The sequence below is a fragment of the Salvia miltiorrhiza genome, chromosome 2, assembly GCF_028751815.1.
Source record: "Salvia miltiorrhiza cultivar Shanhuang (shh) chromosome 2, IMPLAD_Smil_shh, whole genome shotgun sequence".
Taxonomy (NCBI): Eukaryota; Viridiplantae; Streptophyta; class Magnoliopsida; order Lamiales; family Lamiaceae; genus Salvia; species Salvia miltiorrhiza.
Genome location: NC_080388.1, coordinates 8,256,987 through 8,329,075, shown reverse-complemented (window position 1 = coordinate 8,329,075; position 72,089 = coordinate 8,256,987). Strand labels below are relative to the sequence as shown.

Genomic DNA, 72,089 nt, shown 5'->3' with positions numbered 1-72,089 from the left:
ATTCATCTCACTGTGATCATGTTCAATACACGAAGGTACTAGCATAAATAAATAGCCAAGACAAACTATTTATTCATTTATGCTACAATCTAAACCAACAACTCGTCCATAGTTGCAATTATATGATCTTCTGTGATCTACAACACACCATATAATATATAGTATGAGATAAATTAGACTATAATAGGATTATGCAATAACAATATTTCAAATAGAATAATCATAGTGAACTAAGGAATCAATGTATACAAGCATAAAGTCTTGCTTTCAGTATACAACCCTTCACCCTCCATAACCGCAACCTCAGATTTATAAATCTTGTAGAACTTAGATGAAACCGGAGGAGACGCGCCTCTAGATTTACTCTTCCTACCATGACTCGATTGATCGGTATTTGGCGGTGAGTCCGCCATTACCACAGAGCAGAAGCCCGGAACCAAAGACGAAACTAAGAAGAACAAACTCAAACAAGAAAAAGAACGCTAAGGAGACCAACAAAACTGAAAAATAACTCGAAGAAAACAAAATCAAAAGACAAAACATGCAAACACTGTGACGAAAAAACTGAAAATCATGCCAGACTCGAACGAGCTCTTGGGAGAATATCATGTGTTTTTGAAACCTGTACAATGTCCTTTTTAGTTTGTCCCATTTATAATGGCACTTTCCAAAAACAGTATGTGGTCCCTAGTATCTCTATACACAAAATAAGTGGTTCCTACCATCTTTGCACTCTAACCTTTTATTTTTAATCTCCGCGCCCAAAGTAAATTTGTCAAGATAAATGAGACGGAGAAAATATAATTTATCAAAAAAAAATAAAAAAAATTGAACTTAACTGTTGAGGTTACATGAGTACTAGGGATGTCAATCCAGCCCGAAACCCATGGGCTGGCCCGATTAACCCGTCAATCCGAGAGGGTTAGGGTTGAAAATTTTCAACCCGATAAAAATTACAACCCGACTAGCCCGTAACCGATTAACCCGGCACCTGATAGGGTCGGCCCGACTAACCCGATGGGCCCGAAACCCAAAAACTTAACATAAAATATTTCGATATAAAATTTTAAAAAATGACAAAATATTATGAAGTCCCATCATTTTCCTTTTCTGGATTTTTAAGATGCTTTGTTTCTGTGAGTTCAAATTATTGTTGGATATTTTATTGTTTTTTCTTTAACAAAGTTGAATATTTTATTGTTACTAACTTATTTTATATGTTAGTATTGATTTTTGTTCTTCAATATCTTATATTTTTGCTTATATAATTTATATCTTTGATTTCTATGTATATTTTATACATTATACATTAGATTATTAAAAATAACAAAATACAAATGATAATTTTATTTTTACGCCTGTAACCTGATTAGCCCGATGGGCTAGCCCGAAATCCAAACGTTTAGGGTTAGGGTTGAAAATTAACAATCCAAAAAAATCTCCAGCCCGATTAGCCCGCACCTGATTAACCCAAAATTCGATAGGACTAGTCCGAAATCCGATGGGCTGGCCCGATTGACATCCCTAATGAGTACTAAGCTCACACTTCACTCTCACACCAACCTAAAATCCAAATCAAAATCGGAAACCTTTTTACCCTTTCCTTTTCTTCTAGAAAAACTTGATCAACTTCTCCTCCTTCTTCATCGTCTCCTTATCCAAGTCTTGCTCATCTGCAAGTAAACCGCAGCACTATACACTTATGAGTTTAGGGCAATTCTCTTCATCTGCATAAACATAAGGTGTCATATAAAGAAGCCGCAGTGACATGAACGGACGTAAATACCCTCAAAGCCCCTTTTGAGTTCTTTACAAGCAATCCATTGAAGCAGTCGCTGTTGCCCCAACTCTCTCTCTCCTTTCAACACGATCACACTTCGCCACAACGAAGTTTTGGAGGTTCATCTCTCTTTTTACTATCTGGTTACGATAATTTTGAATCCCTTTATGCTGAAGTTGTTGTATTAGCTTAGAATTCCTCCTTGGAGTGAAGTTGCTTTTAGGTTTATTTGGGGATTTTTGTTTTATAAGAAATCAATGGCTTCTTATCACGGTAACTCTCATTCGGAACGTGCCAAAATGGAACAGATAATCACAGAGTTTTTTGCGAAAAGCCTTCACATAATACTCGAGTCGCGTTGCCCTTACGTCTCTTCGCGTAATTACAGCGGGGAGCAGGTTTTGTCCTCGCCGTCTCCGTCTTCTTCTTCGTCGTCGTCTTCGAGTGTTAGGCCTCGGGATAAGTGGTTTAATCTAGCGCTGAGGGATTGCCCTGCTGCCTTAGAGAACATAGATTTTTGGCGGCAGAGTAATCTTGAGCCCATGATAGTTGATGTTATACTTATGCAGAGGCCCATTGATTGGGATCCTTTGAATTTCTCCCCTAAAACAGGCTTTGGGTGGAATTCATCGGGGAAGGAGCGGCACTACTATGGCTCGGATAATGAGGAATTTGGGTGTGAAGGGAAAAATGAGAGGATTATTGAGAGATGGGTTCTGCAATATGAGAGTAAGAAGAATGGTGGTGGCTCTTCTGGGAGTAAGAAGAGGTCGAATTGTACGAGCTCTCATGCTTTGTACAAGAAGTCGATACTGTTGTTGAGGTCACTGTATGCGACAGTTAGGCTTTTGCCTGCTTATAAGTTGTTCCGTGATCTCACTTCATCTGCTCAAATTCGGCTGTATAATCTTGGCCATCGAGTCTCATCTTTTGTTGAGCCGTTCACCCGTAGAGAAGAGGCAGATATGCAGCGATTTGTGTTTACTCCGGTTGACACTTCCTGTGGCAGGCTCTGCCTTTCGGTCCTGTATCGATCATCAGTAGTGGATATGAGTTCGGATCCTTCAACTCCTATATCACCGCAGTTCATTCCAGAGTATGTTGGGAGTCCCATGGCAGAACCACTGAAAAGGTTTCCTTCTGGTTTCGTATCTCAAGGCTCCCCTTCTTCGTCTCCATTTGGAAGGCGGCATAGTTGGAGTTATGACTTGTATAGAGCATCACCACCTTCAGCTAACCCCTCACCTTCACCTTCGCCCACATACTCCGATTCTCATGCCTCATTAGCAAAACAGCGCTGTCGTCGTCTTCCTCCTCCAGGCTTGCCTCAGTATTTACCTGATGAGACACTTATTGCTCATATGAAAAATCCAAGTTATGACGAGTATTGGCCTTCCCCTGTGTTTTCACCATCTCCATCTCCATCACCACCCACCTATGTTCCCAATAGTCATATATCCAAAGCTCTTTTACGATGTGAAAGTGCTCCTGTTAGTATACCTGTGACTAGACTTTCTAGCATGCCTTCACTGTCAAACAAACAACTGCTGCCCCCTTCACCTCCCATGAATGCTACTATACTAACCACTGCTGAGAAAATTGCACATGCGGGGCCTCACCAGACAACCTCAACAGCTGATAAGGCATGTAGTTTGATTATAGTGTACATAATCATTTTTTGCTCGTGGAATTTTCTTTACCAACTAGTGCTTCATGCTGCAGTTATTCTCATTGCGCAAGGATAAGCCGCAGAAGATATCTGGGGTGAGACCATCATTGAATAGCCACCCATCAAAATCATTTTCTAGTAGGTTACCATTTCAGGATGATTACAATGATGGACCATTTGTTGTGGATGACGACGAATTACTAGATCCAAGTTCCAGGTAATTGTGCAACCCTATACAGTACTATAGTGTTCCCATGTTTGGATATTTTGTTGTTATACATCTGAGATATCTGTGATTAGCCTTCTGAATGCATCATTAACTAGTGTTTGTATAACTCATGATGATCATATGTTTGCATACTCTGAAAACCCTACATGTTTCCTCAACTGTTCTCAACATACATACTTTTGTGGTTGTTAAAGTAATATGATTCCAAATTCCAAGTGATATTGGTAGTTTGGAGTCCAACTTAAATTATCCCGTCATAATACGTCAACCAATTTTAAAGATCAGATGCAATTAACCACCTCTGCACTTTATTAATTGGTGAATTATATGATAGCATAAAAGGTTCATACTTATTATTAAAGGTTATCATGATGAGAAAATGGTATCTAATTCAAACTTGAGCATAGAAAAACCGATGTACTGAGCTGCTGCCTCCATATTGTTTGTAGAACACCACTTGACCTCCCTCCTACAAGCCAATCAATTTAGAAATTGCACTTTCATATAGGCAATGTGTTGATCTTTAGTTCATGACTTGCAGCCATTCTGTAAGGGTTCATGAATAACACATTCACATCATTGTTGCATGCTCTCGTTCACACTATAAAAGCTATTAAATATACATCACAAGATTAAGCAAAAATCTACAACATATTGCTAAAAGAACTTACAGCTTCCTTTAAATTTGTCCTGAAATTTCTCAGATATAGTAGTCCCAGACTCCAGTGCACAATTTCCATGATATGTACATTCCATACTGCAACCTTTTTCGAAAGAAGAAATCAATCAGCTCCAAAGCATCCAAGATTGTAGGTCCTAGTGAATATATCCATAGAAAACTCCTTTAATATCAATTGAACGAACAATGATAGGTCATTAATCAATGGTGTTGAAAAATCATTATGCGAAGCAATGGTATCATGGTAGCAGCTCATAATTACAGTTTTTCTATCATGATGGTGCAACAATAGGCACAAGTTTGAATTAGATACCATTTTCACATTATGATCGCCTTTAATAATAAGTATAAACCTTTTATGCTATTATATAGTTGAATAGTTCATCAATTCATAAAGCGTACAGGAGTATAGGAGAACAACCCAGATTTAAGTGAATCCTAATTTAATAATCATTAATAAACTGAAAGAAAGAAGTAAGAAACAATCTGTTGCCCAAGCGTGAAATGCCAAATCTAAACTCTGGTCCTAATCCTAGACGCCTTTCTTTTGGGGAGAAAAACCTTTTTTATCCATGCAAGGGCTGTATTCAAGCAACTAAGTGAATAAAATACTAATCAGAATCGACAATAACTTAAAGAATAAATAGACTGAATACGAGAATACGAGATATTAAGTAACTAACTCTCTGCCCTTAACAATTCCTCCTTCCTCCCAACAACCTTGTCCTCATGACAGAATTCAATAATTTGTCTCGTTGCCGCACTTGCTTTCGGATTAACTAGCTTATTAGGTGGAAGTGGGCCATCGTCAGCCTCAACAACGATAAACATTTGCAGTAACTTCTTCAGACAACAATTCCCCGATGTGTACATTTCACAACATTGGAAACACACTCCCACAGCTCTTTTTGCTAGGTAGTCTTTTTGAGACATTGGACACTTTTCATTTGGTTCACACTAGAGTCTAGACCCCGAAGAGACACTGGAACCAGTTACAGACGGATTTTTGCCCCAGATGCTGTCACTATACGCAAGGACCCTTGTATATACTAGCTCTTGAGGAAGTAATATCCTTGAAAGTTGTTTGCTCTCATTCTTGAATATACTAGCTCTTGAAGAAGTAATATCCTGGTAAAAATGCTATGGCCCGGTAGTTGATTAGAATTGAGCCTATATGAAACTCTTGGAAATTTATAATTGATGTGCTATAATGGAAAGTTCTCTGTATGAGAAACTTTAGTTGTGAGCCAAGACAATCAGACTTGTTTTGATATTAATCTGTTTTATTGTGAACAAGTGATATAAGAGATTATTTGACACTGACAAAGCTTGGTGATATCTCAAAGAAGAAATGGCTTTTGGTTGATGGGAAAACAGCCAGTTGTATCTCTGATGTAACTTCCAAGTTGCTTGATAATTTGTTGCTTGATACCCTATGGCTGCTGTCGTTACAAACAAAAAGCTGTTTGAAGATTAATAATCTTATTTCCTGTTATATCATGGTAACCGCATAGAGCATAGTGGTTCTGCTAACGTAACCAATCTTCAAATCTTGTCATTCATATAAAAAAAAATTCTGTTTTTTTTTTTTAATTTTATTTTTATTTTTATTTTTTGATAAATTAACAATATTAAATAAAGAAATTTAAAGGCCACGCCACAGGGGACTTGAACCCAAGACCTTTGACCTTAGGCATTAACCCCATACCGCTTGGCCAACACACGCACACTTTTTTTTTTTTTCCTTCCAAAAAAACTTCCTGATATCAAAACCCTGCTCTGTATGAATTATTGAAACCGTCTCTGGGTTATCTGAAGGGTAAGGATATCCAATTTTCGTGCTTCTTCTTGGTTTCTAAGGAGGAGTTATATTCTTATTTTAGTTCCCGTTACTTCTGGTATTAATTCTATAGCTGGATCTGTGAGAGGAGTAACACTCTTGATGTGGATCTGTGAGAGGAGTAACACTCTTGATGTACGATCCTTCTTTGTGATGTGCTCGTATCTGCTACCTGTAGAAACAATGTTTGATCTGGTCACATTACTACTGTTGTTTTGGCATTTCTACTAATGTGCTGGCCAGATGCAATGAGGCTGCACCGAGACAGTTAATCCCTACCTTATTCTAAGTTTGAGTTTTGATCTCTTCATGACTTGAAATTAGATGTACACAATTTTCTGCCTTGAAATAAACGTGAGCTGACTAGTCCTGGATGGTTTTGGCAGGTCAGGTTTGTTTGAGCTGCCAGGACATCCATCCCGGTCAAATAGATCACAAGATGCTGCTGTCGGTGCTCTTGTTCGTATGCTGAAGAAAGCACCACCTCTTCACCAGGATACTTCTGGTACCACACTAGATCTGCAAGGCCCCAAGCTTCAAGGCGCTACTGAAATATCCGAAGAGCCAAGAGCCCAGCAGTCTTCTGCTTCGAATCTTGTGTCGTCGTCTAGGCTTGCGCTCGTCGCATCCAAGACTACAGCGAATGCTCTGGAGGAGCTCCATGGCTACAGAAAAATGAAAGATTCATTGCTTAAATCAAAGTAAGTTCTGAGGTCTAGCAATTGTCGTCTTTGCTAAGCGGTTCATGCAAGTATAGATGAAGGCCATCCCTATATAGTAAAGATCTGTACAGAGTGTTTGCCATGGTGGTTGTTTTTTTTTTTTTTTTTTTTTCTCAAGATCTTGGTGAAATTGATCATTTTCTGTCTGTACATATTTTGAGTGAATGCTGTATGATTGACAGTGAGGCCAGATTTGGTGTCTGATCTAACTACAAGACTTGGGTATAGAACTTCTTGTAAAGGTTGCCTAAGTTATTGCATTATCTCTTGTACTCCCTCCGCCTCACTCCAATGGTCTCATTTTCCTTCGGGACGTCCCACTCTAATAGTCATATTTCTATTTTTGGTGATGATTTTACACTACAAACAATGCGGTCTCACACACCTTTACACACTTTTACACTCAAAAAGCAAATTTCTTAATTTACGTGCCCAAAAAAATGGAACTATTCGACCGGGACGGAGGGAGTAAGAATTTGCGCTTCCAAAACATGATGTCCAAGTTTTGTTATCATCAATCGAGTTTCATTTGCACAATCCATTTGTAACATCCTGTACTTTTCCTTATTAGAAATAGTGTCTTGAAACTATTGAGAGTACTGAGATTTTGAGATATTAAATTGTTGATTATCTTAGACGAGACAGAGTTTCCTTATAGATAGAGATATGAGTTGTTAGAACCGATGACGGAGTTAGAAAGTGTATAGCTTTGAGAAAACGAGTTGAGATAGAGATGCTGATTGAATTGAGAAGAGATTATATTATTTTTTCCGAGACCAGATATAGAACTACCGGTGAGACTGACTGACCTATTATGTTAATAGGAACAATGAGTTAGAAAAAGAGTTGAGAAAAAATAGCGAGAACCCCTATAGAGAGGAGTGATGTGAGAGATGTTTTGTTTGTCTTTGAATGTGGTTTGTCTTGATGTGATGTTATGTGAGATTATTTGTTTGACTGTTTATGTGACTTTTTGTTACGTGCGCATTCATGAGTGAGTTATTATGAAATTTTTTTGAGAATGATAGCACGTGAGTTTTATTTTGAATTTTCAAAACAAACGAGATTTATTTTACCGAAAAATCAAAAATGCCGATTTAGATATTTTTCCAACAATACGTTTTCAAATTGTTTTTCCTAAAATGATGAATTTTATAAATTGAGTGAGTGCATTAATATTAGTGCTATATTTATTTTAATTTTGGTCACAAGAGTTTTGTGCTATAACATGTCATTAATAGTGACTAATTTTTCCATGACTTAAGTTCCTACACCATATATTTCCAAATGAGTTTATTAATTATCCTCTTAAGTCATGTGCTTTGGCATGTTGCAAGTGGACGTGTGGAGTGGATTAGAGAGTGTAGAGAATTGGGAGACAATGCATTAATGAGTGAATATTACTTTGTCCCTAATCATTCTTCCTTAACAAGACAAAGCTTATCTCACTTCTCCCTCACACCATCACTCTCGTCCCCATCTCTCTCTCTCTCTCTCTCTCTCTCTCTCTCGATTTTCATCCTCCATGATCACCATTGAAGAGACCTCTAAAGCTTCCTAAAATCATACCAAGAGCAAAATCATTTACTAAATCAAGACCTAAACACTTTCTACTCCCTAAATTCAAGAGATCCTTAGAGTTAGTCTTGAAGCTAGAGAGAGAAACCTTGTTCTTTGTTTGATCTTGGGTAAGTGAACTTTATTTGCATAGATCTAGCTTCTATGATGTTCTATGTGAGTTTATATGGAAGATTGAAACATTGAAACAACCCCTACTATTTTTCCCTAATTTTCGAAAATAGGGAGTTTTTACCCATCAAAGATCTTTCTTGTTCTTTTCTTAAATTGGGGTGAGAAATATGTTTAATGAGGTGTTTTGAGATGATTGATGTGTGTTTTGCAAAGCATGGTCTTGTGATGCAAATTTTTGCATAGTTTAGTTTGACCTAAAATTGGGAGATCTTTGAGTTTATGTCTTAAATGAGGAATTGATGATGAGCATGAGATTATGATGTGTTTTTGATGATGATTGATGGTCTATATTGAGGATATGATGTAATTGAGGATGTTGATGTGAGTTAGTTTGATGAAAATTAGGTATATGTGTATCTATGCCTAAAATTGTTAATTGATGATTTATGTATGTGTTTAAGTGGCTTGATTTGATAGATCTAAGGTTGGAGTGATGTTTCTTTTCTGCTCTGCCGAGCTATTTTTGTTCTGCTATGGCGAGCTATTTTTGTTCTGCTCTGGCGAGCTATTCTACTCAGCTCTGACCGAGTCATTTAGCTATGCTCTGACCGAGTCATTTTGCTCTGCTCTGACCGAGTCATTCAGCTCTGCTCTACCGAGTCATATAGCTCTGCTCTGACCGAGTCATTCAGCTCTGCTCTGCCGAGTCATTCAGCTCTGCTCTGCCGAGTCATTCAGCTCTACTCTGCCAAGTCATTCTGCTCTGCGCCGTTGAGCTTTTCTGCTATGCTCTGTTGAGCTTTTATGCTCTGCTCTGTCGAGCTTTTCTGCTCTACTCTGGCCACCGATCCGAGTCTAATGAGTTAAATGTCTTTGTATTGATGTTTTTGAGTGTTATAAGAGTTTAATATGAGTTTTGAGGAGTTTTCATTGGAGTTTGTTTGTGACATGTCTATGTGTGAATTTATATGTTTATGTGCTTACGCATGTCTATGTGCTTGATTGCTATGAGTTTAATCCAAGTTGAGTGTTAAGTCGAGAGTAGGACTTATGAATCCTTAGGAGTTAAGTATACCTAGGGATTGAGATTTATTTGGGTAAATAGAAGATGAGTAATAAATTATAGTTTGAGACGAGATTGGATTTTAGTAAATGAGTTTCTAACTGAGGTTTATTTTATCACATGAACCTTCGATGATGATGATGATGATATATGAAGGCCCGAGCGAGACGAAGAAGTAAGTCGCCTGTTTTCTTTCTGAGCTTAATCGAAGGACTTCAGGTGGGCAATATTTTGAGTATTCTTATATCATATGAGCTTTCTAAAATGATTTTGATGATGTTATGAGTTTATCAAATGTTTTGAGATAAATGATGTTTGAGAACTGTTTGACTTGCCAATTTTTAATGTTGAGCCTGTATGTTACCCTCTACTGATGAGATGAGACGAATTCGGTCCTGCCACAAGCGGGATTTTGTGCACAGAGGTGACTGCAAGCCGTCTTCAGGTCGGCCGGTCACGGTACTTGAGAAGGAGGCCTACTTCTCAGTACCTTTGATGATGATGAGTTGTAGATGTGGTGCATACATGTTGAGAGATCTTTAACTGCGGTCGTTTCTTTATGATGTCATGATTATTAAAACTGCTTACACAGTTTCATTTACGCTAAATTTATTCCTGTGTATTGCTGAGATGTGGCATGTTTCAAACCTATAGCTCTAAGAACACCTTTCTTGTTTTTCAGCGTTTGCCCACTGAGTATTATATAATCACGCCCTGCATGTATTACTAAATGTGCAGGTTAAGCGATGGAGCGAGATTGGTCTAGTGCTGGCGGGGGATTGTTTTGACTGATGTATCTCCCTTACTGTTATTCGATTGTTGATAGAGTCCTAACGATGATACACTTTGCTTTCCTTTTGAGTGTTGATAAAACCTTAATGATGAGATACTTTGTTTTCTTTTAATCAAGTAATATACTCACGGTTATATGTCTTCATACATATAATCGATTCACATTTTGTTGCGATACTCTGAATATTATGCTTCCTTATGAAAAATGAGCTATACCTGCTTTGTTTTTATTCTTGAAAATCCTTATATTTATGGGGATATGACGATGTTGACGTTTATACCCTTGAGTTGATTTATGATGCATTGCCTTAGCATGCTTTGATGTGAGCTTCCGCGTGATGTTCAATCTAGTTCGTCTTGTCTTTTTATTCTTTTATTATAGTCGTATAGATACTCGGACTCCGCTATTACTAGCGTTGAGATCGGGCTGCGACAATGTTTCTCAACAACATAACTGGAGTTCCAACCTTCAAATAGATTTCATGATTTAGTACTCCTGAACATTTGATGTTATTCAGAATTCTGGCGGAATATCAATGCTGACATGACTATCATTCGCATTTTCAATTGTTCCATTACCTATACTCGCAATCTATATAGAGAACTGTTCCAACTCCATAGCTTTAGCACCGAAACCCATAGTTCGAAGTCTCGTATATTTTTGTCCACCGTAAACCTCATAATATCTTTAAAGATATGAAGAATTTATTGTTGCAAAAATAATATCTTGCCTACTTCCTTCTTGTATAACATACAATATCTGTCTGAAATCACACCCGGACACAATTGTTTTGCCTCCAAAAAGGGGTTGATGCACTTGACGGATTAACAAACCGCATTATTTGCACACCTAACAATCAATTCTGCAAGTCAAGATCCTTGATTAATGTTGCATGTGGAATCTTCATTAACATTAATAGGAATTTTGAATCGTGAATGAGTTATCCTCCTACCAGGTAATAATAAGGATGTAATACCACTTGAAACAACATTTAAAACAATTTCTCATTTTGACCTAAGAGCTAGAGAGTGTTTTATATGAAAATTTTTCCCGTACCTCTATATCCATATATGATAAACATTCCTCCAGAATTTTATTGTGTCACATTAATAACAATATCATAAACACACCGTTTTTCATCTGTAAGCTTAGAAATCAAAACTTTGTCCTCATCTGTTAATGTTTTTCGATCATATCTCAATTCACCACTGATCAATTTGAAAGAATTCAGAACTAGGATAAGGAATGCCTTGACACTCTTGTAAAGTTTTTCCAAAACTACTCAACAATTTTTCGAATTCCACAAGTGTATAACACTTGATTTGATCTTCATTTAATTGTAGTTTTGCAATAAAAAAAATACTCCATTTATCCACGATATCGGTGGATAGTAGTTGAAAGTAGTGGATATTATTGTGGGTGGAATTTGGTCCCACTATTGTTGTGAGTGGAGTTTGTGGACCCCACTGCTATAAATGGAACTGAAAATGAAATTGTGGACAGACTAAAATGCCAAAAGTAGAAACAATATCGTGGAAGGAGAGATTATAATTTAATGTGTCAATATATTAAAGTAGCCTATTTTATATAGCAAAATTAAAATTTAGCCTATAGGATAAAAACATAAAATTTTAGCCACTTTTTTGCGCGAAAAGACTGAAAGACTTAAATATGGGCAAATTCTGTCTCTGTAGTGCTCCTTCTCTTCAGTCTTCCCCCTCTCTCTCGCTCTCTCTCCGCTTTTGCTCTCTCTCCCCTCTTCTCACTCTCTCTCTCTGCTCATTGTATGAGCGTCGTTCATCCGCAGTCGGAGGCGGAGCTGAAGGAATATTAAATTGAATTAACGTTCCACTTTGCCCGGTGATCGTTTCTTGGTTATTATTAATTTATCATACAACGATTAAATCCTAACATGCTCCTATGAATTTAACAGCTGCACACAGGTGTTAGGAAAAACTTACTTGAGAATCGGATGCACAAACTGTTGATGATCGTGTCGAAAGAATCTGACTCCAGCTCTGATCTTCTCGACTGTATCCCGCTCAATTCCCAACGTTGGATGGACAACGAGCTATGGAAATTCCCAAGGCAGAAAGATCACTCACGTTTCTGCGCCTCCCTCTGCTCTCAAAAACCCTAATTTTTATCAGTGTGTTTTCCTGAGAGCTGACAGCTGTATTTAATAATACAGAAAAGGGGAGGAGGCGCCACTTTCTTAGTGAGGGCCGAAAATTCTGTCTTCTTGGGCTAGGAGACATTGGGCCAGCCCAGGGACCAGATACAAGGAATAAAGATGGGCCTCAAATAAATTAATTTATCCATGGTCAGCCCAAACCATAATTAATTTATAAATATCAGTTCATTCCACTAGAGAACCGATACTGACTTACCCCTTTATTGCCGGTGATGAGTCGGGGCTTGTATTTAGACTTATTAAATCTCCGTATTTAAAATATCCGACATTCATTAATTAATTAGAGCTCTGACAGCTTAAATTAATTAATCTCTTAATAATTCCTTAAGCAGTACCACTCAAACTTTATTATTACGCCTGAACTTAATCAACCTGCAGGGTTTAGCGTAATAAACCTTATTGAGCTCCTTAAGGGGATGTCATTATCCTATACCGGATACGGGTACTAATACAGATAATCAAATATCATATATTAACCGCTATCACCCAAGATACAGAGTACTCGAGTTAGTATATAACTTTCACCCATAGTAAGTCAAAGTGATATACGAATTAATATATATATCTGAATACTTATTAGTATTAAGATTTATCAGTCACCGAGATCTTGATTCTTCACTTAAGTCAGATAGAAGAATACATCTCAAACTGTGGTCCTATCAATACGTAATGACGTACCAGTATAGACAAGTAGCCAAGACAAACTACTTCCATCTATACTGCAGCCTAAACCAATAACTTGTCCTAGAGTTATTTCGGCTGTGATCATATTATATCTCTTAAGGTTATTCCAATTATATGGTCTTCTGTGATCTACAACACACCATATAATCTACTTATACAGAGATAAAGAACATACATATGCAATCATGAACACAATCAGATAGGAGATAGGAATAGTGAAAATAGGAATCATTGTATACAAGCATAAAGTTCTTGCTTTCAGTATACAAATCCAACAATCTCCCACTTATACTAAAGCAAAACTTTTAGTATACAATGTGTCTAAATACTAGCTATTACAAAAACTTCACTTCATCTCTCCCACTTATACTGAAAGTTTATCTCTAAGTGGGTGGCATCAACCGCAATCCCATCCCTCGAGCATGCTTCTCATAGGTCTTTTGCGGTAAGCTTTTCGTGAAAGGATCAGCTAGGTTCTCCAATGTATCAATCTTTTCTACTAGCACATCTCCTCTGTTTACGATTTCTCGTATGATGTGGTACTTTCTCTCTATATGTTTTGACGCCTTGTGGCTCCTGGGTTCCTTAGAATTTGCCACTGCACCCGAGTTATCACAATAAATTATGATACTCTTAGGCAAATTAGGGACCACTCCTAGATCCAAGAGGTAGTTCCGGAACCATACAGCCTCCTTAGCAGCTTCCGAAGCAGCTACATACTCGGCTTCCATGGTGGAGTCTGCAATGCACTTCTGCTTTGCACTCCGCCACGATACGGCTCCACCTCCCAAGGTAAACACATAACCAGAGGTAGATCTCTTCTCATCCCGGTCAGCCTGGAAATCCGAATCGGTGTAACCCAAAGGAAATAGACTGTCTGACTGGTAAACTAGCCTATAATCTCGAGTCCGTTTCAGGTACTTGAGAATATGCTTTACCGCAGTCCAGTGTCCTGGTCCAGGGTTCGACTGATATCTTGCAACCATGCCAACGACATAGCAAATATCAGGTCTCGTGCATAGCATCGCATACATGAGGCTACCTACGGCGGAAGCATAGGGTATTTTCCTCATCTCCTCAACCTCACTAGGCGTCTTAGGACACATGTCCTTAGACAGAGGAATGCCATGTCTAAAAGGTAGCAAGCCTTTCTTGGCATTTTGCATGCTAAAACGAGCAATCACAGTATCAATGTAAGACGCTTGAGATAAGCTCAACATCCTTTTCTGGCGATCACGAACGACCTTGATCCCCAGGATGTACGCTGCATCTCCTAAGTCTTTCATTTGAAACTGTTCGGATAACCACTTCTTTATGTCCGATAATAGCTCAACATTGTTGCCAATGAGGAGGATATCATCTACATAAAGTGCAACGAAAACCACGTCACCATTGGCATCTAAACGGTACACGCAACTTTCGTTCTCACAACGAGTAAATCCATAGGATTTAATGACCTCGTCAAAACGTTTGTTCCATGACCTCGAAGCTTGCTTAAGTCCATAAATGGACTTCTTAAGCTTCCACACAAGATGCTCTTCGCCCTTCTTCACAAACCCTTCAGGTTGCTGCATATAGATGTCCCTTCCTTCTTCAAGGAAACCGTTTAGGAAAGCGGTCTTGACATCCATTTGCCAAATCTCAAGGTTCATGTGGGCTGCTATGGCAAGGAGTATTCGGATAGACTTGAGCATGGCAACCGGCGAGAAGGTCTCATCATAATCTATACCCTGTTCCTGGGTATAACCTTTCGCCACCAGTCTAGCTTTGAAAGCTGCGACTTCGCCATCCGAATCTCTCTTTCTCTTGTATACCCACCTACTACCTATAGCTAAAAAGCCATCTGGTAGTTCGGTCTTCTCGTATACATCCATAGCACCCATGGATTCTATCTCAGAAACCATGGCCTCGTACCAAGAATCTGCATCTTGATCTTTCATCGCTTGTCTATAGTTATCAGGGTCGACATCCTTTTGTTCATCAACAGGGAGTAGATCCGAAGATTCTCCCAAGAACATAAATCGATCGGGTTGAACTATAACCCTCCCACTACGACGAAGCGGTGGTGGTACAGCTGTGACAATGGTTCGTGCAGTGTCTTGTGGTGCATTCACTTGCACACTTGGCTGGGGTGATGGAATCGCCTGCCCATTGCCTTCGATTTCTTGAAGGACTATCTCGGACCTAGACTTGTGGTTATCTATATAATCCTGTTCCAAGAATCGTGCGTTGGTGCTAACAACCACTTTCTGATCCTTAGGATTATAAAAATAACCACCTCTCGTTCCCTTAGGGTATCCTATAAACAGCATTAATTCGCATCTAGGTTCCAATTTCTTCGCTTCCTTGTCTAGCACGTATGCAGGACAACCCCATACCTTTATATGGTGCAGGCTGGGCTGACGCCCTGACCATAACTCGATAGGAGTTTTAGGAACCGATTTGGACGGTACCTGATTCAGCAAATAAACCGCTGTTTCCAAGGCATATCCCCAAAACGAGATAGGCAAAGATGCATAGCTCATCATAGATCGTACCATTTCCATAAGAGTTCTATTTCTTCTCTCCGCCACACCATTCTGTTGGGGAGTACCCGGTGCAGTCAATTAGGATGTAATCCCTGAATCTGACAAGTACTGCAAGAACTCATTCCCGAGGTATTCGCCACCGCGATCAGACCGCAATGACTTGATAGATTTACCCAATCTCTTCTCCACTTCCGCCTTGAATTCTTTGAATTTCTCAAAGCATTCAGACTTGCGTTGAAGTAGGTAAATGCACCCATATCTTGAGTAATCGTCTATGAAAGTGACGAAATACTCATACCCTCCACGAGCCTTTGTGGACATTGGTCCACACAAGTCAGAGTGAATCAATTCTAACACATGCGAGGCCCTATTCCCCTTGGCCTTAAAAGGCCTTGCCGTCATCTTTCCTTCTATACAGGATTCGCAGGTTCTAAATGGAACAGCTTGAAAGTCTTTCAAGACTCCATTTGAAACGAGCCTTTGGATCCTATTTAGATTGATGTGGCCTAATCTTAGGTGCCACACATGTGTATATTGTTCATGAGAATAATACTTCCTCTTATTTGGATTTGGAAGAATTTGTGATGTAGATGCAACATGGACAGAGTTATTCATTGGACATGTAATAGTATAGAGAGAGTTGTTCAAAATTCCAGAACAAATAATCTTGTTATCTCTCATGATAGAGACACCCCCATCAAAAGTAACAGAATATCCATTCAAAAATAACTTTGAAACAGAAATTATGTTCCGCCGAAACTCCGGCACATATAAAATATCTCTCAAAACTAAAATGTCATCACCAAAACATAAAGATAAATCTCCAATAGCAATAGCTGCGACCTTCGACGCATTGCCCATGGAGATGGTGATCTCATCACTTGCTAGCTCCCTTGTTGGGTTGAACCCCTGCAAGGTGTAACAAACATGGTCAGTTGCCCCCGTATCCACTACCCACGAATGAGTAGAAAACGAAGCTAAACATGTTTCTGTTACCAAAACTTGTGACGTACCTTGTCCCTTTGCCTTGAGCACTGGACAATCTTTCTTCCAATGCCCAACCTTGCCGCACTTGAAGCACTTTCCCTTGGCCGTTGGCTTGTTCACGCCGCCGGTAGGGCCATCAACTTTGGCTTTACCGCTCCCACTAGCCTCATTGTCATGCTTGCCCTTTGGACCTTTCCACTTCTTTTTCCCGCCTTTCGACGAAGAAGTAGATCCCTTGGCAGCAACAAGGACCTCTTTCCCACGGCCCATCACTCCCTCTGCCGCAACTAGAGCATTCAACAACTCATTAAGAGTGTAGTTGACTTTGCTCATAACGACATTGAGACGGAAGTGCTCAAAAGTTTTGGGGAGAGTATTGAGGATGATATCGACCTTGGCTTCACCTTCGATACCCCCTCCTAGCAGATCAAGCCTGTCAAACAAATTTGTCATATGCATGACATGATCGTGTACAGGACTGCCCTCGCTCATCCTACAAGATAAGATTTCTCTCATCAAGTTAAAGCGAGCAGACCTCTCGGACTCCCCATAAACCTCCTTGAGGTTTAACATGATGGTCGCTGCGTCATCCATGACCTGATGCTGGAGTTGCAAAGTTTGCGACATAGTCATCATAATATAGCACTTGGCCATATTATTCGACTTGTGCCACCTTTTATGCGCCTCACGTTCCGCATCAGTCGACTCATCACTTAAGGCCGCGGGACGTGGAGTGGTAAGCACAAAACTGTGCTCATCAGCGTCAAGTATGTACATAATATGGCGTTTCCATTCGGTATAATTAGGACCGATGAGAGGATTGTTTGCTAGAATGTTAATTATCAGAGACATAGACATATCTGAAAGTAAACAAATAAACATGTAAGAACATGAAACTCATATAGTTCGTAACAATAATATTGTAACCTTTTGATAAAACAATATTAATGAAACCTCCAACGGCTCAAAGAATTCTATGTGCAAGCCACGATGGGTGGACGTTTACACATAAACTCCTCAACCAGACTATTAACCTAGTCGTTTAATTTCCATACATGTCAACTTAACCTTTTGACAAAGGAAATTAATAGTTGGCACCTTAACTAGACCATATCATTATCAAGAAGGGACTCCGATGGGGAGTTGTACATTGTACTTGAAATGATATCTAAGCAATGACCACAATTTAACCTTGAAAATTAAATTCTCGAAATTAACATACTCACGCGGACCATGTCGCTTTCAATTTAATTTTCTTGGTTATCTTATTTAATTCCATTCTCCAAAGTACTTGTGAAAACTATACAAGTAAGCCACGATGGGTGGACGTTTACTGCATAACTCCCACTACTTTAATGGTTTAAATATTTTTATAGAAACCTCTTCTGACAAACTTATGAAAAACAAATGTGAAGTAAGCCACGATGGGTGGACGTTTACTCACATTGCTAATCACTTTGTCTAGAGACCGCATGTGGAGGTCTAAAAATAATTTTAATTGCTTAAAATTATTAAAACTGCTTAGTCTTTTTAACTTCAAAAGGTTTGTACATGCTCAAGCACATAATCCTAATCATGCTTTTCTAGAACGCAACATGTAAAACATGCTCGCAGAATTCTAAAAAAATGCTTAGGAAAACGATAAACCTACTAGCATGCTCGTCTAAGCGCAATTAATAAACAAAGACGTGCAAAAGCAGGTAAAGAGCATAAGGGATTAACAACCACGACATGCAAAGAACATAATTAAAGAATTAAAAATTCTTCGTGACCCATTCGTGGAAACCCAACATCTATTCTATTTTAAAAGAAAATAAAATAAATAAAAAATGGACAAAAAATGCCCAAAAACGCCTAAAAAAGGCTGAAAAACTGATCCAGCCCTTGTTTGGGCCCAAAAGCCACGGCCCAGCCGCCCAAGCCCATTCAGCAGCCCAAATTCGCAGACACTGTTCATCTGCTAGGGCTTGCAGAGAACCAGGCGCCGCCTAGGGTTGCGCGCCGCGGCGCTGCATAGCCTCTTCCCCGCCGCGCTGCACAAACGTCGAGCAGCACCAGCACACGCCGATATCAGGCGCCGCCCCACCGTCTCTGATCCTGCTGTGCCATCTTTTTTTTTCAACCGCCTAGACTACCCCTGCCCCTGTCACCGTCGACACCCCTGCACAGCATGCCGGAGCGGCTGCTGCTGTGGCGACGCGCCGCCGCAAAAACAGCAGCACAAAACGACGCCACATTTCAGGGCCTTTCCGCTGTCGATTTTTCACCATACGTCGTGCCTGTGCCGACCACCGTTGCACGACAGTCAAGCAAGGAGAGATTGCCGGAGCAACCTCAGCCTTTGACGTCGACGAATGGCACAGCAACAGACGACATATCAGACAGCAGAAAAAAAAAAAAAAAAGGAGTCGCGAGTCCAGTGGGTCTGTGCGCGTCCAGCGCGGTGGTGCTCGCCGGAAGTGCGGTGACACTTGCTGGAAGTGCGTCAAGAGCAGCATCCGTTCCTAAAACTCTTGTTCTCCGCCTCGTTCTTCGCAGTTACAGATTACATTCGAAAACAAAATACAGAATTCAAAAATCTAGTCTAACCACGGATTTTCTCGTGGTGAAAAACAATTACAACGTCAAAACGACGTATCCCACGAATCAACAAGCCACGAAGAACAACAGCAGTAAAAACAACGCACATTATTAATTGTACATAAATTAATAATAGAGCCAAGAAATTAATCCTGGGCTCTGATACCAATTGAAGGAATATTAAATTGAATTAACGTTCCACTTTGCCCGATGATCGTTTCTTGGTTATTATTAATTTATCATACAACGATTAAATCCTAACATGCTCCTATGAATTTAACAGCTGCACACAGGTGTTAGGAAAAACTTACTTGAGAATCGGATGCACAAACTGTTGATGATCGTGTCGAAAGAATCTGACTCCAGCTCTGATCTTCTCGACTGTATCCCGCTCAATTCCCAACGTTGGATGGACAACGAGCTATGGAAATTCCCAAGGCAGAAAGATCACTCACGTTTCTGCGCCTCCCTCTGCTCTCAAAAACCCTAATTTTTATCAGTGTGTTTTCCTGAGAGCTGACAGCTGTATTTAATAATACAGAAAAGGGGAGGAGGCGCCACTTTCTTAGTGAGGGCCGAAAATTCTGTCTTCTTGGGCTAGGAGACATTGGGCCAGCCCAGGGACCAGATACAAGGAATAAAGATGGGCCTCAAATAAATTAATTTATCCATGGTCAGCCCAGACCATAATTAATTTATAAATATCAGTTCATTCCACTAGAGAACCGATACTGACTTACCCCTTTATTGCCGGTGATGAGTCGGGGCTTGTATTTAGACTTATTAAATCTCCGTATTTAAAATATCCGACATCCATTAATTAATTAGAGCTCTGACAGCTTAAATTAATTAATCTCTTAATAATTCCTTAAGCAGTACCACTCAAACTTTATTATTACGCCTGAACTTAATCAACCTGCAGGGTTTAGCGTAATAAACCTTATTGAGCTCCTTAAGGGGATGTCATTATCCTATACCGGATACGGGTACTAATACAGATAATCAAATATCATATATTAACCGCTATCACCCAAGATACAGAGTACTCGAGTTAGTATATAACTTTCACCCATAGTAAGTCAAAGTGATATACGAATTAATATATATATCTGAATACTTATTAGTATTAAGATTTATCAGTCACCGAGATCTTGATTCTTCACTTAAGTCAGATAGAAGAATACATCTCAAACTGTGGTCCTATCAATACGTAATGACGTACCAGTATAGACAAGTAGCCAAGACAAACTACTTCCATCTATACTGCAGCCTAAACCAATAACTTGTCCTAGAGTTATTTCGGATGTGATCATATTATATCTCTTAAGGTTATTCCAATTATATGGTCTTCTGTGATCTACAACACACCATATAATCTACTTATACAGAGATAAAGAACATACATATGCAATCATGAACACAATCAGATAGGAGATAGGAATAGTGAAAATAGGAATCATTGTATACAAGCATAAAGTTCTTGCTTTCAGTATACAAATCCAACAGGAGCATCACTCTTCTCCGGTGTCAGCGCTGGCGCTGGAGGCGGTTCCTCGCTGCCGTTTGGATTGCCACACATGGTGGTGACGCTGCCGCGCCGATCGATCCTCTCTCCGACGCGCTTGGATAGCTTCTTCTTCAATATGTTTCTGCCATTTCTGTTGAAGATCTCGGAATTGGTAGTGACGATGGGGCTGTAGATTTGAAGTGAGGATTGATGGAGCCATCTACCAAGGACTCTGATTTGACTAGATAGGTGATTATGGAAAGTGTAATTAGGGCTAGGGAGATGAACAATTTGGAACTGCCGAACCAGATCTCAATTAGCTTCCTAGGCGAGTCTCTCTCTCTCGTCCTCTAGAAGCTGACGGATGCAGTCGACGCGGCTGTGGGATGCAGCGCCGCCGTCCCCTCTCAACCGTGTTTTTAAGATATGGGGGGAATTGCAACAATTAAATATTCACAAAAAAATTAGTTTTTGCAACAATTAAAAAAAATTGATAGAGAAAATTGTTGTAGATTTAGTTAAATATTTGAAGTTGAGTACTATCAACTAGATATATGAATTCACAACTGACTCAACCTAAACACTACTCTAGATTGACTCGCAAGAGTACGAGATCTATTGTAACGTGTAAGCTAACCCAAGTCGATCTCACAAGGAAAGTCTTAAAGGGCTTTTAGTAGTAACATTGGAAAAAGCAATAAAAGAAAGCAGTAAAGAGTTTGATTTAAAAACGTAACTTAAACTTAAACGTGCAAAGTAAACTTGAATTCGAAATTAAACTTAACTTGAATTTAAACTAGAAAACTAACTAGGCATGCAAAGAACAAGGCTGAAAACGTAAGCATAAAGAAACTATAAACTCTAGGCATGATTTAAACGATTAAAGTAAAGATACTTAATAATTTAAAGACTTGTAAATTAAAAACTAACTAATCTAGGCGTGAAACTAAAGTGCATAATTTAAATTGCATAATTAAAAAGGAAGCATGAACATGAATGAAAAACGTAAACATGATTAAACAAAATAAATTGAATTGAAATACGAAATACCGTAAACGTCTTGAACGTGTAATTGTGTCACGCAATCACAATCCAAGAATAAAAGCTAAACAAAACTAAATTGAAACCTAATTAAAAATCGACACTATGAAATCAATTAAATTCCTAAGCTTCGGATGCCAACAGATCTCAAAGATGGCGTCTAAAACTAGGGCAAGGGGATATTTTTACAATGAAAAGTATGGCCCTATTTATAGACTTCAAATCCCTCTAGATCACCATGAAAGTTGCCATGCAGAGTAGAATTCTAAAGGCAATAGAATCGTGCAAGATAAGGCAACTCTCCAGCTGTGACGCGCGCTCTGGAAACACTCCTACTCTGGCCGAATTCGTAGCTCTCGCCAGAGGAATGGATGTCGTCAGAGAAATGGCTTCCGTCAGAGAAACGGCTTCCGCTCTGGCGCATTTCTCTGCTCTGGCATTTCTTCTCTGCTCTGGCATTTCTCTGCTCTGTCTGACTTCTCTGCTCTGGCATTTCTTCTCTGCTCTGGCATTTCTCTGCTCTGTGTGACTTCTCTGCTCTGGCATTTCTTTGCTCTGGAGATTGGTTCTTCTACTCTGACTAGTGATTCCTCTGGTCTGATTATCGACTTCTCTGGCTATTAGTTTCTCTGCTCTACTCTGCAGCGCAGGGCTTCTCTGCTCTGGAACATTTCTCTGGCTTCCCATTTCGCTGCTCTGGCATGCGGGACTTCGCTTCTCTGACGTGCCAGAGTATGCACAAAAACGTAATTCTTAGCCCAAACTCTCCAAAATTTGCACTCTTCATCTCGAAAACCTAAATCTCCTGCAAAGCATAAAATACACCATAAAACGCACCAATTTCCAGAAGATTATCTTAAAATAAAACTCATGAAAGCCCCTAAAATTAGAACAATTAAGCATAAATCAACCCCCCACACTTAGCCTTTTGCTTGTCCTCAAGCAAAATCCATATGAATCCTAGGAAGAGATTGATTTCAACAATGCTAATTTCCATCCAAACATTCACAAAGTCAATTCAAAATTTTACAATCAACACACATCTCTCGATCATGCAAGTAACTCAAAGTTTAAGAAGCAACAAAAGAGTAATGTAAGCAATTCGATCAGACCCAATTCTCCGCTAGAAGTGAATTCCCTAATGTGATCGCCTTTATAATCAATATCACCAATTTCACACTTTTTGTGCTTAAATTTTCGATAGTTGAGCCATAGTTCGTGAAATAAAAATCATTTGAATGTAATCCAAAGTCTTTTCACGTGGTTTCCCATGCTCATAGTTAAACTAGAGGAGCAGAGACTCCGAGCTGTCACGTTTCAGAACAGGCCAGATGTTTCAGAGCTGGCAATTTTAAAGTTGGCAATTCGTCCAACATTTTCACAGATAAGATACGATCGTAGGCAATCACAATGACAACACTCCTTCTAGCATCTACCGGACAAATCATGTTTCACTTTCTTACAATCGTGTTGCAACAAAACTCAAATTCTTTGCACAATCAAGAAACACATATCAACAGTAAAACAAGAATAATCACCAAACGAACACAAACCTGAAACGCGCATCGAAAACCATCTACTCTTCCACAAATTCATAAAAATTAGCAAGATTCGAGACCAAAAACTAAGCATAGAAAGACTAATCTCGCCCAATTGAAAGCATAAACACAATAAAACACCCCCCCCACACACTGAAAGCATGCTATGTCCTCAGGGCACAAAAGAAATAAGAATAGAGGAGAAAACGTCCCTGATTATTGGCATGGGGAAACTGAAGCATCGTGAGAGGCGGTGAAGAGTGGAGTTTGCGGTCTGTGCAGAGTAGAGACGGCAGCGCTGAAAACATGAAAACCTCCAGAATCATAGTATCCGCAAAGCAACCGAAACTTAGGAAAAACACAAAACAAACAACGAAAAAACAAGGAAAGAACAAGAAAAACAAAACAAGAAAAACATAAACAAACCAACGGTGGGTTGCCTCCCACCAAGCGCTAGATTTAGAGTCGCCAGCCCGACTTCAGTTTTGATTCATCAATGAGGATCGTGCAGGGCTTGAGACTCCACCTCCATCGGAGTACTCCGCCCATAATAGGATTTCATGCGATGACCTTTGACTTTGAAACTCTCCTTCGCATTCTCCATGTACAACTCAACTGCACCAGGGTCAAACACATCCGTTAGCACCACACCTTCTTGCTCTCGAGACAGCTCTGCCGATCTAAACACCGACTTTTTCTTTCCTTCTTCCGGGCATCTACTCATCAATTTCTCCTTAGTAAAATTCTGGTAAGTGCTCATCATAACAGGCTGGATGGGCAGCGCTGGGCTCGTTCGAGCTGGGAAAAGAAGTGCAGGGCTGAAGGGCAGTGCAGGGCTGAGGGGTGCAGAACCGGCAAGTGCAGCGCTGAACTCTTCAGCTTCCCAAGCTAGTTCTTCCATGTCTGCCGATCCTGCAAAAACATCCACACACTCTTGTTCCTGCACAAATACCGTCTCGACCAAGCCATCAATAGGATCTATAAATGAGCATTCGTTGATAAAATTTGCAGACGGCATTGCACGACTATCATGCACAGAGAAAGACACTGACTCTCCTAACACGTTCATTTTAATATTTCCATCCTTAACGTCAATCAAGGTGTTAGTGGTTGCCATAAACGGTCTTCCTAACAGTAGTGTGTGCTCTACACCATTTTCATGCACCTCCCCAATTTCAAGAACCACAAAATCATCGGGAATAATCAAGCCCCGAACATTCACCAACACATCCTCTACTATCCCACGGGGGTATCTAATGGACATATCGGCTAGCTGCAAACACATGCGGGTGGGTTTCAAATCACCTAACTCTAATTATTTAAAAATAGAGTAAGGCATCAAGTTAATTCCGGCACCCAAATCTAACATACCAGAGGCTTCCTTACCATTTCCTAAAGCAATTTTAATCACAAAGCTACCTGGATCGCGCTGCTTTGGTGGCAAGGGTTGCTGTATGATAGAGTTTGCAATTTTCGAGACTAGAATCTTTTCATTGTCCCCGAACTTCCGCTTGTTGGAGACTAACCCCTTGAAAAACTTCACATACGCCGGGACTTTTCTGATCACATCAAGGAGAGGAAGATTCACGTTTACCTTGGCGAGCATGTTGCAGAAGTCGGCGAACTGTTTATCAAGCTTTTCATTCTTCAATCTGTTCGGAAAAGGGATCGGAGGTCGATAAGGTGTGGAAGACTTATGAAGTTTATTCTCCTTTCCTTCCTCCATCTCTCCATCTTTTTGCTGGTCTGCCTTCTCTCCATTAGTCGGGCCGGTCAGAGCTGAGCTTGGCAGAGCTGGTTTGGACTGGGCAGGACTCGGCAGCTCTGGTCTGGTGAAGGCAGAGCTCGGCATAATGGAAGTCGGCAGAGCTGGAATTTGTGTAGCGGAATGTGGCAGAGCTGAAGTCTGCATAGCTGGGTCAGGCAGCGCTGAACTCGGTTCCCTCCTCCTGTACGGACTGAACTGAACTGAGCTGTCCAGAGCTGAATTGGTCTGCGCTGGCACATCTACTTTGTTATCCACCATCTTACCATTGCGAAGAACAGTGACATCTTGAGCCTGGTGAGTTTGCAGGGGTTGGCCATGAAATTTCCCATTTAAAAATCGACACTGTGAAATCAATTAAATCCTAAGCTTTGGATGTCAACAGATCTCAAAGATGGCGTCTAAAACTAGGGCAAGGGGATATTTTTACAATGAAATGTATGGCCCTATTTATAGACTTCAAATCCCTCTAGATCACCATGGAAGTTGCCATGCAAAGTAGAATTCTAAAGGCAATAGAATCGTGCAAGATAAGGCAACTCTCCAGCTGTGACGCGCGCTCTGGAAACACTCCTACTCTGGCCGAATTCGCAGCTCTCGCCAGAGGAATGGATGTCGTTAGAGAAATGGCTTCCGCTCTGGCGCATTTCTCTGCTCTGGCATTTCTTCTCTGCTCTGGCATTTCTCTGCTCTGTCTGACTTCTCTGCTCTGGCATTTCTTTGCTCTGGAGATTGGTTCTTCTACTCTGACTAGTGATTCCTCTGGTCTGACTATCGACTTCTCTGGCTATTGGTTTCTCTGCTCTGCTATGCAGCGCAGGGCTTCTCTGCTCTGGAACATTTCTCTGGCTTTCTATTTCGTTGCTCTGGCATGCGGGACTTCGCTTCTCTGGCGTGCCAGAGTATGCACAAAAACGTAATTCTTAGCCCAAACTCTCCAAAATTTGCACTCTTCATCTCGAAAACCTAAATCTCCTGCAAAGCATAAAATACACCATAAAACGCACCTATTTCCAGAAGATTATCTTAAAATAAAACTCATGAAAGCCCCTAAAATTAGAACAATTAAGCATAAATCAACAACCAAATTTATGAATTCACAACTTAGCGTTCTTAAATGCACAACAAGATTTATGAATTCACAACTTAATATTCTTGAATTCACAACCAGCTCGATGAATTCACAACTTAATGTTTTTGAATTCACAACTAAAACTCGAATTCACAACCAAAATAAATTCTAGTTTTAATTGTGAATTCAAACTTTAAAAACTCAAATTCACAATTACTTGAATTCACAATCAAAATAAATTTTGGTTGTGAATTAAATTTTAGTTGTGAATTCGTCTGGTTGTGAAATCACAACCAAAAAATTCTAATTGTGAATTAAATTTTAGGGTTTAGGGTTTAGGGTTCACAACTAGGGTTTACGGTTTCAGTTCAGTTCAGTTGTGAATTTATTGTTTCAGTTCAGTTGTGAATTCACAATCGTAATAATTCACAACTAGGTTTACGGTTTCAGTTCAGTTCAGTTGTGAATTTACCGTTTCAGTTCAGTTGTGAATTCACAATCATAATAATTCACAACTAGGGTTTAGGTTTAGGATTTAGGGTTTAGGGTTTCAGTTCAGTTCAATTGTGAATTTACTGTTTCAGTTCAGTTGTGAATTCACAATCATAATAATTCACAACTAAGGTTTAGGTTTAGGGTTTCAGTTCAGTTCAGTTGTGAATTCACAATTGTAATAATTCACAGTTAGGGTTTAGGTTTAGGGTTTAGTGTTTCAGTTCAGTTCAGTTGTGAATTCACAATCGTAATAATTCACAACTAGGGTTTAGGTTTGGGGATTAGGGTTTCAGTTCAGTTCAGTTGTGAATTTACTGATTAAGTTCATTTGTGAATTTACTGTTTCAGTTCAGTTGTGAATTCACAATCGTAATAATTCACAACTAGGGTTTAGGTTTAGGGTTTCAGTTCAGTTCACCTAGGGTTTCAGTTCAGTTCAGTTGTGAATTTACTGTTTCATTTTAGTTGTGAATTCACAATTGTAATAATTCACAACTAGGGTTTAGGTTTAGGTTTAGGGTTTAGTGTTTCAGTTCAGTTCAGTTCAGTTGTGAATTCACAATCGTAATAATTCACAACTAGGGTTTAGGTTTAGGGTTTAGGGTTTAGGGTTTCAGTTCAGTTCAGTTGTGAATTCAAAACCAAAAAAATTTGGTTGTGAATTAAATTTTGATTCTGAATTCGACTAGTTGTGAATTCACAAACAAAAAATTCTGGTTGTGAATTCGATTGGTTGTGAATTCACAATTCACAACCAGTGTGAATTCACAACTAAAAATTTTTGGTTGTGAATTCATATTGGTTGTGAATTGCGGGATTTTTTAAGAGTGTATTTTTAAAATGGCCACTTTCATATTGTAAAATTAAAAATTGTCCACTAAGATAAAAATATTAAAAAATGGCCACTGTTACCCTTCCACATTAAAAATTAAAAAAATGTCCACTTTACATCACCCATTTAAAAAATCCCGCAATTCACAACCAGTGTGAATTCACAGCCAAAATTTTTTGGTTGTGAATTCACACTGGTTGTGAATTGAGAATTCACAACCAGTCGAATTCACAACCAGAATTTTTTGTTTGTGAATTCACAACCAGTCGAATTCACAGCCAAAATTTAATTCACAACTAACCAAAATTTAATTCACAACTAGAATTTTTTGGTTGTGAATTCACAACAAACGAATTCACAACCAAAATTTAATTCACAACCAAATTTATGTTGGTTGTGAATTCACAATCAGTTGAATTCACAACCTGAATTTAATTCACAACTAGAATTTATTTTGGTTGTGAATTCAAGTAGTTGTGAATTTGAGTTTTTAAAGTTTGAATTCACAATTAAAACTGTAATTTATTTTGATTGTGAATTTATAGATTTGGTTGTAAATTCAAAAATATTAAGTTGTGAATTCATCGAGCTAGTTGTGAATTCAAGAACATTAAGTTGTGAATTCATCGACCTGGTTGTGAATTCTTAAATCTAGTTGTGAATTATTACGATTGTGAATTCACAACTGAACTGAAACACTAAATTCACAAATGAACTTAACTGAACTGAAACCCTAAACCTAAACCCTAGTTGTGGTGAATTCACAACTGAACTGAAACACTAAATTCACAACTGAACTGAAACTGAATTGAATTGAGCTGAAACATTAAATTCACAACTGAACTGAAACCCTAAACACTAAACCCTAAACCTAAACCCTAGTTGTGAATTCACAACTGAACTGAAACACTAAACCCTAAACCTAAACCTAAACCCTAGTTGTGAATTCACAACTGAACTGAAACTGAACTAAACCCTAAAAACTAAACCCTAAACCCTAAAACCTAAACCCTAAACCCTAAACCCAATCTAAACCCTAAACCCTAGTTGTGAATTGTTACGATTGTGAATTCACAACTGAACTGAACTGAAACACTAAACCCTAAACCTAAACCCTAGTTGTGAATTCACAACTGAACTGAAACTGAACCTTAAACCCTAAAACCTAAACCATAAACCCTAAACCCGATCTAAACCCTAAACAGTTGAATTCACAACAAGAATTTTTTGGTTGTGTATTTACAACCAAAATTTAATACATAGCAAGAATTTTTTGGTTGGGAATTCACAACCAGTAAAATTCACAATCAGAATTTAACTAGAATTTATTTTGGTTGTGAATTTAAGTAGTTGTGAATTTGAGTTTTTATATAAAATTATAGAGGTAATATATGGAATTTGTCACTTTTCAATAGTAAATTTAAAAATTAGTCTATTAAAAAAATTAAAAATTAACCAATTTTTATATAAAAATACAAAAAATTAACTCTAACATAAAAAATAAAAAATTGACCACTTGTTTCTCCCCTTCACAACATTTACTTCATTCCCTCTCTCTCTCGAGATATGATCGTAGCCATTTCAATTCATTTTGATTTTGTGGAATGGAATCATCACATTTCTATACTGCCAATTATGTATATGATTTTTTTTGTTTTTAACTCGCTGCATTTGGCCGATCACTTCAGATTTGGATACCAAAGTTTACTTGAAAATTAGAAGGGTTCAGAAAAATAAATGTAAGTTAATCCATCTCTCTCTCTCTCTATTGTAACCGTCAGATCTGAATTCCACAACGATTTAATCGCCAGATCTGAATTCCACGGCTTCGACATCTGCTCCAACTGACAACCACAGCGGCGAAGCTGCACGATCTCAGATTCCTAGAATTGACGGAGCTTGCGAGCTTGATTGAACAAGTTGTGATTTTCGGTACGATCGCCATCATATGTGATTGTGCTGGCGGCGATCGACAGCAACGCCACTCCAGCTGAAGATGCACTGCGGCTGAGCGAGCGGCAATTGAGTGGGGGCGGAGCGGCGCGGTGGACGGGCGGCGAGGACGAGAGACAGAGAGAGAGAGAGAGAGAGAGAGAGAGAGAGAGAGAGAGAGAAAACGTAGAGAGAGAGAGTGAGGAGCGAGAGAGAGTAAAAAATTATGAATTTGTGGCTAATTTTTTAATTTTTATTGTTAGGGGTAATTTTGTACTTTTACACAAAAAATGGCCAAATTTTAAAGTTTTTATTTGACTTGTCAATTTTTAAGTTTACTATATGAAAGTGGCCAATTTCATATATTAACTCATTTTTTAAAGGGGTCATGCAAAGTGGACATTTTTTAATTTTTAATGTGAAGGGTATTTAGAGGGTATTTTTTAATATTTTTATCTTAGTGGACAATTTTTAATTTTACAATATGAAAGTGGCCATTTTCGAAATCCACTCTAATTTAATTATACAAAAGATAACACTACAAAAAAAACACGTGTATAACGATCGAAATTAACGACCAAAATTTTCTGTCGTTTAGCGGCCCTAACGACTGTTTCACAACTGATTTTTTTCTTAAATTTTTTAACGACTTATTTTTTTATTAATTTATTATTTTATTTTTTTAACGACCGAAAATTTGGTCATTAAATTTTTTTATTTTTTATTTTTTTAACAATCGAATTTTCGGTCGTCAATATTTTTTTTAAATTTTTTTAGTTTTTTAATAAAAAAATATTTTTATTTTTTTTAAGACAGAATTTTTCGGTCGTTAATTTTTTATTTTTTATTTATTTTTTAACAACCTAAAATTCGGTAGTTAATATTATTTTTTAAATTTTTTATTTATTTTATTTTTAATTTATTTGTTTATTTTTAATTTTTTAATTTTTTATGATCGAAAATTCGGGCGTTAATGTTGTTTATTTATTTTATTTTTTTAACAATCGAAAATTCAGTCGGTAATATTTTATTTTTATTTTTCATTTTTTTATTCATATATATAAATATTTAATTATTTTTAAATTATTTTTAATTAATTTTATATTTTATTCTTACTTTTAAATTATTGAGAATATATTAAAATTGATTGTTGTTTTTCATAATATTTTTTTAAAAAAAATAAGATAATATTATTTTTTTATTATTTTAAATTCGATCGTATATTTACCGTCACTCTTTCCCCGACACCACATGTCTTAGATATAATCTCGACATATTCTAAAGTTATGAATGAATAATATTGTATATTGAAATAGAGTTTAAATGATTTAATAGGTGTTAGTTATATCAATAATACGCGTGTTCTGTACCGGTTGAATACTCGAAAGGAACTTCAAGGTAAATCGTGCTTGACTTAGAGCACTACTAAGATGGGTGACCCACTGTGAAGTTCGTCAAATCGTTTGCAATTAGGTCAAAATACATTAGAAATATCAATATACTTGTGGGATACAAAGATTAATATATATATATATATATATATATATATATATATATATATATATATCTATATATATATATAGGGGAGGGCTAAAATTTAAACACTTCTTAAAATATAAAATATAAATAATTTTCAGCCATTAGATCATCAAGATTTACGGTTGATTCATAACCATGTTAGATGAATTCGTGGTCCTGAGTTCGAATCCCAAATGTAGCAAAAATTTATTTTTCACAATTCGTAACCGTGTTGAATGAATTCATACATGTTCTACACAAAATTCGTACATTGAAAAATATTTTTATTTTTATTTTAAGAAGTGTTTTCACGGTAGTCCTTCCTTATATATATATATATATATATATATATATATATATATATATATTAAAAAAATTAAAAATAAAAAATTCGATCGTTAATTAAAAAATAGATAAAAAATAATAATTTTTTGTTTCAATTCTTTTTTACAACCGAAAATTAGGTCGTTAACAATAAAATTTCGGTCGTTAAATTCAACGACCGAAAAAAACGGTCGTTGGGACCCAGAACAACGATGCAAATAGTGACCACCCAAAACAGTCGTTAATTCGATTAACGATCGTTTTCGAGATTTTAACGACCGAAAATTCAGTCGTTATAAGATGTCATCTAATAAATATATCCCGCATGCATTCCAAACATCTTCTACGCATCCAAATGAGTCAGACGACAATAATGTGACAAATAACTTTTTTAAAGACTTAGTAGATGCCCAACAACTTGCTTCAACTATACCATCGATGTATTCTTTATCATCATTCAACAATGTTATTGCATAGCAAGCTTCCTTAATCGAACCATATAAAATCCCATTAATAGTTCTTATGTCATCATAACATGTAGGTCCACGTACTATGTTGAGTAAACATTTCAAATAACACATTTCTCCACTCACATGAGGCAAATAAACAATTCTTCCAATCCAGTATCTTTCTTTTCTTAGTTCCCATGCATTTTTTTTTCTTCGCATGCCAAACAAATCGAATTGAAAATTCTGCATATGTAAGTTTCCTTGCTTCTGGATATATCTTATTTGCCTCAAACCACGCTAAGAACTTGATTTCTCCAACTGTAGGGTTACTCAAAACATGATCAATTGTATCCGACTCCAAAAATACTATGTTTTGCTCATTCCGAAGATGAAAACTTAGGCTTTTTTGTACTGTATTTCAAATCCTAAGATTCATCATGCAGCCTCACATGGTGATATGTATATGCAATCATAATACATATTCACTTCATCCACATTCTTTTCCATATGTCCATTATATGTGCTCTTATAGAAATATGCAATAACACAATCATTTCCTTTGTTGATATACTCGAACAAATATTTGATCGATCGTGACTGATTGCACCATTCAATATTTATATGTGCTCCATACTTCATTACAAGATAACGATTGTGTGGAAAAATAAATCTATTGTCCAAAGGCACACTATTCTTCAGAATCGTACTTTCATTATTTCTACGCCTATATATCCATTTCATCAATAATCGTTGTCTCAACACATTTTTCGAAGAAATGCTTTGTACAACAATCTTTTGCCATGCAAGGCGAATTTTTCTTTGCTACTCCACATGGACCATGAAACATGAAATCATGTACATACATCTTTATAATATATTGAATCTGAATCTATGTCTAGTTTAGCTAAATGAAAAATCACATAATCCTAATATCTAGATGATCCTTTCACATGGTGTGGAAGCTTAAGAGTCCATTTATGGACTTCAGTAAGCCTCACAGACATAGAACATTTGTTTCAATCAAGCTGTCCAGTCCTACGGATTTTAGCAATGCATTGACGAAAGTTGTGTGTATAAGAAAATTGACGAAAATAGTATGGTGTTCTTAGTATTATATGACAATGACATCCTATTGTTTGGTCAAAACAAGATATTGAGCGGTGTAAGGTTATGGTTATCTAAATAATTCGAAATGAAAGATCTTTGAGTGTAATATCCCGCCCATTCCTATTGAGTTTAGAATTTAATTTAAGCTTAGATTAAGATGATTCACGCCGGATAAAAGAAAATAATTTATTTAATTCCAACAAAAATTAATTTCAAAAGCTTTTGTAAATACTTAAGTTATTTAAATTTTTGTGCATTGCATATTAATTTAAATATGAGCATGTGTATATGTGAAATATTTTACATATAATTAATATTGATTTTTTTTACAAGATTTAAATTTAAAATTTATGTTGGGCTTTAATTATGTATGTGTGTTGAGTTTAGATGATTCATTTTGGGCCTTAGTTTTAATTGAACCTTACTTGTTAATAATCAAACCCAAGAGTCTTGTTAACGGGGGGAGGGGGGGGAGGAAGGGGGAAGAAGCCCAACCCACCACCTCCATTACTGCCAAGTACAGCAGCATGCTCACCCATGCCTGAGCGCCGCACAGCTCAAGTTCAGCCATGCCTTAGCCACCCCTATTCCTTCAATCACAGTTGCCACCCCTATCACCCAATCTTTGCAAAGCTGTACTTGTACTCCAACACACCTCTGCCGCTTCAATTACACAACAGTCAATCTTATTTCTCTCATTTCACTTATCCACTCTACTCCAGCAAACCAAGGAAATCTCCTTCATCTTCTTCTCCACTCCTCATGTGAATGTTGAAGGAAACAATATTTGAAATTCTCTGCAGCTCTCATTCACGGAGGTCAGCCATACTACAAGTAAATCAAGCAACAACAAAATTCAGATTTCACCAACTAGAACCAAAGGTTTTATCTACGAACTCCATCTCCATTTTATCCTTACTCACGTCTGATTTCAGTTCACCAAACTTTTTCCAGATTTCAAACTCTCTGCTAAGCAAAAGTCAACTCATCCCATGGAATTTACAGATTTCATATATATATATATATATATATATATATATATATATATATATATTGGTCGAACAAAATGACATTAAAAAAAAGAGAATACATGTGCATATACTCTGTCATATATACATATATGTATATATATATATATATATACATACTTATGTACACAGCATGAATGTTGTTAAAAAGAAAAGAAGGGTAGAAGAATGTTTGATGTGTGTTGATAAAAATAGAGTCTTGATCTTGATTTAGCTTGCTTTTGAATCTGGGGTGTCGAGTCGGTTGGTCGTTGTTGCTGTTGAGTCGAGGTCAGTGGGGAGGGGCGGCAGCCGCGGTGGCTGCCGGCGGTTCCTGGGCGTGAGCCCACCGGTGAAGGAGAGGCGGCGGTGACTCAACCTAAACACTACTCTAGATTGACTCTCAATAGTACGAGATCTATTGTAACGTGTAAGCTAACACAAGTCGATCTCACAAGGAAAGTCTTAAAGGGCTTCTAGTAGTATCGTAGGAAAAATAATAAAAAGAAGATTTAAACTTAAACTTAAATCAAACTTAACTTGAACTTAAACTTAAACTTAACCTATGCAAGAATTTAAATAACTTAAATTAAACCTACTTATGAAATTAAATACTTGTAAATTTAAAGACTTCTAATCTAGGCGTAAACTAAGGTGCATAATTTAAATTGCATAATTAAAAAGAAAGCATAAACATAAAGGCAAAACGTAGACATAATTAAACAAACAAAATTGAATTACGAAATACCGTGAACGTCTTGAACAAGTAATCGTGTCACGCAATCACAAGCCAAGAAATAACTAAAAACTTAACTAAATCGAAAACTAACTAAAAACAACGAAAATTCGAGACTATGAAAAAGAACTATGAAAGCAATAAATCCTAAATTTCGGATGCCAAGGAAAAAGATCTCAAAGGCGTCTAAAACTAGGGCAAAAGGTGTGTTTTCAATGAAAAACTAAGCCCTATTTATAGACTTCAAATCCTTCTTGATCACCATGAAAGTTGCCTTGCAAAGTAGAACTCTAAAGGCAACAAAATCGTGCAAGATAAGGCAACTCTCCAGCTGGATGCGCGCTCTGAAAAACACTCATACTCTGGCCAATTTCGCAGCTCTGCCTCGGCAAGGCAGAGCTAAAAGTCAGCTCTGGAAATTAGCTCTGGCGAGAGTAACTCAGCTCTGGAAGGCGAACTCCGATGATCATGCTCGGGAAAGGTAGTCAGCTCTGGCGAGATGGGCAGAGCTGAAAAGTCCAGAGCTGAAAAGTCAGCTCTGGCGTCGCGTGCGCTGAAAAGTCCAGAGCTGAAAAGTCAGCTCTGTCATAGTTGACTCTGTAAGTACAGAGCTGAAAAGTCAACTCTGGCAGTTGACTATGGCAGTTAGCTCTGCTCTGCTCTGGAGATGTCTGCTCTGGCGCGGGCTTTCAGCTCTGGCTTTTCAAGTCGGCTCAGCTCTGGCGACAGAACTATGCTAAAAACACCATTTTTAGCCTAAAAATCTCCAAAATTGCATTCTTCCATCTATAAAACCTAAATCTCCTGCAAAGTATCAAACAAACCATAAAACGCACCAATTTCCAGAAGATTTAACTTAAAATATGCGCATTCAAACCCCTAAAAGTAGAACAATTAAGCATAAATCAGGCGGCGACACAACAAGGGCTGTGTTCGTGCGCCCTATTTCCAGGAAAAAAAAAAGAAATTGAGGGAGTAGAGTAGAGTAGAGCAGAGGAGAGTAGAGCTGGGGGAGAGCAGAGCTGATATGCAGAGCAGAGGAGAGTAAGCAGAGATGAGCTGGTAGGCAGAGCAGAGGAGAGTATGGAGAGCAGAACTGGTAGGTAGAGCAGAGGAGAGTGGGCAGAGCAGAGCTGGTAGGCAGAGCAGAGGAGAGTAGGCAGAGCAGAGCTGGTAGGCAGAGCAGAGGAGAGTAGGTAGAGCAGAGGAGAGTAGCAGAGCAGAAACGAGTAGAGTAGAGGAGGGGGAAGGGTTTTGGGCTTACGTGTTGGGCCTTCTTCCTTTAAAACAGCTGGGCTTTACTCAATGGGCTGTGCAGATTTTTATTTCTTTTTCATTAAATGGACTGCACTTAATTATTTAATTAGACTATTAAATAGTTTGAATAATTATTTTAAATGATAATTTGCATAATAATATTATATTATTATTATGTGAATATTTTAGGTAATTACTTATTATATGCTAAGCATGTTGCATTATATTTCGCAATGAAAGTATTTATGATTTAATTAGTTAGATCCCTGACTTTCATTCGCCTCTCCACTGTTCATCTCTGACTTGACGAGAGCAGCGCCTCCAGCAGCTCCTCCACAGCGCCTCCATCAAGATCGGCGTGGCGGAGAGGCTGGAGAGAGATCCAGCAGCAGTAGTAGAAGAGTCGAGATTCATCGCCGATCCGCTAGCCGATCCAGCAGCAGTCGCCGCTCCGCCTCATCGCCGAGAGAGCTCGCCGTTCAGCATCATCGCCGGACCGAGCAGCAGCAGATGGGGCAGCCGCGCACCAGCTCCTGAGAAGCGACGTACGGACGACGGGCTGCTCCTGAGCGAGGCGGCTGCACACCTCCTTGAGCTCCGCCGCCAACGAGCATCAGCACCGACCCTAGCCGCCACCGGACTGGATCATCATCCTGCTGCTCCGGCAGCCTCGCCGGCCGGAGCTCATGATAAGGGAGCTTCAAGAACTCCTCCCTCAAGCTTTAACTCCATGACTCATTCGGCTGCTCGGGCCACCTCGTCAGCCGGAACTCAAGATAAGGGATTCCTAAATCTCCCCTCTGTTTCTGCGAATTTTGAACACCCTAAACCTTCATCTTCTTCCGCTCGGTCTACATCTGTCACGGTTGGTAACAGCGCGGTGAAGACTACAGAGGCCCAGGATGTCGCTGGGAAGACATCGGCCACAAAACCTTGTGATGCCGATTGCACGGCAGTTGATAGGAATTCTGTAAATCCTAGCATGGCCGATAACGCTAGGATTTCTTATGCCAGTGCTACTGTTAAGCGACCCGTTAAACGGCAAGATTTAGCTGCTCATGTTTTTCATGATTTGCGTCCAACGAAGGAAGGAGATCAATTCTCTCTCAAAATTCCTAAGGCTTTATATTTAAAGGAGGTCCAAGCTTTTGAGCATGCACTAACAGGACGACTTCTGCTGGGGAAAGGCGATAAGCCACGTTCAACTATGGAGTTGAAGTCGGAGCTTCAACAGATTTGGGGTATAAATTCTGACTGGCAACTGATTCCGCTGGGAAAGGGATTTTACACGCTCCGTTTTACTACAGCAACTGATAAAGCTACGGCAAAGGCAAAGGTGATCTGGGAGCTGTCAAAGGGTCTTCTTCGGCTCCGAGAGTGGACTCGCAACTTTGATCCATTCAAAGAAAACTCTCCCTTGGCTAATGTTTGGGTGCGAATTCATTATCTTCCTATCGAGTATTGGAATCCACAAATTATCTCTGGAATTGGTCGTTACTTGGGCCATCCTCTAAAGATCGATGGTGCTTCGGCAGGTAGAGATTTTGGACATTTCGCCCGTATTCTTGTTGAAATAGATATGTCTCACCCTCTTCCTAATACTCTTCTTATTGATATGGAGGATTTTTCTTTTCATATTGAGTTTGTTTTCGAAAATCTCCCTCTTTATTGTGGTCGTTGCAAGATTACGGGACACTCCCCCGATAGATGCCGCAAGTCGAAGTTTGGGGGGATGGGTGAGCAGAATGACACTGTCAATGACAAGGCTAACAATGGGCCGCATTGGCAGGCGGCGATTACCTCAAATGAACAGGCTGCAAATATGCAGGAAGCTGCCATTTTGAAGAAGCAGCAGCAGGTTGCTCCGACGGAATCGGCAGCTAAACCTGCTGCGGCTTGGTCAAAGATTGCCGAACAGGCGGTAAAAAAACAGATTGTTGTTCCGGTTCTTCAGAAAGAGGCGGCCGAGACACGAAATGCATTTCAGGCTCTGGACTTGGAGAATAATGTAGAGACTTGTTTGGATACGGGCGTGGATCCTATTTCTAGACCGTCTTTCGGGGTTCATTTATCTGAGCCGGATTTGTTGGACAAAATACTGGTTCCGATTCAGGGGAATAAAGATGTGATTAAAGATAGTGACTTGGTCATTAACGAGGAGGACTCTGATGTGGAGGAAACTTTGGAGATGGAGGCTCCGGATGGCACGGGTTTGAACAAACCGATTATTGACGAAACTGCTGTTGCTCTCGAACATGACCCAACTTTGGACAAAAGCGGGGGTGTTTCGCATGAAGGTAACAAGGATTTGTCCGCTCTTGGGCCGGACAATATTACTAGTCGCATTAGTCGGTTAGAGGAGCAGGTTAGTCAGGGGATGCAATTACTCTCGGACAAGACGACCAAGCGGGGACGTGGCCGCCCAAAGGGCACGGGAAAGGGAATGGGAAGTGAGCCCATGCAAGCAGTTCCGGAAGGTAGCATAAAAGGTCGCCTCAGGAGTGCGGGGGAAATGGGCTACAATCCGAGGAACTTTGTGGTTGATTATAGCAATAGTGATAGCATGAATGCAATGAATAACATAGTTCATAGACGTTGGTCAGATGAGATGGACGACTATCCTGATTTATGGGATCGCTAGTGTCTTCAGGTTTCTTTGTTTAACGATCTCTTTTCGAGTTTCGTGCCCTTAGTCTGCGTTTTGTGCTCTCAAGGGATTCTTTTTACTTTTTCTTTTATAAAAAACCTCTATTTAATAATAATGATTTAATTGGTTATTTACAATCCCAATTACAAAAGAAAGACGAGTAAAAATATTGTTGGTGTTCTTAACTCAAGAATTTTAGTTTACAATTATTTGTTCATTAAATTTTGAAAACCCGGCTAAGTGAATCATAGAATGTTAAGCACTTTACCATGACTTAAGATTAGATTCAGGAGACCTATTAAGAGTATAGATTTCTTGTAGGCTTCGTGGATCGTGAGGACTAACACCGCTATTCTGATTCAGAGATAAGATTAAACGGCAGGCATTGCCTATAGAGGTGAGCCTATTTTTCAAATGTATGCTTGAGTTATTAAGCTCTAAATATTTCATGAAATGAAAACTGTTTATCCAATAAATATTTTTGTGCGCTCTTTTATGTTTAAGGCTCGCTATTCATGGATCGATCGAGGTTCTCTTATGACCTAACATGTTATTTGAGAATTGTGTACACTTGTTAGTTGTTTCGGTGGGTTGATCTCCATCGGGCACTAATTCATGTAAGAGGCGGTATAAGGGTGCTTGGCTGGATATGTTCCGGAGCATGTATCATGTAAGGCCTGCCTGGGTAGCATCCCGAGGCCAATTCAACTTGTCTGAGTTACGTGCTCAGGGAAAGTGTCATGGGAGAAAGCGATACGTCGGTGGCTAAAAGGTCCGGTATCACAGCGAGCAACTAAACATAGTGTGACAATAGCGCGCTAATAAAATGAAATACTTTAACATGCTTAGAAGTTCCTTTACTTTAAAACCTTCTAAGTTATGTCATGAATGATTGGATAAACTGCTCTTACGAATTGTGAAATGCTTTAAAGGTTGCAGCCCACTAAGTACATTAGTACTTAGCCCAAATATTTTCAAATGTTTTTCAGGTTGCACTACGCCAAAAACGCACATACATAACACTGCATAAATAACGGTTTTTTCGAAAATCGTTATCTATGCGCGCCTTTTTTATAATAGATAACGGTTTTCGAAAAAACCGTTATCTATGTACTGTTATGTATGTGCATAGATAACGATTTTAAGTAATGCGTTATGTATCAGCGTTATCTATTAGTCACAAAGATAACAGTATTCCGGAACCGTTATGAAAAGTGTTATATATGTGCATCTATTATAACGGTTATTTCTACCGTTACGGAAACTGTTATTTAAGAACATGGATACATAATTCTAAACCTGAACCGTTATTTTATCCGTTATCTATGAGCTAGTCTTTTTATAACGACAATGTAAGCTTTAAGAAAACCGTTATATATGACTGTTTTTAACAACGGTTATTCCGTCCATTACGAGGATTGTTATGTATGTGCATCATTTTTTTTTCCGTTTTTTTTATCAATTCATTTTTTGAAAATCATAATATATATATTTTCTTAATCAAAAACTTGTTTATCTAAACAATAAAAATAAGAAAAAATTATTTTAAATTATGATTTTAATGGATTAAAAGTAAAAATTATTATTAATTTTCAGATTAGAAATTTAATTAACGGTTATGAGAATTAATTTTTTTTTTCATTTTTTCCAATTTTGTATAATTTTTTTAAAACTATAATATCTATTTTTTTTAAACAAATACATGTTTATCTAAAAATAAAAATTTGTATTTAAATAAACTATAGTTAATTTTAATTATTAAAAATGAAATAATTTTAAATTATCATTTCAAGGATTAAAAGTAAACATTATTATAATTTTTATGTATGTTCATTTTTTACAACGCGTATTTTTTACCGTTATGCTTTGTGTTATGTATAATTATATTTTAATAATTGTAAATATTACCATTATTAATTTATGTTATGTATTAGATTTTAATAGGGGTGTAAACGAACCAAGCCGCTCGCGAACTATTCGGGCTCGGCTCGAAAAAAGCTCGTTCAAAATTCGTTCGTTTTCTAAACGAGCTGAACTCGAGCCCGAATCCGAGCTCGATAAAATTATCGAGCCGAACTCGAGCCTGTGCATGTTCGGCTCGAACCTATTCGCGAATAGGCTCGCGAATATGTTTGCGAATAGGCTCACGAATAGGTTCACGAATATGTTCGCGAATATGCTCTCGAATAGGTTCACGAATATGTTCGCGAATAGGTTCATTAAATAATAATTTTATATATTTTATTTGTTAAATATTTTTTAAATAATAAAAATAATACTCATAATTAAAAAAAATTACTACTAACTTGATAAATTATCTATTTGTTAAAAATAAATTATAAATTATGATTCATAAATAGTCTAGTAATACATGAACAAATATAATTTTTTTTATTTCAATGAAACCTTAATATATATAAATAATTCGAGCCGAGCTCGAGATAAACAAATAATTAACGAGCTCGAGCTCGAGCTCGAGATAAACGAATAATTAACGAGCTGAATTCGAACCAAATTCGAGCTTGGTATTATATAAGCGAGCCGAGCTCGAGCTAAAACGAGCTCATTTTTAGGCTCGAATTCGAGCTCGAGCCGAACCAAATCTTCACGAACCGAGCCCGAGCCTGGAGGTATTCGGCTCGGCTCGGTTCGTATACAGCCCTAGGTCATTTTAATATCATTACAAGAATCAAAACCCTAACGTTCTTAATGATCTTTCGCTCTCTCTCTCTCGTTCCCCTACCCCGCCCCCAATCTGCCTCGCTACCTCCCCCGGTCTGGTGCGCCTCCGACAGCATCCTTCCATCAAATCCTCCACCCCGACCTCCTTCTCTTCTCCGGCGTCGTTGGCCGCGGTGCCTGGATCCAGCGAAGTCCTGCCTCCATTTCTCCTCATATCTCAACAGATTTTCACCTCTCTCCTTCTCATCCCTCAATTTCTCAGTTCATGCCCTAACTCCGGCGAGGCTGGCTGCAAATTGGCGAGGCAATCGTCGTCCCCTGTTCTCACCTACTCATTCACACGCACACGATGAAGACAAGGGTTGAGCCCTGACCTCTCGGCTCGACTGCTGCAGCTCTGTCTCACGAGCGCCTTCGCCGTCGGCGCTGGGTTCTGAAATTGACGAGGCCGTCGCGCTCCCCTCCCTGTGTTCGTTCGGCAGGTAAAGTAAGAAGAAGAAGAAGGGCCTTAAGCTCAAGATTAAGGTCTCTAATCCCTATTTGAGGAGGTTAATTAGCGGGGGGATCGCGGGGGCGTTTCTAGGACTGCAGAGGCACCGTTGGAGACGATTAGGACTCATTTGATGGTTGGGAGCAGTGGGAATTCGAGCACTGAGGTGTGGAAGGGGTTGTTTAGGGGCAATTTTGTCAATGTGATTCGCGTTGAGCCTAGCAAAGCCATAGAGGTATATGATTTAGAGGGGTTTTTTTTGTCTATATATATTGCTTTCTAGTGTTGATTGTGTATAATTTGATGTAGTTTTTGCTCTGAGTTTATTGCAATGTGATGGCTAGTGAATGCTTTGTGCTTTCTATTGTGTTGTTGTGAGGGATGAAAAGGGTTGTTTAGGTGTAATTTGTCTATATATATATTGCTTTCTATTGTTGATTGTGTGTTTATGTAGTTTTGTTGAAAGGCAAAGTACCATTACTCATTCTTCCAGAGTTAAGCGTGCTTCTGTGATATGTGCTGCTGCTATGGTAATTTATCGTGTTTGATGTTCTACTTATGTTATGCACTCCAGCTGTGTGAATATATAGTAGTTTTGAAAGAGATTAAGATCTTGGCAGTAGTTTTGTTGCTCCCAAAAGTGGGTGTTAATAAGCTTCGGTTGTTTTGACAGGAGATTTCAACAAGGATTTCTTTGTGACATGGTCAGCTAACCATGTTAATGCATCTGTGGATGGCCAAAGCAGAAGCGCAAAGAAGGATATGAACGAAACATGGAAGCCTACAACAGATAAGTGATAATTGATTGTTGTAGTCTATTTGTGATTTGCCTATGCTAGTTGCTAGAGTGCTTATGTGAACTTCCATTGGCCAACTACAGTATACTAAAGTGTCTTTTGAACATTTTAATAGGCTGGAGTTGCTGATGATGATTCTTGTTGTTGAAGACAAAGATTGTTTGGAAGGAATCTTGACAGATGGGGATATCAACGCTGGTTGACGAAAAAAGTTGGTGAATCTTCTAGCAGTGATTCAGATGTAAGTTCATTTCATTTTCTCAGTTATCTCAAAAAAATCCATTTTTGGATTACAAATTTCTATTTGTTGCTTCTCTTTCATGTCCAATCGGTACTGTTTGCAAATGATTGTTGATGTGTAATTGAATTTATTGTGAATCCTTTTGCAGGTAAATACTTGCACTGTTTCCTCTATCTTCACTCGTGGGATAAGCTATCATGGGCGAGAACGTGGACCTTTGATTTGTTATCCAGATACTGATCTGGCAATGGCAAAGCAGCTGATGGAGGCAAAGGGAATCAAACAGTTGCCTGTGATTAAGCGTGTGGAAGATTGTCAGAGAGAAAGGACAAGACGCAAGGTTGTGGGAATTCTTTATTGCGATTCAATCTGGACTTGTCTCAGGTAACTGCTAGTTAATAGTAAATAGTATATGCTATTCTCTTGCTGTTTCTCAAGCCCTATGTACCCTTTCATTGGGGGTTGATTTATGTGAATGCCTAGTTCTATGTGCTGCATGTGAAAAACCCTAAATTTAGATTTACAATTAAAATTTTTGATGGTTGCACTAAATTTAGAGTTCTACTTATCATCTCTCTTACATCTTTCTGATTGTCTAATATCTTGTGTTTGCCTTTTCTGCTTGTGCAGAGAAGAACTTTATCGTCAAAAGTTAGTCAAATTGCATGAAGAAGATGACTCTGGGAAGATGATAGCGATAACAAATGGCCATCAACGACAAAGTGTTTGATGAAATGCAATCAACATTTCATATGTGCGTGAGGCGAGAGGGATCAAAGAGCTTACACCAAAAAATCAGTTTTGCCCTGGGATTTTGCATCGGAAGGTGAAGGGGATTTTTCTCAGTCCTACGTTTGAGGTTAGATTTATGGCTATGATATTCCCACAGTTGACTATAAATGTAATCTAGCGCGTTATGTCTTTCTTGTACATGATAACTTTTTTAAATATTAATATTTCTCCACTTAAGCTTTTCTATGCAGTAAACTGTTGGCTATTTGACTCTATTCAGCTTAAGCTCTTCTATGTAGGTTAAGCTTGAAAAGAAGAGAAAGCCTATCACTAAGGTAAAGTTGATTCTTCATTTCCATTAATGCATACTTGTTTGGTTGAAGCTTGCAACTTTTATAGTTTTTTTTGGATTTATTTTTTTATTAGTATAATTTTGTTTGTGTTTATGCCTCTTTCAACTTGATATGCTTTTTAAGTGTTTATCTCCTCATTTATGTTGCTCTACATTGTGATTCTTGGTTGGCTCTTTGTATGATTTTGTGGCAGGTTTGTGGTGGGTTAAATGAGCCGTACGTTGAGTTGAAGAGGCTTGTGAATTCAGAAAAAAAGTTGTACCAGATGGCTAGCTAGTTGCATAGTTAATATGTTTAGTATTTTTGTAAGGCATAATAGTATTAGATAGAGCAGCTGTTGAATTTTGACTACATTCAAATGGTGTATGAATTCTTTTTTATGATAATAATATATGAATTTTGATTATTTTGTTTTAGAATCATTTCTATTTATTGAAATAGAAAATAAGAAAAATTGTGAAAAATAAAAAATATGTTGAAATCTAAGAAAGCATACATAACGGTAAAGAATTGTTATGTATAAGTGTAAAGATAACGTATAAAAATTGACTTTTATAACAGTTAGAACCGTTATGTAAAACAAGATAGATAACGTATAAAAATTGACTTTCATAACAGTTAGAACCGTTATGTAAAACATGATAGATAACGTATAAAAATTGACTTTTATAACAGTCAGAACCGTTATGTAAAATAAGATAGATAACGCAAATAACTGGGTTATGTATTTGGATCATACAGTTATGTAAAATACTATAGATAACGGATTTTCTCCGTTATGTATGCGCGCCACATACATAACACCACTATACTTAACGCAAGTTTTTCCGCATAGATAACGGATAAAATCCGTTATGTATGCGCGTTTTTGGCGTAGTGTTGATGGCTGATGTTGACGGGGAGAGCTGAGGCTAGGGTTCAACTCCGTGTTTTGACTTCCACTGTAGTACTAGCCTTTATTTGTCTTTCGTTTTCTTGACTTAAGACCTTTATGTTATGACTCTAAACGATATCTTTTGTTGAGCCTAGACTTCTTTTCGTTTTCGAAAGCATGTTTTAAGTATAAGTGGGAGATTGTTAGGGTTATGTATACTAAAGCATGCTTTAAATACTTGTATACTTTTTATAAAGGGAAAAAAATTGCACCTAAATACACAAACTTTGTAATTAATGAGAATAAACCGTTTCATAACATGGTTTGCTATATATTTATTTGTTAATTATATTGCATTATGTTCAAGATTCTATATTTAAGATCATATTGTGATCGATGATCACAGAATATCGCATGGATAATTTGTTATAGAATAAAGTAAGTTCATAGGCTAAATAGATCTGAACAATTTATTGGTAATGATTGGAGTATTTAAGTTGTGAAATTAGCTTATCTTGGGTAAATTTAGATCACTTGTGTAGTATAACAATAAAATTGAATTCACAGTAAGATAAGTTCTAAATTACTAATAGAATTTAGAACGAGATTTCAGAAATTTAGAACGAGATCTCAAAAAATTATTATTTCTTAATTTATAATATTAATATTTAACATACAATATTTTATTATGGACTGCTTTCACAACAAAAATATATTTTTGTCGCAGCCCGGTCCCGATGCTAGTGATAGCGTGGATTGAGTATCGATACGACTAAATAAAAGAAGAGGTAAAGACTAGAAGAATAGATTGAACATCAAGCGGAAGTTCTCATGAAAACATGCTAAGGAAATCATTAATAAAACCATCTCAAAGTATAAACTTCTTCATTATCATAACTCCAAAAATATCAGGATTTTCAAGGACAAAAACAAAGGGGGTATAGATAAAATTTCACAAGGAAACATAAAATGCAGAGTATCGCAGCAAAAGGTGAACCGATTATATGTATGAAGACACATAACCGAGAGTAAATTGCTTGACTCAAACACAAAGTGACTCCACATCTAGACTCTATGAACAAAAAGAAAATATGGTAATGCAAACACATCGACTGAAATAGTTCCCCCACCAGCACAAGACCAATCTCGCTCCTCGCTTATCCTGCACGTTTAGAAATACATGCAAGGCGTGAGTACATAATACTCAGTGGGCATACGCCGAAAAACAATAAAAGCTGCTCCTAGAGCTATAGATTGAACTTGCCCATTTCTCAGCAACACACAGGAGTTAAGTGTAAAAGAGCATGTGTATGCAGTTAAGAACATAATCATAACATCATAAATAAACGAACGAACGACAGCTGTCAAAAACTCAGCAAGTATGTACCACATCTACAACTCATCATCATCTCATCAAAGGTACTGAGAAGTAGGCCTCCTTCTCAAGCACCGTGACCGACCGACTTGAAGACGGCTCGCGGTCACCTCTGTGTACATAAACCCCGCTTTTCGCAGGATTCGAATTCGTCTCATCTCATCAGTAGAGGGTAGTCATACAAGCTCAACATCATAAAAACTTGGCAAGTCAATAGTTCTCAAACATCATTCATCTCAAAGCAGTAAAATAACTCATAAACTTCATCATAAAAACAGTTTAGAATGCTCGTAATATGTATACTCAATAATGCCCACATAAAAGTGGTAGTGAAAGTAATGCCCACCTGAAGGCTTTAGCTCAAGCTCTCGTCAAAGTGGTGACAACTTACTTCTTTCCTTTGTTCGTGTCTTCAGATATCATCATCCGCAAGGAAGGTTCATGAAATAAAATAAACCTCGGTTAGAAACTCGCTTACTAAAGATTCCGCTCTTATCTCAATACTATCCCATCACTCATCTTCTATATACTTCACTCATCTCAATATTCCTAAGTATATACATATCTTAAGAAATCACAAATACTACTCTCAACTTAACACCCAAATGGGGCTAGACTAAAAGCAATCAAGCACATAGAAACACATAGACACATAAGGTACATAGAAATACATATATAAGTTATCACATACAAACGTCATTCTGCACTGTCTCAAACTAAAATCTTAATCTGTTTCACGTCGGACGTCTCCTTGGTTCGAGACTTATATCAATGGAAACCTCTTTGAGTCTAGTTTCATTTAAAAAAAGTAGGTTGAAAAACTCCAAGCGGTTTAAGTGATATGGCTGTTCTCGTACAGTCCACCATATCCGGCAGTTTTATACAGCTGAAAGTTTTGATTTCTGAAAAATAGTAAACATTATCAAAATGGCTTGAAATTTGGTGGGTAACTAGATAAAACAATAACCTCTTGACCATAAAACTTTGGAAGGTAAACAATTACAGAAAGCTACTGAAAAAGGTGGCTCTAGGGTCTGTTCTACGAAATTTTCGATAGAAAGTCGCAGTTGGAGTTTTACATTTTAGAAAAATAGTAAATGAAGTCCAAAGGACTTGAAATTTTACGAGTGTATTCTAGACTCTCGTATATACTCATCACAAAATTTCATGACTTTTGGGTAACAAAATCCCGTCGAAAACAGTAGGTCAGTGGCCTTTAAAAAGGTCTCAAATTAACTCCAAACTTGAACATAAAAGCAAATACCTCAACTCCAAACTTCTTCGATGAAAAAAATTCTCAAGAATTCAAATTAAGCTCTTATAACACTCAAGAACATAAATACATGATCAAACGACGCAAGAAAAATCAAACTCAACTTCCCTTTTTCAACATCACTCGATTCTCAACCAATATTCTAAGAAATGATTCATTTCATCTCTTATCATGTAAAAATGCTCAAATACTTCTCAAATAGCCACATATAATCACATCTATCTCATAACTTAACACATTGGGAAAGACTCCTCTTATTCATGCAAACTAAACTCAAGTAAAATCTCACATATGCAACAATTAACCAACTTAATCATTTTTAAACGCTATTAGCATGCTCAATATCATTTATCCTAAGCCAATTCACATACTTAACACATGGACACGAAAATCTTAATTTTTGTTAAACTAAACTTTTTGAAAATTTACAAGCATGACTAAATCATTAATCCAACCTTAGATCTATCAATTTAGGCCACTTAATCACATATATAAACCATCAATTAACAATTTAAAGCATAGAGGCACATATACCTAATTTTTATCAAAGTAACCTTCATCAAAAATTACAATCCACTTCAAATCATCAATCTACTCCATCAATTATCATACTAGTCAGCTCATAAGCTCATACTCATCATCAATTTATCATTCAATCCATAGACTCAAGAACTCCCAAATTTTAGACAAACTAACCTAAGTGAAAATTCATACCTCATGTCAAAGCTTCTCAATATGCATAGAAATCATCTCAATATACATCAATAAGCATGAATCTCACTCCAATTTAAGAAAAGAAAGAGAATTTTTTTTCAAGGGGAAGACCCCAAATTTTCGAAAATTTAGAGAAGAAAGAGAGGGGTGTTTTCTTGCTTCAATCTTGCATATATACACATATATAACTCAAATACGATTAGATTTAGAGATATCTAACACTTACTCAAGAATTTTGAGAGAAGTAGAATTTCTTCACTCTAGACTCCAAGCTCTAATTCTTCCAAGATCTCTTGATTCAAGTGTATAAGGTGTTTTAGGGCTTGATTAAATGGAGGATACTAACATAGAAGTGATTTAGGAAGCTTGAAGGTTTCTCCAATGGTGATCAATGGAGGAGAAAGAGAGAGATGAGAGAGAGAGAGAGAGAGAGAGAGAGAGAGAGAGAGAGAGAGAGAGGCGTGAGGGAGAGAGGTGAGAGAGTGAGAGAAAATTTTGTTTTAGCCTTTGTTTGATCTTTTAGATCATGTGTATATTTGCATTAAATGCTTTTTCCTCTAAACCATTTACACATAATTAATGCTTCATTAAATGCCTTCTATTCCACTTGCCACTTGATAAATTAGGCACATGGTCAAAATATTAAAATAATAGTTTTGAGAGTGGCAAAGTGTCTAGTGAAATTAAATCATGTAATAACACTCATTAATAAAATAAAAACTATACACTATATTTGTATGGCCAAAATAAAAATAATAACACTAATAATTAGTGCACTTACTCAATCAACTTCACTGAAGGAATATTAAACTGAATTAATACTCGATTTGCCCCGAAGATCGTTTCTTGGAATATTATTAATTTATCATACAACGATTAATCCCTAACATGCTCCAATGAATTTAACAGCTGCACATTGGAGTTAGAAAATACCTGAAGAATCCCTAAGAATTCGTCAATCCGTCGTTGAACAGGTCAGCCAACTTCAACGCTCTATTTGACCCCTCAAACGACCTCCAATCGTATTTTGTGCAGAAATACGACTTCTTCGTCTTCGAAAGGGCTTTCCCTGGCCGTCTGTTTCACCTCAATCGGACTTCTGTAGAGGAAGTTATGGCTGTTCTTCGGAGACTGCCAGAACTTGATTTCCTGCGAAAATCTGACTCCAGCTCAGATCTTCTGAACTGTAGGGACCAGATACAAGGAATAAAGATGGGCCTCAAATAAATTAATTTATCTATGGTCAGCCCAGACCATAATTAATTTATAAATATCAGTTCATTCCACTAGAGAACCGATATTGACTTACCCCTTTATTGCCGGTGATGAGTCGGGGCTTGTATTTAGACTTATTAAATCTCCGTATTTAAAATATCCGACATCCATTAATTAATTAGAGCTCTGACAGCTTAAATTAATGAATCTCTTTATAATCCTTAAGCAGTACCACTCAAACCTTATTATTGCGCCTGAACTTAATCAACCTGTAGGGTTTAACGCAATAAACCTTATTGAGCTCCTTAAGGGGATGTCATTATCCTATACGGATACGGTTACTAATACAGATAATCAAATATCATATATTAACCGCTATCACCCAAGATACAGAGTACTCAAGTTACTATATAACTCTCACCCATAGTAAATCAAAGTGATATACGAATTAACATATATATTTGAAAACTTATTAGTATTAAGATTCTATTAAGTCACCGAGATCTTGATTCTTCACTTAAGTCAGACAGAAGAATACATCTCACTGTGGTCCTATCAATACGTTATGACGTACCAGTGTAGACAAGTAGTCAAGACAAACTACTTCCATCTATACTGCAGCCTAAACCAATAACCTGTCCTAGAGTTATTTCGGCTGTGATCATTTTATATCTCTTAAGGTTATTCCAATTATATGGTCTTCTGTGATCTACAACACACCATATAATCTACTTATATAGAGATAGAGAACATACATATGCAATCACGAACACAATCAGATAGGAGATTAGATAGTGAACTTAGGAAACATTGTATACAAGCATAAAACGTTCTTGCTTTCAGTATACAAATCCAACAATCTCCCACTTATACTAAAGCAAACTTTTAGTATACAATGCGTCTATTTACCAATCACCTAACACTTCTCCCACTTATACTTAAAGTTTCCTAAGTGGGTGGCATCAATCGAATTCCCATCTCCCAATGACCATTTGCGATAAGCCTTTTGTGAAAAGATTAGTAGGTTTATCCAATATGTGAGAATTTATTCTATGAGCACAAAAACCTCGATTTACGAATAATCGTATAACTTGGTACTGCTCCATTTGTTTGACCCCTTGTGGTTCTTGGATTCTTTAGAGTTTGCAACTGCACTTGAGGTATCACGAAGGTGATGCTCTCACGCAAACTAGGAATCACCCTTAGATCCTGGAGGTAGTGGTCAAACCAAAAGGTTTTACCTCCCAAGGAAAATACATAGCTCGAGGTAATTATTCTTTGTTCCGGTCAGCCTAGAAATCCGAAATCGTATAATCCAAAAAGAAACTAAACTGTCTAACTGGTAAATTATCCTTATTCTCTAGTCATGGACTTGAGAATATAATTTACCACAGTTCAGTCTTAACTAGGACTATACTGATATCTTACAACCATGCTAAACGCATAGCAAATATAAGATCTCGTACATAGCAATCCATACATGAAACTATCTACTGCGGAAACGTAGAATACTGCCTTCATTTCCTCAACCTTAATAGGCATCTTAAGACATAGTCTTTAGATAAAGGAACGCCATATCTAAAAGGTAGCAATCCTTTCTTGGCGGTATTCATGCTAAAACGAGCATTCACATTATCAATGTAAGACACTCGAGATAAGCCCAACATCATTTTCTAGTGATCCCTTATAACCTTGATCACAAAGATGTATACTGTACCTCCTTAGTCTTTCATCTGAGACTGTTCGGATAACCATTACTTTATGTCTAGACAATAGCTCCATATTGTCGCCAATTAGGATGATATTATCTACATAAAATGCAAGATAAACCACATCACCGATGACACGAGAGCGATTGACACGAGATGCTTCTCTCCCTCCCTCACGTAACCTTCAGGTTGTTGCACGTGACTGTCCTTACCTTTTTCAAGGTAATATATATGACATCCATTTGCCAGACCTCGATGGTTTAAGTGAGCTGCTATGGGAAAAATGGTCCGAATGTTCTGAGCATGGCACTGGCGAAAATATCATCATAACCTATACCCTTACACTGGGCATAACCTTTCGCCACCAGTCTAGCTTCGAAAGCTACGACCTTGCTCATTCGGGCCTGTCATTATCTTGTATACTCACTTGCAACCTAAGGCTTTACTGCCTCCTGGTAGCAAGATTTTCTAGTATACACCCATATTCTTAATGGATTGCTCCATTGAGGCGTGCCATGAATCTTCATTCTCGTCTTCCACTAATTCCAAGTAGATATCTGGGTCGATTCTCTTATATTCACTACCAGGGACTGAATCCAAAGATTCTCCCAAGAACATAAATCGACCGGGTTGTCCCACAACCCTCCCACTACAATGGATCTGTGGTGGCACATGTGTGTCAACAGTGCGTGCAGTGTCTTGTGGTACAAAACTCTTGCACATTTGGCTTGGGTGATGGAATCGCCTGTCTAATGTCTTCAATTTCTTGAAGCACACTATCTGACTTGGATTAGTGATTATTCCCATAGTCCACTTCTAAGAATCGTGTGTCATTGCTAATAACCACCTTCTGATTCTTTAGGACTAATTGCAAAGATAAATAACTCATCATCAAACATATTTTTCCAAGAGTGACCTATTTCTTCTCTCCACCACACCATTTTATATAGAGATTACACGGTGTAGTAAACTGGGTTGGAATCCCAAACACTGACAATGAATCAGAAAAGATCATTCCTAGCACATTATTGGCCCTTTATCCCTTTTGCCATGAATGACCTGGTCTCCATCTTTTCCTCTATACAGGATTCGCAGGTTCGAAATAGTACAACCTGGATTGAATCCAATGTACTTATTTAGACGCGAGCCTTTGGATCCTATTAAGATAGATGTGACCTATTTCTAGGGTATCAATATATGTGTAAGATCCTCATGAGAGATTAGCCTTAACTTTTCTCTTTCTTTTGTTTGATGATGTAAATGCAATATAAAGGTATTTTGTAGACAAGTTGTAGTATGAAGAGAGATGTTCAAAAATACCAGAATAGACAACTTTGTCGTTTCTTATGATAGAAATACGACTATCAAAAATGACATGTGATCCATCTATTCAAAATTTTTGAAACATGATAAGGAGCTCTCAAAAACTAAACTATATCTTTAGAACTTAAAGACAAGTCTCCAATTGCAACAACTGCGACTCTAGTCACGTTGCCTACGAAGACAATCATCTCATCACTTCTCAGCTTCCTTGTCAGCCTAAAAAGCCATGCAAGGTGCAAAAAAAAAAAAAAAAAAAAACATTATCAGTTTCTCTCGTTATCCACTACTCACAATTGAGTAGAAAAAACGAGCTGACATGTCTCAGTTACTATAGCAAGTGAAGTACCTTAATCCTTTGCCTTGAGTATTGAAAGAAAAAATCTCCAATACTCAATCTTATCACACTACTACTCCCACTATTTCCCTTGTCTTTCTTGTCCCTTGGACCCTTCTTCTTCCCGTCATTCGACGAAGAAGATGGCTCTCCTTTGGCAATAACAAGTGCTTGCATATCTTTTTCCCACAACTTCCTTAGCCGTAACTAGAGCATTCAACAACTCAAAAAGAGTATTATCTTTCTTGCTCATAACAGCATTGAGGCGGAAGTTCTTAATTAAAAACTTGGGAAGAGAATTCAGGATAATATCGACTTTTGCCTCACCGTCGATACTCCCACTGAGCAAGTCAAGTCCGTCAAAAGATTTGCATGACATGCTCGTGCACTGAGCTGTGCTCACTCATAAAAATAACAAGATTACTCTCATCAAATTTAAATGAGCAGCTCAGTCCGACTCTCCGAACACTTTCTTGAGATTCAGCATGATGCTAATAGCATCGTCCATGCCCTGATGTTGGAGCTACAAAGTTTGTGACATTATACTCATAATATAGCATATAGCCATATTATTTGTCACATGCCACCTTTTATGTAATTCCTTTTTCTCATCATTTGACTATTGTTCGGACCATAAGAACGTGGAGTAGTAAGCAACACAAAAATTATGTTTAGTTTGTGATAAAGATAAAAATCCAAAACTGCGTTTCCATTTTATATATGTGGACCGGTTAAAAGACTTTGTGCAATAATAAATAAACAATAAGAGACATAGACATATCTGAAAGTAACGAACATAAAGCACATAATTCGTAACAATAATATTGCAACCTTTTGATAAAACAATATTAATGAAACCTCCAACGGCTCAAAGAATTCCATATGTAAGCCACGTGGGGTGGACAGTTACACACGAACTCCTCAACCAGACTATTCACCTAGTCATTTAATTTCCATGTCAACTTAACCTTTTGAGAAAAGAAATTAATAGTTGGCACCTTGACTAGACCATATCATCATCAAGAAGGGACTCCGTGGGGGAGTTGTACATTGTACTTGATATGATATCTAAGCAATGACCACATTTTAGCCTTGAAAATTAAATTCTCGAAATTGACATACTCACTCGGACCATGCCGCTTTCAATTTAATTTTCTTGGTTATCTTATTTAATACCATTCTCCAAAGTACTTGTGAAAATTACACAAGTAAGCCACGTGGGGTGGACCGTTACTGCATAACTCCCACTACTTTAATGGTTTAAATATTTTTATAGAAACCTCTTCTGACAAACTTATGAGAAACAAATACGAAGTAAGCCACGTGGGGTGGACCGTTACTCATATTGCTAAACACTTTGTCTAGAGACCGCATGTGGAGGTCTATATAATTTTAAGAATAAAAATTATTTCAAAATAACCACAATCTAACTTTGAAATTAAATTTTCGAATTTGACATACTCTCTCGGACCATGCCGCATTCAATTTAATTTCTTAGTTATCTTATTTAATTCCATCTTCTAAAGTACTCGTGAAAAATTATACAAGTAAGCCACGTGGGGTGGACCGTTACTGCATAGCTCCCACTACTTTAATGGATTTAAATATTTTTATAGAAACCTCATCTGACAAACTTATGAAAAAACAAACATGAAGTAAGCCACGTGGGGTGGACGTTTACTCACATCGCCAATCACTTTGCCTAGAGACTGCTTGTGGAAATCTAAATAATTTTTAATCATCCATAAAATTATTAAGCTTAGTTTTTTTTCTTTCAAAAGGTTTGATCATGCTCAACACATAATCCTAAACATGCTCATCTAGAACGCAACATGTAAAACATGCTCGCAGAATTCTAAAACATGCTTAAGAAAACGATAAACCTAGCATGCTTGTCTAAGCGCAGTTAATAAACACATATTAACAAGCAAAGACAAAGACAGCAGGTAAAGAGCATAAAGGATTAACACCACGACATGCAAAGAACAAAATAAAAGAATTAAATTCTTCGTGACCCATTCGTGGAATCCCAATTTCTAATCTATTACATTTAAAACAGAAAAGAAAAGCTCAAAAACGTAAAACTTGGCCCGAACATCTTCATGAGGCCCGTCTTTGATTTTAGGGTTTGGGCCCCCTAGGGTTTGAGATGCGCCACCTAGGGTTTGGGAACCCTAGGCGCCGCCGCCTCCTTGCCTCCACAGCAGCCGGGTCAGCGCGGCAGGAACAGCCCCGGCGCGGTGGCAGCAGCCCCGGCGCGAGTAGCAGCAGCCTGGCACGGCGGCAGCAGCCTCGGCTCGGCAGCCTCGGCAGTCCTCGCGCACAGGACAGCAGGTCGGCAACAGCGGCCGCACAGCGCCTGCCGGGAGCGCAGCGCACGACGCGCACGCACGCAGCCCTCGGCGCGCGCAGCCCCTGCACACCGCCTCGTTCCACTTCGCCCCGCCTCGCCCAGCTTCGCCCCGCCTCGACAGCAGCACACGGCACGTACCGGGGCAACAACAGCGGCGGCCAAGCATCGCCCGACCGGGTGCACAGCGCACAGCGCGCAAGCGCGCGCGCGCGTGACCCTCGGTGTGCACAGCCCCCGCCTTGCCCGCCTCGCCCTGGTCTGTGCCGCCTCACACACGGCACCTGGTAAGTTTCAGCAGCCCTAGGCGCGCGCGCAGCAGCGCACGGACACGCGCAAAAATGCCGCCCGGCGCGCCTGCGGCGCACGCCGCCTCCCGGCGCAAACTTACCTCCGTGGATCTTAACTCCAATCCGTCCTCCGTTATTCCGGTCTGATCGTCGTCGTCTTCATCTCGTTTTCCACAAAATTACAGATTACAACCGAAAAACAAAACAATTGAAATTCTAATCTAATCACAGATTTTCTCGTGGTGAAAAACGATTACAACGTCAAAACGACGTATCCCACGAATCAACAGACCACGAAGAACAACAGCAGATAAAAACAATGCACATTATTAATCGTACATAAATTAATAATAGAGCCAAGAAATTAATCCTGGGCTCTGATACCAATTGAAGGAATATTAAACTGAATTAATACTCGATTTGCCCCGAAGATCGTTTCTTGGAATATTATTAATTTATCATACAACGATTAATCCCTAACATGCTCCTATGAATTTAACAGTTGCACATTGGAGTTAGAAAATACCTGAAGAATCCCTAAGAATTCGTCAATCCGTCGCTGAACAGGTCAGCCAAATTCAACGCTCTGTTTGACCCCTCAAACGACCTCCAATCGTATTTTGTGCTGAAATACGACTTCTTCGTCTTCGAAAGAGCTTTCCGTGGCCCTCTGTAGAGGAAGTTATGGCTGTTCTTCGGAGACTGCCAGAACTTGATTTCCTGCGAAAATCTGACTCCAGCTCAGATCTTCTGAACTGTATCCCGCTCAGCTTTCACCGTTAGATGGACAACGTTCTATGAAAGTCCCAAGAGAGAATGCTCCACTCGATTTCCTGCGCCCCACACAGCTCTCAAAACCCTAATTTTATCAGTGTGATTTCCAGAGAGCTGGCAGCTGTATTTATAATAAAGTAAATACGTGTAGGCACAGAATTAGTGTAGGAGACGTTTTTCTCTTCTTCTAGGGCTAGGAGACTTTGGGCCAGTCCAGGGACCAGATTCTACAAGGAATAAAGATTGGCCTCAAATAAATTAATTTATCTATGGTCAGCCCAGACCATAATTAATTTATAAATATCAGTTCATTCCACTAGAGAACCGATATTGACTTACCCCTTTATTGCCGGTGATGAGTCGGAGCTTGTATTTAGACTTATTAAATCTCCGTATTTAAAATATCCGACATCCATTAATTAATTAGAGCTCTGACAGCTTAAATTAATTAATCTCTTTATAATCCTTAAGCAGTACCACTCAAACCTTATTATTGCGCCTGAACTTAATCAACCTGCAGGGTTTAACGCAATAAACCTTATTGAGCTCCTTAAGGGGATGTCATTATCCTATACGGATACGGTTACTAATACAGATAATCAAATATCATATATTAACCGCTATCACCCAAGATACAGAGTACTCAAGTTACTATATAACTCTCACTCATAGTAAATCAAAGTGATATACGAATTAACATATATATTTGAAAACTTATTAGTATTAAGATTCTATTAAGTCACCGAGATCTTGATTCTTCACTTAAGTCAGACAGAAGAATACATCTCACTGTGGTCCTATCAATACGTTATGACGTACCAATGTAGACAAGTAGTCAAGACAAACTACTTCCATCTATACTGCAGCCTAAACCAATAACCTGTTCTATAGTTATTTCGGCTGTGATCATTTTATATCTCTTAAGGTTATTCCAATTATATGGTCTTCTGTGATCTACAACACACCATATAATCTACTTATATAGAGATAGAGAACATACATATGCAATCACGAACACAATCAGATAGGAGATTAGATAGTGAACTTAGGAAACATTATATACAAGCATAAAACGTTCTTGCTTTCAGTATACAAATCCAACACTTCACCTCATCTCAGGAAAATAAATCTTGAGAAATACTGTTTGGAATATTCTTAATATACATATATTGGCACTTTACTGCTTTCCGATTAAAAATAAATTTTGTTCGATAAAAATCTCAAAATAAAACTCACGTGCTATCATTCTCAAGAAAATCATAATCACTCAATCATAAATGCACACGTTGAAGGAATATTAAATCGAATTAACGTTCCGCTTTGCCCGATGATCGTTTCTTGGTTATTATTAATTCATCATACAACGATTAATCTTAAACATGCTCCTATGAATTTAATAGCTGCACATAGGTGTTAGGAATTACTTACTTGTGAAGCGGATGTAGAAGTCATTGATGATCGTGTCGAAATACTCCAGTTCTGATCTTCTTGATTGTATCCCGCTCAGCTTTCACCGTTGGATGGACAACGAGCTATGAAAGTCCCAAGCTAGAAATCACCCTACACGTTTCATGCGCCTCCTTAGCTCTCAAAAAACCCTAATAATTATCAGTGTATGTTTCCTGAGAGCTGACAGCTGTATTTTATAATACAGAAGAAAGGAGGGGGCGCCAGTTTTGGTGCAGGGGCGATTTCTAGCCTTACTTGGGCTAGGAGACATTGGGCCAGTCCAGGGACCAGATACAAGGAATAAAGATGGGCCTCAAATAAATTAATTTATCTATGGTCAGCCCAGACCATAATTAATTTATAAATATCAGTTCATTCCACTAGAGAACCAATATTGACTTACCCCTTTATTGTCGGCATTTGAGTCGGGGCTTGTATTTAGACTTATTAAATCCTCGTATTTAAAATATCCGACATCCATTAATTAATTAGAGCTCTGACAGCCTTAATTAATTAATCTCTTGTAATCCTTAAGCAGTACCACTCAAAACTTATTATTGCGCCTGAACTTAATCAACCTGCAGGGTTTAACGCAATAAACATTATTGAGCTCCTTAAGGGGATGTCATTATCCTCTATCGGATACGAGTACTAATACAGATAATCAAATATCATATATTAACTGCTATCACCTAAGATACAGAGTACTCAAGTTACTATATAAGTCTCACTCATAGTAAATCAAAGTGATAAACGAATCAACATATATATCTGAAATCTTATTAGTATTAAGATCATATAAGTTACCGAGATCTTGATTCTTCATTTAAGTCAGATAGAAGAAAATACATCTCACTGTGGTCCTATCAATACGTTATGACGTATCAGTATAGATAAGTAGTCAAGACAAACTACTTCCATCTATACCGCAGCCTAAACCAATAACTTGTCCTAGAGTTATTTCGGCCGTGATTATATTATATCTCTTAAGGTTATTCCAATTATACGGTCTTCTGTGATCTACAACACACCTTATAATCTACTTATATAGGGATAAAGAACATACATATGCAATCATGAACACAATCAGATAGGAGATAAAATAGTGAACACATGAATCAATGTATACAAGAATAAAAAGTTCTTGCTTTCAGTATACAAATCCAACAATCTCCCACTTATACTAAAGAAAAAATTTTAGTATACAATGTGTCTAAATACTAGCTATTACAACAAACACTTCACTTCTTCTCCCACTTATATTGAAAGTTTTTCTCTAAGTGGGTGGCATCAACCGCAATCCCATCGTTCGAGCATGCTTCTCGTAGGCCTTTTGCGGCAAGCTCTTCGTGAAAGGGTCAGCTAAGTTCTCCAATGTATCAATCTTCTCAACTAGCACATCTCCTCTGCTTACGATTTCTCGTATGATGTGGTACTTTATCTCTATGTATTTGGTCACCTTGTGGCTCCTGGGTTCCTTAGAATTTGCCACTGCACCCGAGTTATCACAATAAATTATGATACTCTTAGGCAAATTAAGGACCACTCCTAGATCCAAGAGGTAGTTCCGGAACCATACAGCCTCCTTAGCAGCTTCAGAAGCAGCTACATATTCGGCTTCCATGGTGGAGTCTGCAATACATTTCTGCTTTGCACTCCGCCATGATACGGCTCCACCTCCCAAGGTAAACACATAGCCAGAGGTAGATCTCTTCTCATCTCGGTCAGCCTGGAAATCCGAATCGGTGTAACACAAAGGATATAGACTGTCTAATTGGTAAACTAGCCTATAATCTCGAGTCCTCTTCAGGTACTTGAGAATATGCTTTACCGCAGTCCAGTGTCCTGGTCCAGGGTTCGACTGATATCTTGCAACCATGCCAACGACATAGCAAATATCAGGTCTCGTGCAAAGCATTGCATACATGAGGCTACCTACGGCGGAAGCATAAGGTACCTTCCACATTTTCTCAACCTCACTGGGCGTCTTAGGACACATGTCCTTAGACAGAGGAATGCCATGTCTGAAAGGTAGCAAGCCTTTTCTTGGCAGTTTGCATGCTAAAAAGAGCAATCACAGTATCAATGTAGGACGCTTGAGATAAGCTCAACATCCTTTTCTGGCGATCACGAACAACCTTGATCCCCAGGATGTACGCTGCATCTCCTAAGTCCTTCATTTGAAACTGTTCGGATAACCACTTCTTTATGTCCGATAATAGCTCAACATTGTTGCCAATGAGGAGGATATCATCTACATAAAGTGCAAGGAAAACCACATCGCCATTGGCATCTAAACGATACACGCAACTTTCATTTTCAAAACGAGTAAATCCATAGGATTTAATGACCTCGTCAAAACGCTTGTTCCATGACCTCGAAGCTTGCTTAAGTCCATAAATGGACTTCTTCAGCTTCCATACAAGATGCTCTTCGCCCTTTTTCACAAACCCTTCGGGTTGCTGCATATAGATGTCCCTACCTTCTTCAAGGAAACCGTTTAGAAAAGCGGTTTTGACATCCATTTGCCAAACCTCAAGGTTCATGTGGGCTGCTATGGCAAGGAGTATTCAGATAGATTTAAGCATGGCAACCGGCAAAAAGGTTTCATCATAATCTATACCCTGTTCCTGGGTATATCCTTTCACCAGTCTAGCTTTAAAAGCTGCGACTTCGCCATCCGAATTTCGCTTTCTCTTATATACCCACCTACTACCTATAGCTTCGAAGTCATCGGGTAGTTCAGTTTTCTCGTATACATCCATAGCAGTCATGGATTCTATTTCAGAAACCATGGCGTCCTACCAAGAATCTGCATCTGTCTCTTTCATCGCTTGTCTAAAGTTATCAGGGTCGATATCCTTTTGTTCATCAACAGGAAGAAGATCCGAAGACTCTCCCAAGAACATAAATCGATCGGGTTGAACTACAACCCTCCCACTACGACGAAGCGGTGGTGGTACAGCTGTGACAATGGTTTGTGCAGTATCCTGCGGTGCATTCACTTGCACATTTGGCTGGGGTGATGGAATCGCCTGTCCATTAATTACCTTCGATTTCTTGAAGGACAATCTCGGACTTTGACTTGTGTTCATTTATATAATCCTATTCCAAGAATCGTGCGTTGGTGCTAACAATCACTTTCTGATCCTTAGGATTATAAAAATAACCACCTTTCGTTTCCTTAGGGTATCCTATAAACAACATTAACTCGCATCTAGGCTCCAATTTCTTCGCTTCCTTATCTAGCACGTATGCAGGAAAACCCCATACCTTTATATGGTTCAAGCTGGGCTGACGCCCTGACCATAACTCAATAGGAGTTTTAGGAACCGATTTGGACGGTACTCGATTTAGCAAATAAACCGCTGTTTCTAAGGCATATCCCCAAAACAAAATAGGCAATGATGCATAACTCATCATTGATCGTACCATTTCTAAAAGAGTTCTGTTTCTTCTCTCTGCTACACCATTTTATTGGGGAGTACCCGGTGCAGTCAATTGGGATGTAATCCCAAAATCTGAAAAGTATTGCTTAAACTCGTTCCCAAGGTATTCGCCACCGCGATCAGACGCAATGACTTGATAGATTTACCCTTTCTCTTCTCCACTTCCGCCTTGAATTCTTTGAATTTTTCAAAGCATTCAGACTTGCGTTGAAGTAGGTAAATGCACCCATATCTTGAGTAATCGTCAATGAAAGTGACGAAATACTCATACCCTCCACGAGCATTTGTGGACATCGGTCCACACAAGTCAGAGTGAATCAATTCTAACACATGCGAGGCCCTATTCCCCTTGGTCTTAAAAGGCCTTGCCGTCATCTTTCCTTCTATACAGGATTCGCAGGTTCTAAATGGAACAGCTTGAAAGTCTTTCAAGATTCCATTTGTAGCGAGCCTTTGGATCCTATTTAGATTGATGTGGCCTAACCTTAGGTGCCACGCATGCGTATATTGTTCATGAGAATAATATTTCCTCTTATTCGGATTAGGACAGATTTGTGATGTAGATGCAACATGGACATAATTTTTAATTGGACATGTAATAGTATAGAGAGAGTTATTCAAAATTCCAGAACAAATAGTCATGTTATTTTTCATGATAGAGACACCTCTATCAAAAGTAACAGAATATCCATCCAAAAATAATTTTGAAACAGAAATTATGTTCCGCCGAAACTCCGGCACATATAAAATATATCTCAAAACTAAAATGTCATCACCAAAACATAAAGATAAATCTCCAATAGCAACAGCTGTGACCTTCGACGCATTGCCCATGGAGATGGTGATCTCATCACTTTCCAGTTGCCTTGTCGGCTTGAAGCCCTGCAAGGTATAACAAACATGATCAGTTGCCCCCGTATCCACTACCCATGAATGAATAGAAAATGAAGCTAAACATGTCTCAGTTACTAGAACTTGTGACGTACCTTGTCCCTTTGCCTTGAGCACCGGACAATCTTTCTTCCAATGCCAGTCTTGCCGCACTTGAAGCACTTTCCCTTTGCCGTCAGCTTCTTCACGCCGCCGGTAGGGCCGTCCACTTTGGCTTTGCCACTCCCACTAGCTTCTTTGTCATTATTGCCCTTTGGACCTTTCCACTTCTTTTTCCCGCCTTTCGACGAAGAAGCAGATCCCTTGGCAGCGACAAGAACCTCTTTCTCTTTCCACGTGCCCATGACTCCCTCCGCCGTAACTAGAGTATTCAACAACTCATTAAGAGTATAGTTGGCCCTGCTCATAACGACATTGAGACGGAAGTTCTCATAGGATTTGGGGAGAGTGTTGAGGATGATATCGACTTTGGCTTCGCCTTCGATACCCCCTCCTAGCAGATCAAGCATGTCAAACAAATTTATCATATGCATGACATGATCGTGCACAGAACTGCCATCGCTCATCTTACATGCTAAGATTTCTCTCATTATGTTAAAGCGGGCAGATCTTTCGGACTCTCCATAAACCTCAAAGAGATTTAACATGATGCCAGCCGCGTCATCCATGACCTGATGCTGGAGTTGCAAAGTTTGCGACATAGTCATCATAATATAGCACTTGGCCATATTATTCGACTTGTGCCACCTCCTATGCGCCTCACGTTCCGCATCAGTCGACTCATCAGTTAAGGGCGCGGGACGTGGAGTGGTAAGCACAAAACTGTGCTCATCAGCGTCAAGAATATACATTATGTGGCGTTTCCATTCGGTATAGTTAGGACCGGTGAGAGGATGGTTTGCAAGAATAGAGATGATTGGAGACATAGACATATCTGAAAGTAAACAATTTAAACATGTAAGAACATGAAGCACATAATTCGTAACAATAATATTGTAACCTTTTGATAAAACAATATTAATGAAACCTCCAACCGCTCAAAGAATCCCATGTGCAAGCCACGTGGTGTGGACGTTTACACACGAACTCCTCAACCAGACTATTCACCTAGTCATTTAATTTCCATGTCAACTTAACCTTTTGACAAAGGAAATTAATAGTTGGCACCTTAACTAGACCATATCATCATCAAGAAGGGACTCCTTTGGGAGTTGTACATTGTACTTGATATGATATCTAAGCAATGACCACATTTTAACCTTGAAAATTAAATTCTCGAAATTGACATACTCACTCGGACCATGCCGCTTTCAATTTAATTTTCTGGGTTATCTTATTTAATTCCATTCTCCAAAGTACTTGTGAAAATTACACAAGTAAGCCACGTGGTGTGGACGTTTACTGCATAACTCCCACTACTTTAATGGTTTAAATATTTTTTATAGAAACCTCTTCTGACAAACTTATGAGAAACAAATATGAAGTAAGCCACGTGGTGTGGACGTTTACTCACATTGCTATTCACTTTGTCTAGAGACCGCATGTGGAGGTCTAGAAATAATTTTAATTGATTAAAATTATTAAAAACTACTTAGTCTTTTTAATTCAAAAGGTTTGTTCATGCTCAAGCACATAATCTTAATCATGCTTTACTAGAACGCAACATGTAAAACATGCTTAAGAAAACGATAAACCTACTATCATGCTTGTCTAAGCGCAGTTAATAAAGCATATTAACAAGCAGAGACGAACAAAAGCAGGTAAAGAGCATAAGGGATTAACACCACGACATGCAAAGAACATAAATAAAGAATTAAAATTCTTCGTGACCCATTCGTGGAACCCCAACATATATTCTATTTAAAAAATAAAAAAAAATAAAAAAGAAAACCCAAAAACTAAAACATGGCCCGAACACTTTAGGCCCGTCGTTGGAATTAGGGTTTGGGCCCCCTAGGGTTTGAGACACGCAGCTAGGCCCTAGCTGCCGCTGCCTCCCACGAATAGCCGCCCCTCCACCGCGCAGTAGCCGCCCGGCGCCGCCGCAGCGCCCCGGCGCACAAGGCAGCCCGGCACTGGCAGCAGCCTCCTCGGCGTGCAACATCGGCAGTCGGCAGCACACGGCTCCTCCAGCAACAGCAGCAGCCCTCGGCGCCTCCAGCAGCAGCGGCGGTACCTCCTCCAGCAGCTCCACAGCACACAGGCAGCTCCAGCAGGCGGCAAAAGCAGCAGCAGCGGCAGCGTCGCCCCGCCGGGCGCGCAGCGCAGAGCGCGCAGGCGCGGCCCCGGCGCGCACCGCCCCTGCCGGCTGCTTCCTTGCTTTCTCGCCCAGCCCCAGCCTGCAGCAGCTTCCAGCGCACATGGCGTGCACAGCGCCTGACCAGGCGCGTGTAGAACACGGCGCGCAAGCGCTTGTGCGCACGCTGCCCTCGGCGCCGGCAGCCCGGCCGGCCAGCCGCACGGCACCCCGCACATCTCCTCCTTACACCGTTCATCCGTCGTTGATTCGTCGTCGTTCTTGTCCCGTTCCTCAGTTTTACAGATTACAAAGGAAAACCAAATACAATTTGAAAAACCTAATCTAACTACGGATTTTTCTCGTGGTGAAAAACGATTACAACGTCAAACGACGTATTCCACGAATCAACAGACCACGAAGAACAACAGCAGTAAAAACAACGCACATTATTAATCGTACAGAAATTAATAATAGAGCCAACAAATTAATCCTGGGCTCTGATACCAATTGAAGGAATATTAAATTGAATTAACATTCCGCTTTGCCCGATGATCGTTTCTTGGTTATTATTAATTCATCATACAACGATTAATCTTAAACATGCTCCTATGAATTTAACAGCTGCACATAGGTGTTAGGAATTACTTACTTGTGAAGCGGATGCATAGGTCGTTGATGATCGTGTCGAAAGACTCCAGTTCTGATCTTCTTGACTGTATCCCGCTCAGCTTTCACCATTGGATGGACAACGAGCTATGAAAGTCCCAAGCAAGAAATCACCCTACACGTTTCCTGCGCCTCCTTAGCTTTCAAAAAACCCTAATAATTATCAGTGTATGTTTTCTGAGAGCTGACAACTGTATTTTATAATACAGAAGAAAGGAGGGGGCGCCAGTTTTGGTGCAGGGGCGATTTCTAGCCCTACTTGGGCTAGGAGACATTGGGCCAGTCCAGGGACCAGATGCAAGGAATAAAGATGGGCCTCAAATAAATTAATTTATCTGTGGTCAGCCCAAACCATAATTAATTTATAAATATTAGTTCATTCCACTAGAGAACCAATATTGACTTACCCCTTTATTGCCGGCATTTGAGTCGGGGCTTGTATTTAGACTTATTAAATACTTGTATTTAAAATATCCGACATCCATTAATTAATTAGAGCTCTGACAGCCTTAATTAATTAATCTCTTGTAATCCTTAAGCAATACCACTCAAAACTTATTATTGCGCCTGAACTTAATCAACCTGCAGGGTTTAACGCAATAAACATTATTGAGCTCCTTAAGGGGATGTCATTATCCCCTATCGGATACGAGTACTAATACAGATAATCAAATATCATATATTAACTGCTATCACCCAAGATACAAAGTACTCAAGTTACTATATAACTCTCACTCATAGTAAATCAAAGTGATAAACGAATCAACATATATATCTGAAATCTTATTAGTATTAAGATCATACTATAAGTTACCGAGATCTTGATTCTTCACTTAAGTCAGATAGAAGAATACATCTCACTGTGGTCCTATCAATACGTTATGACGTATCAGTATAGATAAGTAGTCAAGACAAACTACTTCCATCTATACCGCAGCCTAAACCAATAACTTGTCCTAGAGTTATTTCGGCTGTGATTATATTATATCTCTTAAGGTTATTCTAATTATAAGGTCTTATGTGATCTACAACACACCATATAATCTACTTATATAGGGATAAAGAACATACATATGCAATCATGAACACAATCAGATAGGAGATAAAATAGTGAACACAGGAATCAATGTATACAAGCATAAAAAGTTCTTGCTTTCAGTATACAAATCCAACACACGTAACAAATAGTCACATAATCAGTCAAACAAATAGTCACAGATAATATCACATCAAGACAAACCACATTCATCGTCAAACAGATCATCTCTCAAATCGACTCTTCTATATAGGGATTCTCACTCATTTTCGTTAACGCTATTTCTAACCAAATGTTCCCACGAACATATTAAGACTATCAGTCTCGCATATTGCTAGATATCCATCATCGGAATAAAATATAATCTCTTCTCAAATCAATCAACATCTCTATCTCAACTCGTTCTCTCAAAGCTGTTCACATTCTAGTTTCTTCACCAGCTTCTAACAGACTCATATCTCAATCTACATAGAAACTCCGTCTCATTTAAAATAATCAAAATTCTAATATATCACTATCGAAATACTCTCAGTAGTGTCTCGACACTATGGCTAATAAGAAAAAGTACGGGGTGTTACAATTTTTTACCGATGAATTTTTCACTCGGTAAAATTAATATAATTGTCGGTAATTTCGATTACCGAGTGATTACGGATGTAAAATGGACGTTGGGAATTTCAATGTTGGTAAAAAATTACTGAGGGATAAAAACCGTCGGTAAATAATACAGAGGGATTACCAAGGGAGTTTTTCCTCGGTAAACATGTGTCACATAACCTATCAGATTTTATTTGGCCACATTTTGACCCAGGGAAGAATCCCTTGGTAATTCCTTGGTATATTATAATTTTGGTGGATGTTGATGTTAATGTTAATGCTGATGAAATGAGTTACGAGATGAAATATCATAGCTTGCTGCTGCAAAAAAAATTAAGATGTCCAAACTAAAAGTGAAAGGTAATACACAAATGACATATATAATTAGTTCATATACCAATATATTTTCCATCTGTTATCTGCAGTCCATTAGAAACAACAAATGGTAACAGAATATCTGAAGTTCATATAGCTCAAATCACACAAACTACAAGATATAATAATAACCATATTAGTTAAATTTCTAATGAGACCTACAAACAGAAAACAACGATACAAAAGTGGTAACTTTCAGTTGTAACTTTCAACTTTACATATCTTCTTCGAATGTTGATAAGTTTTGTCAGCAAACATAGGTAAATCCTCTTCTATCCCCTACAAAAAAAAAAACATTTCGACAAGTTCGCAAATTCAAGAGATATTACACATAAAAAAAGCTATTAAAAACTCCGATCATACATATAACATCAACATCAATGTAAATAAATCTTCCATCACAAAACTAATTTTGGACTCATAAATTCAATGAAACATAATGTGAGAAGCGTATTAAAAAAGAATATTGAAGCAGTTTCTTTAAGTAACAGTATCCGTGTTGGGAACTTAATGGAATATCCTAATCCTTGTTTTGGTGATACCAAAATTCATAGACTTTGTTTGTAATAGACTAGAACTGTTCGAACTCAAGTGTTAGAGTTCTTTTCTAGTTTAGTTGCTGTTCTGAAGACAGAAGATTGAAGGACGAAGGACTGAAGACTGAAGTTGCCAACTGAAGTATCAGTTGAAGAATCAGTCTGGAACTGATTACTTAATGCGTGCCACGTGGAATCAGCGGACTGATACTAAATTCAAGTATCAGTTAAACATTCTTCCTCGGACTGAATCTCCAACGTTCAAAGGAAGCCACGTACTCCCAAAAGTACAGCCACATTAAATGCAGAGATCTCAGGATCATCCTTTCTCTGCATAGGTCATTCCTATTTGGTGACTACTTTATCAGAGACGTCGCATCTCCTGCTCTTCAACATAGCCGTTCTCACCAATTAAGGAACCTCGAAGATTGAAGTCTTATATAGCCCAAGTTCAAATTACTCTCTAACGGAAGAAATCTTGAAGACCTTCTCCGCCAACGGATCTATTAAAGACCTCTCCAATAAATAGCACTCAAGGATCACTTCAATCTTCACCGATTCAACAACATAAGCTGAAGCTCTGCTAAAATTGCGTATCAGCCGAAAGCTCAAATTCCCAAAGCTTGAATCGAAGAAGCGAATCCCAAAGCCAAAAATCAATCACTGCTGATTACATATATTCTCTTAGACCTCAGGTAAACCTCTGTTTACCCAAAGCCTAGGTCAAAACTAACTCCAAAGAACTTGTTCTTTGAAGCTTAGTTGGCAAGATTTCAAACCTCCCTTCTGATAACACTCATGTTTCCATGGTTTTTATTGTTCATATGATGATAATTTTATAGGAAATTGAGTGTTGGATGATTGTTTTGTGCTTAATTTGCTTTATCTTGTGAAACATGATTCTTACTAGAACTTTGAAGGAACTTTCAGGTTTAATGACTTCGAATTTGGAACAATGTTCTGAAATAGAAGTTGTAGATCATCTCGATACGAGTTCGTGAGCGCAAACGGATCATCAATCGAAGTTCGGACGAGAAAGTTATGGCCAAAACAAAAACGTCGCGCGCAGCAGTCAAGTTGGTCGCCGAAAATGGGCATTTTGAAGAAGAAATTCGGCGACCTAAACGGCGACCGCCGAGTTGGTCGCCGAAGTTTCTGTTTCAGAATTGCACTGCGAGTGTCAAATTCGGCGAGCGCCGAATTTGGTCAATTTTTAGCCCAAAAACGGCGGTCAACTCGGCGACCGCCGAGTTTGACCGCCGAATTGAGCGGATTTGCGAGTTTTTCCGTTTTTTAGAGTTCTTCTGGGTTCCAAACACTGTATTTTACCCTGACACTATAAATAGGTCTTCTTTTGACCTATCTAGGGTTCCCTTTTCAGTTCCCAGCTTTAGTTTTTCAGTTCCCAACATTCATATTTCAGTTTTATAGCTTTAGAATATTTTAGCTTTCCAGTTTTCAAGGCTTGGATCAAGATTGAAGATTCAAGTCGCTACAATCGTTTTAATTCGATTTTTATACAATTTGTTTTTACAATTGCGTTCAATTTAATTATGTTTATGTTTGATTTTGCTATGTCTGGCTAATTTCCTTTAGCTGATTCTAGGGTTTGTAAATAGTTGATTGAATTTATGTGATTTATTTGTTAATACCTTTGTGCCTTCCAGTTTATGATTCATGATTCCTGGTGCTTAATTTCTTGTGAATTATTTGGCCAATAATTTACATGTCTAGTTGTTCAGTTTGAGTCTTGAATGCGATAATTGTTCAGCCGATTCAGGAATGCATGATATAGTGTTAGCCTTAAGTCTTGAATGCGATAGGTGAAGCTATAGGGAGCTATTCTTTGTGTACGCTTGGGAGTTAATTTATTCCTTGGAGTCTTGAATGTGAAGGGGGGTAAATTAATCTACTTTCATAGGTGTTCGTTAGAGAAGCTTGTGAATAGTTGTGTGATCTCTCATCATAACTGGATTAAATTGGTACATAAGATTAATAGATTTATAGCGTACGTAGATTTAGTTAATGAATTTACTACCCTAGGATCAGTTGTTTTTAATATTTGAATTCGTCTACATACTTTTATTTATCGTTATTTGCGTTTTAGTTTAAGTAAATCAATCTCTACCTTCTGTTGCCTGTCTACTGTTAAAGTTTGTTTAGGAGATAGCTAGAGTTATTTCGATTTTCAGTCCCTGTGGATACGATACTCAACTTGTTATTTCTGCGCTACAATTACACTGTTTAGTTGCAGCTTTTGTTGCTAAGAAATTAGTGATCACCTTCGACCGATAGAATCGAGTGTTTGAGTTACAAAGGAGTTCGGGAAGGTACTCTGTCTCCGTGAGATCCTAGTGCCAGTTCGTGCTAGGAGTGAGAAATCCAACAAGGCGTGTTGGTACTGAAGATTGGATCACCTGCAAGCACACAGATTCGGTTGTGTGCACTCGCAAGCACACGGTTCGGTTTGCAGTGCACCCGTAAGCACTTGCAAAGTGAAGTTGTTGGTCTGATCAACCGACCGTGGATGTAGGAAGTGTTTTCTGAACCACGTAAAAATCTCTGTGTTATTTACAGCTTTCAGTTTTACTTTCTTACTTGTGTTCTTGGCTTTGATAAACTGAATACTGATTAATTGCAAAGAGAAACTTAAGACTAACAACGTGCTCAATAAAGGCTATTGCGAAACAAAAGTATTTCCGCTGCGTATGTTATCAGTCTGACTAATCTATCCTCTGATAGTCAGGAATATTTATAACATCTCTGTTTTTATCAAACTCGACTGAAGCCTTACGTGCATCAGTTAACTGATAACTCCTTACTGAAGAGTCCTTCACTATCAGTCGTCAACCCTGTTTTCGTCAAATCTCTTTTCAATAAACAGGTGTGTGTGTTTGAGATTAAAGTTTCGTTTTGATCTCTGTATTGAGATCCTTCTGGTTTTAAAAATAGCTTATAGGTGTATTCCCCCCCATACACCTATTCGAGACCCTCCGGACCTAACAATCTGAAATAGTAAATATTACATTGGCCCAATACATATCTTATTCATAGTTCCACTCACCAACAACGGGTTGTAGCCACATCCAAATCAAATAGCTCATGCTATCGCGAACTCTTTTCCTATCAGTCGGGATTAAGATACACGTCAAGTTCACATTCACAACACAACTTTCCACAGACCAAGGCAATGTTCTAAAAGGTTGTAATACCCGGGCTTTTCATGATTTAATTGCTTAAGTTTGAGTAATTAGGGTTTAGATCCCTTGTTTGATTTACTTTGTAAAGAGATGAGGAGTTATATGAAGTTTTCTTGTTATTTTTAAGATGTTGAGATGTTCTTTTGATGATGTGAGAATGATGTGGAATTTTATATCCGTATTTAAGTTTGAGTATTTGAATAATTCGAGATAATTATTTGAATCAGAACGATGAACTCGGAAGTGAGATCTGAGTCTGTTAAGACGTTTTTGAAATTTTTTGACTTTTTGACGATGAATAGTAAAATACTGCTATTTTAGCTTGGAGTTTAAGCTTTTGAGCTCCGATTTGAGCACCGAGACGAGCACCGATCATCATTTCGATCACGTATTTAAGTAGGTAAGATCTCTACCTACGTTTTGATGGTTTTCTTTTCGATTTTCGTCGACGTCGAAAAACGTCGATTCTCGACTTTATTTTGAAACGACGTCGGATCGTCGTGAAATTTTAGTATGTTGTTCTTGGGTAGATGTTGAGCATGTTTAATGAAGAGAGTAAGAACGGAATGAACCGTAGCTATGAAACTCATGAGGGCAGCCCCGTTTTTCGTCCGTTAGCTTGTCTTTCGATTTTTATTTGATCGTTTTGACTTGATATTTGTGCTTAGGGGTATGCTAGAATCGATATATATTAAATTCGTATTTTTCCAAGCACGAAAATTGTATAAGTTTTTAGAGTATGATTATTTAAATTCGTGAAGTTTGGGACGTTGCATGATGAATATTATTGCGTATATGTGTTCTACGATATCACATGAGCATGCTAGATTAATTTGGGAATTTTCGAGAAATGTTAGAAACGAGAAGCATGAGGACCGAATGGTTTGATGCCCGGATGTGAATATTTGATTTTTATTTGAATGATTTGAGTTTATATATGTGTTTATATTTATTAAATATTGCACGTATAATTTACTTAGATTAATTTGAACACCGAGGTTCAAATTTGATGAAGGCCACGAGTCATAAGGCCAGAGACGAGCGATGCTCGATTTTAATTGAGTTAATTTGAGTATGCCAATGTGTTTAGGATAATTAAAAATATTTGTATTTAAATTTTGGGAATTTATTTCCATTAAATATAAATTTTCTAATTATTCGATGATTTATTAAGTTGAAATATGTAGAGTATGTGAAGTCATGTAAGTGAACTAGCAATGCATATGAGCATGATTAGTAAGTTATTGAGCTTTTTGATTATTTATTAAATTGAGGTTTTATATAAAAAGAAAAAGAGAAAAAACACGTGAAAGAATAAGAACGCAGACAAGGGATCCGAGACTCCAAAAGAAGCTCGTCAAAGAAAGAAAAATGAAAAGGAGCAGGAAGCCTAAAGCTTCAGCTCGCTAAAACTCTAACGCAAAAAACCTAACAATAAGGATAATCCATAATATCGTT

General features: G+C 38.3%; 1 protein-coding gene and 3 long non-coding RNA genes across 6 annotated transcripts; 3 read left to right on the top strand and 1 right to left on the bottom strand.

Moving 5' to 3' along the window:
• The first annotated feature begins 1,560 nt into the window (after positions 1–1,560).
• LOC131012919 (autophagy-related protein 13b) lies at positions 1,561–7,194 on the top strand. 2 transcript variants are annotated; one of them, XM_057940890.1, is made up of 4 exons: positions 1,574–1,899; positions 2,089–3,423; positions 3,503–3,666; positions 6,584–7,194. In XM_057940890.1, exons 2-4 carry the CDS (start codon positions 2,323–2,325, stop codon positions 6,900–6,902), a joined length of 1,584 nt encoding a protein of 527 aa, XP_057796873.1. In that variant the 5' UTR covers positions 1,574–1,899; positions 2,089–2,322; the 3' UTR covers positions 6,903–7,194. The 2 variants fall into 2 exon arrangements, with proteins under 2 accessions (XP_057796872.1, XP_057796873.1); XM_057940889.1 differs by having other exon boundaries at positions 1,561–3,423.
• Positions 7,195–8,373: 1,179 nt separating this feature from the next.
• On the top strand, positions 8,374–10,601 carry LOC131012918 (uncharacterized). Its single transcript, XR_009097523.1, has 3 exons — positions 8,374–8,607; positions 9,831–9,893; positions 10,413–10,601. It is a non-coding gene; the product is annotated as an uncharacterized LOC131012918 (long non-coding RNA).
• A 30,748-nt stretch (positions 10,602–41,349) lies between these two features.
• Positions 41,350–44,368, top strand: LOC131012917 (uncharacterized). Of its 2 annotated transcripts, none has more exons than XR_009097522.1 (6): positions 41,350–42,074; positions 42,513–42,877; positions 43,026–43,261; positions 43,508–43,736; positions 43,861–43,944; positions 44,156–44,368. It is a non-coding gene; the product is annotated as an uncharacterized LOC131012917 (long non-coding RNA). The 2 variants fall into 2 exon arrangements; XR_009097521.1 differs by having other exon boundaries at positions 43,848–43,944.
• A 1,438-nt stretch (positions 44,369–45,806) lies between these two features.
• Positions 45,807–48,639, bottom strand: LOC131012916 (uncharacterized). Its single transcript, XR_009097520.1, has 3 exons — positions 48,425–48,639; positions 46,558–46,621; positions 45,807–45,998 (listed from the first exon to the last, which is right to left on the bottom strand). It is a non-coding gene; the product is annotated as an uncharacterized LOC131012916 (long non-coding RNA).
• Between the last annotated feature and the right edge of the window lie 23,450 nt (positions 48,640–72,089).

What these genes read in the sequence shown, in the direction of transcription:
- LOC131012919 (XM_057940889.1), top strand. Translation starts at nt 2,038, where the DNA reads ATGGCTTCTTATCACGGTAACTCTCATTCGGAACGTGCCAAAATGGAA. An exon ending in CAACCTCAACAGCTGATAAG is followed by an intron (nt 3,424 to 3,502) that starts GCATGTAGTTTG and finishes TTCATGCTGCAG; the next exon opens with TTATTCTCATTGCGCAAGGA. An exon ending in TTACTAGATCCAAGTTCCAG is followed by an intron (nt 3,667 to 6,583) that starts GTAATTGTGCAA and finishes TGGTTTTGGCAG; the next exon opens with GTCAGGTTTGTTTGAGCTGC.